The sequence below is a fragment of the Xyrauchen texanus genome, chromosome 8, assembly GCF_025860055.1.
Source record: "Xyrauchen texanus isolate HMW12.3.18 chromosome 8, RBS_HiC_50CHRs, whole genome shotgun sequence".
In the NCBI taxonomy this organism is placed as follows: Eukaryota; Metazoa; Chordata; class Actinopteri; order Cypriniformes; family Catostomidae; genus Xyrauchen; species Xyrauchen texanus.
The window spans coordinates 28,741,206-28,802,973 of NC_068283.1; the positions used below are offsets into that span (position 1 = coordinate 28,741,206).

General features: G+C 39.7%; 1 protein-coding gene across 2 annotated transcripts; it reads left to right on the forward strand.

Moving 5' to 3' along the window:
• The first annotated feature begins 27,403 nt into the window (after positions 1 to 27,403).
• Positions 27,404 to 57,784, forward strand: LOC127647772 (germ cell-specific gene 1-like protein). Of its 2 annotated transcripts, XM_052132228.1 has the most exons (5): positions 27,404 to 27,921; positions 43,783 to 43,830; positions 48,487 to 48,639; positions 50,956 to 51,067; positions 53,949 to 57,784. In XM_052132228.1, exons 1-5 carry the CDS (start codon positions 27,633 to 27,635, stop codon positions 54,259 to 54,261), a joined length of 915 nt encoding a protein of 304 aa, XP_051988188.1. In that variant the 5' UTR covers positions 27,404 to 27,632; the 3' UTR covers positions 54,262 to 57,784. The 2 variants fall into 2 exon arrangements, with proteins under 2 accessions (XP_051988188.1, XP_051988189.1); XM_052132229.1 differs by lacking the exon at positions 43,783 to 43,830.
• The last annotated feature ends 3,984 nt before the right edge of the window (positions 57,785 to 61,768 follow it).

A 61,768-nucleotide genomic window follows, 5' to 3' on the forward strand; every position in this document is an offset into this window, starting at 1 on the left:
GAATACCTTCCAGCACACCCTCAATACACCTCTGAAAGGCCGCAGGTGCGTTTGTCAAACCAAACGGAATCCGTATCCATTCATACAATCCCCACGGTGTACTGAAGGCTGTGAGGTGTCTGGATTCCTCACTCACGAACCCTTGGTGGTACACGCTGCCTTGATCCAGGATGGAGAACCATGTGTTGCCCCCCAAACTGTCAAGCAGGTCTTGGATTCGTGGCAATGGATGACGATCTGGGACGGTCTTCCGGTTCAGCCCTCTGAAGTCTACACACAGCCGCAGACTCTGGTCCTTTTTCCGGACACAAACAACTGGAGATGAATATGCAGACACAGATTTGCGGATCCAAGCTCTGTCTAGGAGATTCTGCACATACTCTTTCACTTCCTTGTATAAGGGCTTGGGTATGGAGTTATAGCACCTTTGAACAGGGTTGTTGTCCACCACATTGATTTTCAGCTGTAAGTTGGGTATACAACCAATGTCTCCTTCTCCTCTTACAAACACATCAGACTCCTCGAAAAGCATCTGGCGCACAATCTCCTGCTGTTGTTGATCAAGATGTTCTAATTTGACTGTAGGATGCCACTTTTCCTGTTTGTGAGACTCTGCCGAGCTGTTCGTTCAGCTGCTGGCACCGCTGCTTAGGTTAACATGTGCGACACATGTGTATGTATCACTCTTTGACTTTGCTGGCTGATTAGATGGGGAACACAGATTGACTGGTTTGCTGTCAACAATTTCTTCTATACAGCCTAAGACTGTCCTTGGTGGTAGGAAGATGTCATGCTTGGTAGAGTTGCAGATGGGGATTTTCACAGCTTTGGAGACACCATAGGGCACATCAACTAATGCAGGAAACAGTTGTAGTCCCTCCGGTAAGACACTTTCTAAGGTGGGTTCACAAAGCATTGTTACTCCCTGTGGCCACGATCTGACATGACACTTCAGTTCACATATTTGGCCACTTGGAACAGTAAGACCTTTCTTCCCCACTTTAATGGTGTTATTTACAGACTTTTCTTGGGCTGGAGTATCACTGATTACGGATACAATGGTTTCAGCTGTATCTCGATGGAGCTTTAATGCCTCTGCCAGCAAATCACTTAGACTGACACTCCCTGGCTTTTCAAGACTCTCTAAAATGATTTCCTCTTTCACATTGAACCCTAGCAATAGACCACTAACACAGCTCTGACTCACTAGCATGGGTACATTTATGGCTACTTGACCATGTCTTCCACCGATATTTCAGCCCACCCTTCAAAAGGTACATCTGTGCCATTAGCAGCTGTAATTCTGAGTGGATTATCTGGCAGTAGGTCTTTGAGTGACTGAATTTGAATGTCGGGTAAGTGTTTCTTTAGCCAGAACTTTTCCAGTATCGTAACCTGAGCTCCACTATCTAGTAGCGCGTCAGTCTGCACACCATGGAGAGAGCAGGTTAGCATACACTTCTTGCCTATCAGTTTTGCTACATGATTTTCCTTTCTTACTCTGTGTTTCAATAGTGACTGACAATTAGTGGGAGTCACGGAGTCATGGCTGGTTACGGAAGCATGGGACTCTGGCTCTTGTTTGGTCACTGGTGGTCCCTCCCCAGTGACCCCATCATGTTTCCCGCAGGCTTAGTCTTTGACAGGCAGCCGACAGCTCTGTGTCCTTCCTGGCCACACCTGAAACAGTGGTTGCAGCTTGCAGTCCCTCGAGCTAAACATAGCTTGCATTTCCCCCTAGTGGCGGACTTGGGTGGTTGCACTTTACTTACGGGGTTGGCCTGTGACGGCACTGGAGTGCTGGCCGTAGGGGTGAGTGCCTTCTCTATAGTTTTTGCTAAGGCTGAGACATGTGCTGTCAGTTCGTGTATAGCGGTGCGGTTCGCCTGGACTTCAGCTTGAGTTTGAAGAACACTGGCTTGAACTTCAGCTGGAGGCTGGACTACATGTGGTCTCTCCCCTTGTTGCGTGGCATTGACTGAGACTGTTTTGGTTTTGTGTGTCTGACCTAAGTGTGCCTGTCTCTCAACCTCTTCACTAACTGATTTTGTCATTATCTCTAAGATAAAATCATCAGTTACACTTATATTGGTAAGGAGAGGTTTAAGGTCTCACCTCACATGTGCATATTTCTCACTTATCCCCTGATACAGCGAGTGAAGAAATACCCCATGGACAAGTTTGTTGTCATATCGAAACTCTGAGCTACCTTGCTGAGAAGCAAATAAAATTCTCTGTTTAAGTCCCATTAACCGGTACATGAACTGTTGTGGGTTCTCTCTGTCTTGTTGTTTTGTATTGCTAAGCTCCTGAAATAACTCTGCACTACTCTTGTCTCGTAAGTGTGCTCTGAGAAAGCGCTTGAGCTCAGCCACAGTCAACCCATCTTTGGTCATTAACATGTCTTTGAAAGTACCAGGCTTGATTATCTTTAGAACAGTACAAATTACTTCTGCCTCTGTGAAATTCTCAGATATCCCTTCATCAATCTGCTTACACAGTGAGCTATAGCTAACATCAGAATCTGAGTCAGAAATCTGTCCACAGTGTATCTTGAATTCTCTACGAGGCAGTAAAGCAGCAACATCTGTCAACTTTATCACATCAGTTACCTGGCTAGCTACAACTGATAATTTGTCTGCCTTAACATTCACTACTGAAGGTGCCACTAATGATTCAGTCTCTGCCAGTAACTCACATTGCTCTTCTGCAGCTGCTGGAGTTTGTTGCAGTTCCATGATGAGATCGTTGAAGACTAGCAGGCGGGTCATGCCTTGGTCCTCTTGACTTGCCAACTCGTCACCTTTCAAAAAGTCCACGATGAAATCATGGAGTTCCACCTCTGTTGCATCATCCCCTGGTAGAGCTTCCTTCACCTCACCCTCGATGGAGGCTGCCAGCTTGTGGAGTACATCGGTCTTGGCGGAGCTGATCAGCTGATGGAGCTGCTTCTGGATTTCCCTTCGCAGTTCTTGTAGAGCAGACATCTCTTTACCTCAGAAGTCGCTGTTGTAGCACGTTGGTCCTGGAACTTGACATCAGGTTCATTTATTGGTGATTAGCTGCCATCAGGAATAGGCGCTAATCCCGACGAGCCCCCAAAATTGTTGCCCCCCCTGACCTGGTGGTCAAGGTCAAGTGGTTTTTATTGTCGTTTCAACCATATACAGTTAGTACAGTACACAGCAAAATGAGACAACGTTCCTCCAGGACCATGGTGCTACATAAAAACAACAAAGGACCAACACAGGACCACATGAGACAACACAACGAAATAAAATACCTATATAAAAAAAAAAAACTACATATACCTATATAAAGTGCACATGCAAACATGTGCAAAAAGTACAGAACAGTACAACAAATTTCTGACAATGAACAGGACAATAGACAGTGCAGCGCCGACCAGTACTCAGTAGTGCAAAAAGATGACAGTTTCTAAAAATGTAAACATAACATACTATGAGATAATGTTCTATGCACATAGCAGTTATTGAGGTAGCAGACAGTTATAAAGTGACAGTAATTAAAGTGCAACTCAGGACACGTGTGTGTCAAACCAGTCTCTGAGTATTGAGGAGTCTGATGGCTTGGGGAAGAAGCTGTTACACAGTCTGGCCGTGAGGGCCCGAATGCTTCGGTACCTCTTGCCAGACGGGAGGAGGAGTAAAGAGTTTGTGTGAGGGGTGTGTGGGGTCGTCCACAATGCTGGTTGCTTCTTGGATACAGTGTTTTTTGTAAATGTCTTTGATGGAGGGAAGAGAGACCCCAATGATCTTCTCAGCTGTCCTCACTATCCTCTGCAGGGCTTTGCGGTCCGAAGCGGTGCAAGTCCCAAACCAGGCAGTGATGCAGCTGCTCAGGATGCTCTCAATAGTCCCTCTATAGAATGTAGTGAGGATGGGGGTTGGGAGATGTGCTTTCCTCAGCCTTCGAAGAAAGTAGAGATGCTGCTGGGCTTTCTTGGTGATAGAGCTGGTGTTGAGGGACCAGGTGAGGTTCTCCGCCAAGTGAACACCAAGGAATTTGGTGCTTTTGACGATCTCCACAGAGGAGCCGTCGATGTTCAGCGGAGTGTGTTCACCTTGTGCTCTCCTAAAGTCAACAACCATCTCTTTTGTTTTGTCGACATTCAGGGACAGGTTGTTGGCTCTACACCAGTTCGTCAGCCTCTGCACCTCCTCTCTGTATGCTGACTCGTCGTTCTTGCTGATGAGACCCACCACGGTCGTGTCATCGGCGAACTTGATGATGTGGTTCGAGCTGTGCATTGCTGCACAGTCGTGAGTCAGCAGAGTGAACAGCAGTGGACTGAGCACACAGCCCTGGGGGGCCCCAGTGCTCAGTGTGGTGGTGGTGGAGTTGCTGTTCCCGATCCGGACTGACTGAGGTCTCCCAGTCAGGAAGTCCAGGATCCAGTTGCAGAGGGAGGTGTCCAGGCCCAGCAGGTTCAGCTTTCCAATCAGGTGCTGGGGAATGATTGTGTTGAATGCTGAGCTGAAATCTATGAACAGCATTCGAACGTATGAGTCCTTATTGTCTAGGTGGGTGAGGGCCAGATGGAGGGTTGTGGTGATGGCATCGTCCGTTGAGCGGTTTGAGCGTTACGCAAACTGCAGTGGGTCTAGTGAGGGGGCAGCTGGGTCTTAATCTGCCTCATGACGAGCCTCTCGAAGCACTTCATGATGATGGGTGTAAGTGCGACGGGGCGGTAGTCATTGAGGCAGGACACTGAAGACTTCTTTGGCATGGGGATGATGGTGGTGGCCTTGAAGCACGTTGGAGCGACGGCGCTGCTCAGAGAGATGTTGAAGATGTCGGTAAGAACATCTGCTAGCTGGTCTGCACATCCTCTGAGCACTCTGCCAGGAATGTTGTCTGGTCCAGCAGCCTTCCGTGGGTTGACTCTACGTAGAGTTTTCCTCACATCTGCCGTGGTAAGACAGAGCACCTGGTCGTTGGGAGGAGGGGTGGACTTCCTCGCCATCACGTCGTTCTGCACTTCAAACCCGGCGTAGAAGTCGTTCAGCGCATCTGGAAGGGAGGCATCTTTGTCACAGGCAACTGATGTTGTCCTGTAGTTGGTGATAGCCTGGATGCCCTGCCACATGCACCGCGTGTCACCGCTGTCCTGGAAGTGACTGTGGATTCTCTGGGCGTGTCGCGCTTTGCCTCTCTGATTGCCCGTGACAGTTTGGCCCTAGCTGTTCTTAGGGCTGCCTTATCGCCTGCTCTGAAGGCGGAGTCTCGGGACCTCAGCAGCGTGCGCACCTCCGCGAGTCATCCACGGCTTCTGGTTGGGCGTGTGGTGATGGTCTTGGAGAAAGTGACATCATCAATGCACTTGCTGATGTAGCTGGTCACTGATGCTGTGTATTCCTCCAAGTTGGTAGAATCGCCATATGTTGCAGCCTCCCTGAACGTGTGCCAGTCAGTACACTCAAAACAGTCCTGAAGAGCAGAGATGGCTCCTGCTGGCCAGGTTTTCACCTGCTTCTGAAGCGGTTTTGTGCGTCTGACGGCGGTCTGTATGCTGGAATTAACATAACAGAGATGTGGTCTGAGTAGCGAGGTGGGGCGGGGCTCCGCCGATGCAGCGCCTGGGATGTTTGTGTAAACAAGATCAAGCGCGTTAAGCCCCTCTCGTTGCAAAGTCCACATACTGATGGAATTTAGGGAGCACTGTCTTGAGATTTGCATGGTTGAAATCTCGGCGACAATAAACAGTCCGTCGGGGTGAGCGTTCTGCAGTTAAGCTCATAGCCCCATACAGTTCACAGAGCGCTTCCTTAGCGTTAGCGCTGGGGAATGTAAACTCGGTTATGCAAACAGTGGTGAATTCCTGTGGTAGATAAAAGGTCTGCATCTAACAGTCACAAGCTCCAACAGCGATGAACAGTAACTAGAGACTAGCATAGAGTTCTTGCACCATTCGTGTTGATGTAAACACACAAGCCACCACCGTGAGTCTTACCGCAGAGAGCTGTATTTCTGTCGGCACGAAACAAAGCGAGCCCGTCTAGCTGAATGGCGGCATCCGGAACTCTGTCGCTGAGCCACGTCTCCGTGAAAACAAAGGCGCAGCAGTCTCTAAACTCACGCTGCGTAGCCTGCTAGAGTCGGATATAGTCCAGTTTATTGTCCAGGAGCAAACATTTGAGAGCAGGATAGGCGGGAGAGCCGGCCGGCTAGGGTTTGTTTTAGCCTAGCATGGACCCCGCCCTCTTTCGGCTTCCGCTTTCGCACACCGCTTACGGCGTCCTCTCCCCCGGCCACCGGCATCAGGCGACGCCGAGGGCTGGAGGCCTGGTCTCCGCAGCAAGCTGAGTACACGTAGCGCCTCCTGAAGGTCATCATGCAGCTTGGTTTTTGCATGAGTCTTATATTTCAGTAGTGTCTGGCGATGGTAGACACGAACACCGGTTGCTCCGATGTCCATGTGTTGCAAAAGTCGGGCTTTTTTAACAAAAATAGCACCATTGTAGATCCAGAGTGGCCGCTGCGTGCTACGTGCCGCCATCTTGGTGGGTGTCAAGGTGGTGTGTGTGTTCTTAAATCCTATATGCAGAACCAATGAGGCAGAAACTTTAGTTTGTGTTCAGCTCGACTGCAGTATTTATTCTGCAGCGTTTGCCTCCTAAGGGTTTTAAGTTCCTCCAGAACGCTATGCGCCACCTAGTGACATATTTAAGTATCGCCCCACCACAGTACTGTGTTGTTCACACTACAATGAAATTGGCATTTTAGTAACCATTTAGGACGCAATATTATAAAAAAATTATATGGGTGTCTATTTTTAAACACAGTTTATTTTAGCAATAAAACTTAACGAACTGTACTATTTCAATGAATTTTTTAACATCTCTTATTGCCTAACTGTAAACGCATTTTTCTTTAACCCTTTACAGATGCTTAGTAGGATAACAGAAATGTGGATGCCAAACCTTTTGCTAAATTCGTACTAGGTGTAAATTGCATTTGATAATGAAGACTGATGAGAATTCTATCCTGAATGTCAAGTTGACTGGACAACAGGGCTAGGCTTTACAACCTCTGACCACAAAGAAAACATTAGGTGACAGCTGGACCCCACTCTCCATCCTAATGGAGAGAGTTAAGATGACCACATTATCAGAAGGTCTTACCCTTGTGATCCCAACACAATTACATACGTACTCTCACACAAGTAGGCTGCAGCAGCTGATCTCTTGACATGGTAAAAGAACACTTTAGATTATGTACTTTAAAATATAGCTGTAAAATGCACAGTCTTCATATGCACAGAATTGCACATTAAATAAACATTTAAAAAATTCAAAATATGACCAATGTCTCTACTCAGTTGATTGAGTAAACTGGTTCCCTCAACTGAAATGAGTAATGGTGTCTTCGAAAACTTGTTTAATTTAACTTGTTCACTTAACTTGGTGTTTAGATAGAATTAACTTAAATATTTAAGTTAAGGTCACTAGATGCAAGTAGACTTAACTCTGCTTTTTTAATGTCGTTTCAACTTAATTTCCATTTAATGGACTCAAATTTAAGTCACACAATAACACAAATGAGGATTATAATTTATTCTAGATTAATTAAATTAAATAAAACAAAATTCTCCCAAGAAACAAATAGATGCCTGATCTTCTGTTGCATATGCACAATGAGTATTGAGAGACTGTAAACAAGGTCCAAATTTACCAAAGGGGACACAGATCGCCCTAATGGTGACAACTCACTTAACAACTAAACAACATACTACAAAATTGCTTCAACCTCTATAGATTCTTAATAACAACTATTTAAATGCCCCCATTTGTTCCATTTGACCAAGAAAACATAATTTAATAATTCAAGTTCAAGGTGGGTATTCCCAATAGCCTCAATTGTGTACTCAGTCTGAGTCATTACCACTTACATTTTAAGTCTATGGATTTTAAAGGAAAATATGTTAAAGGATTTATGAACCCAAAACTTGATATTTCAGGTAATGTTTAATTAAGTGAACTTGATTTTTCCAGTAAAGACAACAGGGTTTATAGTTAATCCAATCCCCAACAAATACTGCTTGGAAATAATGTTTAAAAAGACAACAGTGTCTGAACACTGCAAGAGACTTCCCTCTTTAGCCAGAGTGCAACTCTTACACTGAGTATTTTATTGATTAAAGAGGGACCATAACATTTTATGTGATGGAATCTTGTTGTGAGTGGTCTGTCTGAGACAGAGGTCTGTTTTATAATCAATAAAATCTGATTTCTTTTTTCAATGTACACAATTCGTGTAAAGAATTCACATATTTAAAGCCCTTATGGGCAATACAAATGAATTTTGCATAACTAAGCCAAATAATCACAAATATTGAATGCTCTTTAAATTAGCTATAGATATGCTACATGTCACTACAAAACAGACTGATAATCACATTAGTTACCTAAACATATGTCCACTTAAATCATACTAAGAATATTTGAGAGAGAGAGAGAGAGAGAGAGAGAGAGACGTTTGACGTTTTATACCTCTTTATTTTTTTTAAATGTCCCCACTAAAACATTATTTTGCAATTAACAACCATCATCACATACAAAACTATATCAATATACAAATATATAAGTAAAATAACTGAATACTACACAACAGTTAAATATATACCAACCACAAAACAATTTAAAATAGAGAGAGAGAGAGAGAGAGAGAGAGAGAGAGAGAGAGAGAGAGAGAGAGAGCTTTGACTTTTTATTTAAACATGTAATAAACCACTAAAATACAAGATATACTACCCATGCAATACTACAGTTCATATTCAAAACAAATCCCAAATCATAAAAATTGACCATCAGACATCACCAGTTAAACACTATAGTCCCCTCTTCACATATTGACAAATAAGCACCATTCACACTCCATTTAAACTCAAATTGAAGTAAATTATTTGTGATTTCATCAAATTTGTGTTCCACTGTGATTCTCGATTCAACCAAAGCAGTAAATGTTGCAGTACACTTATGTTTCTCCCCTCAGTAGCCATTCTACAGGTCTTCGAAATGGCTAATTTAGGTTGTCTAACTATACATTTGTAAAAGTACACTGTTCTCTGTGTGTTTTTTGAATACATCCATCAATAAAAATCTTATTAAAACAGAAGCCTAAACTTAACAGTGGTACTAGCTTGACACATTCAGTAGAAACATTAAACACAGTCTCTGTGTTACGATCCCGTGTTGTCTGCCCCATGTTTTCTGTTTCACTCGTCACTGATCAAGCTCCATGTCATGTTTTCCTTGTTGTCCACCCCGTGTTTCACTGTCCGTGTAAGAAACTACATTTCCCATGTCTCCCGGCCCTTATCACTGCCTGCACTGTGTTATTGTCCGCACCTGTTCGTGATTTTGTTATTACCGTGTCTGTCTACTTAAACCCTGTTGTTTTCCCTTTCCTTTGTGGTTCGTTATCGTTGCATGTTATGTTTCTTGTTCATGCCGTTGTTCTCTCGCTGTTCCCCTGGTTCGTTCGAGGTTTACCCTGCCCTTCGTTTATGTTCACTGTCTGTTCTACCCGCTGTGTGTTCTTTTGTGTTTGAGTTAACTTTTTCCCATTGTGGACTTTTCCTTTGTTCCTGTGTTTGTATTATTATTATTTGTTTGTTAATAAAACCGCGTTTGGATCCGCACCCCCTGTCTGCCTTCTCCTGCTTCCCACACACGCATAAAAATCTGGTTTGGTACAAAAATTACAGGATGATTAAACAGCCATAATAAAGTTAGAAACTAAAATATATTTGTAGGTAACTCACAGAGTAATATAAATCAAATGTGAAACTTTGGTCAAACCCTTCTCTATAAATGTTTTAACAATGGTATCAGATGTGTAAACTTTACCACCCAGAAAGGAATTATAAAAGAGTGGTTGATTATGACCAAAATGGTCATTCTCTTGTCTAAATTCCTTAAAAATGATCCAAGAATTTAAAACTAAAATGTAGAATTTTGCATCAGATATTACATTTCCACTATACAAAGACATCAAAAACAATTGCTTATCAAGGGAAAAACCACCAAAACTTCTGAGCAAAGCCAGGCCAAAAAACACCCATGGTGTAGTGTTCTCCTTTGAATAAAGTAAAGTCTGAGCAACTTTTAGCCTCATGGATTTAACTTTAGCTGTCAAATCAATCAACCCTTGATCTCCTTTATTAACTGGCAAGTAAAGAATTGCAGGGGGGAAGCCAATGATGACCATCCCAAAAAAATCCATTTAAACAATGCCACAGCATTGGATTATTCGCACACTATACATCTAACACACACATTATCAATTTTATTAGTTGTAAAAGCTGTGTTGCTTACATCATACCAGTGTCTGCCTGGCATGTTTTTACCCTTCTATAGTTTTTAATTGTAACAGTAGCAAACCCACAAGAGTGGTCAGATGTTAATTTGCACTTTAATATTCAAAGACTTACAGTACTGCCAAAGTGGCATACTTAATGTGGTGGACTGAAAAGTAGCAAAATAAACCAGCAGACAATGCATTTACTCTTAACAACTTAACCACTTTAATTACTTTTGGTAAAAAATAAAAAAAAATAGCAACGTGCTAAAGTGCAGAACAATCAACAGTATCTTCTTATATGAAAAATAAATGTAAATGTACAAAATGGACAATTTTAAATACTTAAATAATGACATAAAATGAACAGATCAGATGGACCTGTAACAAGATAACAATTATGGTTCGAGAGTAAAATATAATGCTGAATAACAATCAACTACAAATTAAATCAAATATAAACAGTATCTTTAAAAAAAAAAATGCAAATGTAAAATCAGACAAAATTAAATGATACTTAAATAATGACATAAAATGAACTTAGTAGAAGTAGAAAGACCTATAAGGAAATTACATTAATAATTATAATTAGAAATATTAATCTCAGGATATTCTACAGTAAACTGAGGAAATACAAAGGCTACTGTGCAAATAACTATCGAATGATCGATAGGGCGATGGCGGCAGGTGGGAGAGGGGCTGTTTAGCGCTCCTAGTCTATTGTTTGCTTGTGAAGATCTTAATGCCTATTCATGCTAATTCAACTCAGATGGTTGGTATTATCTTTCCTCTGCCTCATCTAAATCACAAACCGTTGATATATGAAGTCCTGGGTTACAAACAAACAATCAAGGAATCGGCAAACGCAAGCATCGGCTATGGAACCTATACATTGGCCATGGCCTTAATCTATCCATCAATTTATAATAAATTTACCAAGAAAACTAAATCAATAACACCGACTAAATCGCCGCTGACAACTGGATTAATTATCGCTATATGTTTAATGTTATCTGGAGATATCCACCCGTGCCCAGGCCCGCACCACTTTAAGACGCCGGGAGAGGAGGCTAATCTACGAGCAGATGACAAACGCGACACTCCTACCTTGCAGGTACTTTCAGGTACATTTTTGTGTTCCTCTGCACAATATCCTGAACCTCTCCTTCCTTTGTTTTCGTCGTCAACTGTGGACGACTTGTCTGTCCGAGGAAGCGATGGTGTGGATGGCGTGGTACCGGGGCAGTCTATTGGGGCACTGCACGGAGAAAGTCCGGGTCTGAGGATGTGTGGCGGTGTGTTGGACAGAGGCTATAGGCGAGTCCGTGGGTCTGCAGCGTGGTGCAGTTTTCGCTTCGCATGGGAGCGGGAGACAAGATCCAGATACACAACAAAAACAAACTTTTCTGCATGGCCGCTCGGTCACTATGGTAACGTCAGCAAACAGAAAGCGCCAGGGGTAGCTAATCACCGGAAATGGCCGTTCTTTGAAACTGTTAACCACTCGAAAATAGTTTGGGACCCTAAAGCAAAACCCAAAGGTCTGTTGGGTGGGCACTTAAATATAAGAAGCATCATGTCAAAAACAGAACAAGTTAATCATCTGTTACTTAATTCAAATTTGGATTTTTTATGTCTATCTGAGACCTGGCTCAATAAGAATGCTCCATCTGCAGCACTTAACATCCCTGGATATAATATGTTCAGGAGAGACAGAGAAGGAGCAAAGGGTGGTGGTGTCATGATATATATAAAAAATAACATTCAGTGTCAGGAAATTCAATGGCAGAATGATCATGAACTAGAATGTGTGGGTTTAAACATCATACTATCACAACAGATGTTTCTTACAATTGTTGCGATATATCGCCCCCATCTTCAGATGCCAGTTTTTATGAAAGGTTTGAAAAATTATTGAAAGAATCTAATCTAAATAAAGAGATCATTATTTTTGGGGATATAAACATAAATTGGGAGGATATATTATGTAGAAGAAAACTAAAAACATAACTGATAAATTTGATCTAGTTCAAATGATCAAAGGGCCAACGAGAATTACTACATCTAGCAGCACTCAGATTGATCTAGTATTTTCCAACCGACCCGAGAGAATAACTAAATCATATAATATGTTGGCTGGTCTTTCTGATCACAATTTGATCCTTGTGGCGAGAAAGCTCTCTAAAAAGAGATTTGTTTATTCTGCCAGAGAACGGGAGTATGTTGGAATCCCAAAAAATTGCCAGGAAGGATTTATAAATGCTGTCCAGCAGATAGATTGGGATCGCATACTGTCGGGAACGAATTGTGAAGTGGATTGTGCATCTTTCGTGGCGAATATTGAGAGAACAATTAAAGATTTTAGTAGTACAATTAAACACAAACACAATAAAAATATACTTCCTTGGATGAACTCAGATATACTCAAACTAATGAAAGAGAGGGATTTTGTGTTAAAAATCTGTTTACAACATTGAGAAATAAGACGGTTAAGGCTATACGTAAGGCCAAAGCAGATTTTTTTTTGACAATAATAGAAAACGCAAAAGGGGATTCTAAAATAATTTGGAACCAATTGAAGAAACTTGTAGGACAGGACACAAAAAAGAAAAAACTTGTAGAAATTAAGATAGATGGACAAATTATAAATAACACAAACAAAGTTGCAGATGCTTTCAATAATTTGTTTATTGAATCTGTATCAACTATTGCTAAAAGTTTTTCATCTAATAATTTAAAAGTTTGCCCGATAAATAATTCAGAGCCTATTTTCAATTTAAGGACAGTGACAGAATCTGAAGTCTTACAGACAATTAGAACATTAAAAGCTTCCAGAACTAGAGACATATTTGGTATAGATATGTGCATGCTGAAAGAACTCAGTTACACATTGTTAACACCGGTAACTGCAATTATTAATCTCTCCTTTATTGAGGCAGTATTTCCTAGGGTGTGGAAGTCAGCTGTGGTTGTACCAGTTTTTAAAAATGGAGATCCATTGTTAGTGGATAATTATAGACCAATCAGCATCTTACCTACAGTATCAAAAGTTGCAGAGAAATTAATTTCCCAACAAATAATAACACATCTAAATACTTCTACATTTTCCCTTCACTCTATGCAATTTGGTTTTAGAACTCAATATTCCGCGGAAACTGCAAATTGTTTTTTCATGGAAAATATTAAACATCTAATGGATAAAGGTGGTGTGGTTGGAGCTGTGTTTCTCGATCTAAAAAAGGCCTTCGATACTGTAAACCATAAAATATTATTAAGCAAATTAAATAAATAAAATTTTTCGTCAGATGCAGTAAAATGGATAGAATCATATCTATCGAATCGCCCACAGTCAGTCAGGATTAGTGACTGCCATTCACCGCCCCTTGTTACGTCCACGGGGGTTCCTCAGGGTTCTATGTTGGGACCACTGTTATTTTCGCTTTATATAAACGACCTACCGTCATGTTGTCCAGACGTCTGTATTCAAATGTATGCTGATGATACAGTTATTTATACCCATGGTAAAACCAGGAAACAAGTTGCTGAAAAGCTTACACAGTCAATGGTTCAAGTTTCTGAATGGTTAAATCAATCTTGTTTAAAACTTAATGTAAATAAAACAGTTTCAATGTACTTTTCGAAATCAAACACTACAAACAATCAGCATGATATTTATGTGTCAGGGGAAAAAATAAAAGTTGTGTCAGAATTTAAATATCTAGGCATCGTAATAGACTCTAAACTAACCTTTAAATCACAGATAAAACTGGTTTGTAATCGAGTTAAATTTAATATCGCAAATTTCCGTTTTATAAGATCACACCTATCAACTGAGGCCGCCAAAATGTTTATGTATAGTATGGTTTTGCCCCACATCACTTATTGCCTTACAACATGGTCACAAGCAAAGAAAATAACGTTAAAACCATTAGAGTCACTTTACAAGCAAACAATCAAAATTTTAGATAAAAAATCATTTAGATCTCACCATTGTGCCATATTACAAAAGCATAAACTTTTAAGTTGGGAAAATGCTATCAAGTATTCTAACTTATGTCTATTATATAAAATAATTTATGGTCTGTCATCTCCCCCACTCAGTAAATTTGTAAACATCAGAAACTCCTCACAGCGAGTAACACGAGGGTCGGTCCGAGGAGACTGTGTTGTTCCTTTGCGGAAAACTGCATTCAGCCAGCATGCTTTTTCAGTCTCAGCAGCACAGAATTGGAACTCTGTTCCTCAGAATATTAGAGATCTCACTACATACACTTTGTTTAAAAAGCACTTAAAAAAACTGGTTCATATTACACCAGTCATGTCAACACTAATAAGTATATAGGCTATAATTTCCCTCTACCCGATCGTGCTGTCATCTGTGTCCCTGTTGGGTAACTGTGTTCAACATTATTATATTTAATTTCAACCTAATGTTGAAAATATAGTGAATTTGTACACTGTATTAATTTAAAGGATTTAACGAGTTATATTGTTTTATTATTTTTATATTTTGTATTTTCCTTGTAATGTTTTAAAGCTGTTTTTCTTTTTAAGGTAGACAATATTAAGATCTGTCCAGGGACAACGGATGAAAAATAGCCTTTTGGCTAATTCTGGTGCATTTGCAGTAATGCTAATTAATGTACACTGTCCCTGTCAAATAAATTAATAAATAAAATAAAAATAAAAAAACTTAACTGCCACATCCGCTGAGGTTGAAACAGACATGGAAGGAATAGCAGGATCGGTGGATGCAGGTGTTGGTAAGTGCTCCCGCCCGCAGAGGATGGACCTGACGAAAGATGATAATAATAATAATAATAATGATGATAATAATAATAAAAGATAGCCATGTTAGATGTCATATTAGAAGGTAATGCAACTGTCTGACAAAAAAAAAAAAGATCTCACAAAAGGTATGTTTTTCCATATAAATGTGTTGTTGAAAACTCACCTTCTGTATCATCATCAGCGGTAGCACTGGCACTTGGGGCAAGTGGCGTTGGTTGTGCCCCACCTCCAAAATATTTCAACAGTGCTCCTATAGGGAAGTTTATTAAGAGTACATAGGTGATGGAACAGAATGTTATTTTAACAAAATAAATTATTATACAAAACTGCAAGCCATCTGTACACCTAAAACAACAACTATAACTAGCTAATTGAGACTTAATGATATTGGAATATAACAGTAAAGACCCCAATGGTAGGGTAATGTATATAATGTTAAGCTGTTATCAGTACCAAGTGTATGGAACAGAAGCTTATATTTATTAAAATAAATATACCCAGGAACAACTTTTTTTTACAACAGAAGACAAACTACCCAAGTAATATGTTATATTATAATATATTAAGATGTCATGGCCATTTACGGATGTTTAATCAAAAGTGAACATTCCTAATACAAGAAGATATTCTACCTAGGTTATGTTAACTAACTAGCCAGCTAACGTTAACTCATAACATAGCCTAGCTACATAACACCTTTATCTTGCTGTTTTTTCTCTTCCTTGGTTTTCTTCTTTTTCCTTTTCTCTGCACCAGAAGGATATGTCCTTTTTTGTGACAGTGCTGCTTTGCTGCAATGTAGCTGCCTCTTCAATCAACTAACTGTCTGACTCTGTTTGAATCCTGCTGCTCGTTAACATAATATTGCATTTAATATTGCTTTTTTGCATAATTACCATTGTCCATTGACATCAAATATCACAAAAAATAGATACATTAATACAAATATTAAGCTGTCATTTCATGTGCTCTTGGGGGCCCCCTGGTGGCCATGGGGGCCCTAAGCAGCCACTTAGTTCCCTTATGCCTTAGTCCAGCTCTGCTCATAGTCAATCTGTACTAAAAGGACACACTGTCGAAATCCCACTTAACTTAACCCTTGTCGTATACCTCTGCCAACTAAAAAAGGGTGCCATTTATTTTTAATATACTATATACATCTGTGTACAACAGCTTGACTTAAGAAATAAATGATGAACAAAACCAAAAGCATTGAGATATTTAAAAAGTGAGCCATGATCAATTCGATCTAAGGTTTTCTCCTGGTCTAAAGAAATTAAACCTACACCAAGTTTATACACCTTGGCAAAGGAAATCAAGTCTCAAACCAAAAAAAGATTATCAAAAATGTATCGATTTGGAATACAGTAAGATCGATATGCATGAATCACTGAAGATATACAAAGAGTCGATTAGTTAAAACTTTGGAAAATGTCTTGTAGTCAACTCTGAGCAATGACACAGGGCACCAATTTTTGATGTCCCAAGATCTACCCTCTTAGGTAGAAAATTAATCATGGCCCTCTGAAGACTCACAGGTAATGTGCATCTTTCCAGACACACCAAGAAAACAGAAAACAATTCCTTTCCGATCAGTGACCAAAACTGTTTATAAATTCAACATTCTGTCCATCCAATCCTGGAACTTTACCTGAAGAGAGTTCCTGAAAAGCTACAGTCAGTTCATCAAAAGTCAAAGGTTGATCAAGTCTAGATTTCTCCTCTTCTGCAAGCTAAGACAGATCTTTAAAAAGAATATCAGCAATTCCATCATCACAGAGATCAGCCTTATACAGATCTGCATAAAAAGATAAAACTTAGGAAATGATTCCATGATCATCAGTCACTTTTCCTCATCCTGGAAGTTTCAAATGACATAAAGTCTCCCTATTATGCTCTGGACTAAAAAAGGAAGATGTCAGAGCATCCATGTGGTTGAAGGAAGTAAACCTTGCACAGATAAGTTTCTCTTGGGCCCTTTCTTCTAAAAGATTACGTAGAAGGAATGTATTCTGTTCAAGGATTTCAGTAGTGTCCACCTCGTCCGTTTTATCATCAATGTTAAGGATATCTTGTTTAAGATGTTTCAATGTACTTTCCAAGATGCTTTTATTATACGCAATATAACTCTGGCAAAAAAGTTTAATTTGTGCTTTGCCAATATCCCACCATTGATTTAGGGACTTATATAGCAATTTTCTCTCTCTCCATGTCTCCCAAAAAAGGGTGAAAGAGTGCAGAAAATTGTGATCTTGCAACAGTCTACTATTACATTTCCAAAGTGAGTGCTTAAGAGTGCTCTGTGCAATAGAAATTTCAACAGATATATGATGATGATCAGATAAAGAAGTGGGAATAATAGTTATTAAAGAAATTATCCCTAACACTTTTCTGCACATAAATTCTATCAAGTCTGGCTCCAGATTGTCTATGGGGTTCTTCATGGTTCCTATCTTGGGTGTAGTTTATAGTACAATTAAAATCCCCAGTGAAAAATTAAGTCCACAAACTGTTAAATTAACACGCAACAGTCGTCTTATATTCTGGTCCAAAGAGAATCGCAACCCCTTCACTAACACTAGAACCATGACTTAATATAGCCTGGCCCTTCCATTCACTCAGCCATTGAACTTGTTTATTCAAATTTGTATGAGTTTCTTGAAGAAAAACTATACTAGCCCTCTTTATCATAATATAGTTAAAAAGACTAAACCTTTTAACAGAATCATGACACACATTACTATTTAAAGTGTCAAATCTCAATGATGCCATAAGAAAAAGAAAAAACTTAGAAAACTTAAAAATATATATATATAAAAAAATGCATCCAAGCCATGTCACTTTTTGCCTTGCAATTGCAACGTACATCTTACATTACAGAGAAGCGTCTTAAGGTGATACAGTTTTGGTCTATCAAGCTCATCAAAGGATGCCTTCCACATTCCTACACTACAAGATATCAGAAATAGTTTCAAATCGGGAAAGTATGACCCTTTTGTATTATCAAGAAAAGTATTAATCTGTTGTACTGAGTAAAGTTTGGTCCTACCTTCAGATGTATTCTCTGAATCCAACTTGTCATTCCCATCATTTCCTTGTAATCCTTATCAAACTCCTCCGTCTGTAGCATTAAATTCATCACCTCTTCCAAAACATTATCTCCTTGATCAAGAAACTATGATCAATCGTTTCATCAGTACTTATTTTAATGTCACTTACTTCAGATTGTGGTTGTTTTTCATCCCCTGGTGAGATGGCCTCATGCGCATCTTTTGCATGCACCTTTCTCCAAGGCACTATTGCTGGAATTAGCCGAGAGGGATCTTCCGTTGTGCACTTCATGCAAGCTCTTCGATGTTAATTCCACTCCAGCCTGTGGAAGTTGTAACGGCGCAGTGTCCACAATTATATCAGAAACTTGCACCCTATTATTTTCCATATTAACAGCCAAATCTCCATTGGCACCATTATTTCCATTACGATTCGGGCAAGTCTGTCTACTGTGTCCAAATTTGCCACAAATTAAGCATTTTATAGACTCTTAACTAATAAAAATAGTGTAATCCTTACGATGGTTAATTTTACCGACAGGTTCAAAGGATCACTCTGACAATTCAGAATAGTGAAAACCTGGCGCCAAAAAGACATTACATGTTTAAGTTCAGGATATTGGCATCCAGGCGTAATCGTTTTAATGAGACTCACTAATTTACCATATATCTGGAGTATTGCCTTTAATTTCTCATTTTTAACAAAAGGAGGTATATTTCACAAGATAATCTTCTTTGATGGACTCGACAGAGATTATTTATTCGCTCTCTGTTAACTCTGTAAGACCCCAATACATATACATTTTTTTTTTTTTAAATGTGTAAGTAAGATGTTGTTGTAGGAGTCCTCTGATATAGATAATGAAGGATTTATAAAAAAAAAATGTTTTTGTACGTTTTTAGGGAAATGTTGTAATATTGCAACGTTGTGCCTAGTTGGGAGCAGAATTTCAGCATTTGCAATCAAACGGTCAGATTGCTTACATAGCACTATAACAGTACATTTAATTAATAATAATCACCCAACAGTCATATTTTTATGAATCAGAATTTATTAAAAAATATAAAAACTGGATAAAATGTTATATACAAAACAGAATGAAAACTTTGTCAAAGAACCAATGTCAAAAAAAGCAGAGACGGAGATTGCACTTCTTGCAGAACGTATTAGAACATCCTTTTTTGCAGTGTCTGCAGCGTCCTCTTGTTGTCTTCACCGGGAAATGTGCGACCATGTCCCAGCGCACATCTGTTGGTGGTTCACATGCCCTCTTGGCTGGGACCACATTGGGTGGACCCCCATAAGCTGAGGATGGTCTCTCCTAAGCAGTCACAGGTCTCTGAGGTGTCACTGTTATGGATGTCAAAGGGCTCCCACTGGCTGAAGATGGCCGCACTCTCCTTGGTGTGTTGATAGGATGAGAGAGGATGCTAGTTGCGCCTGAAACAATCTTCTGTTCAGCAGTTTTTTCTTGGGAATATTGAGAGCTTTGCAGTCCCGTCTGTAGAGGAGCCAGGCGTTGATCACAGCAAGGATAAAGGTGTGCCAGAAGATGTAACTGTAACAGTGCCGCAATTTCATGGGGAACTTGTATTTGGCTGCAAATGAGTCCAGCAAATCCACACCGCCCATGTATTTGTTGTAAGCACCCACTATGTAAGGTCTCTCAACTTCAGGATATGTAGGATTTGGTGGCTTTGTTCCAGCATTTAATCTTTTGCTCAGATTCAATGCCAGCAAAGGATGACACAAGTGTGACTGCCCTGTTGTCATACAATTTGACAGCACAGATTTTGTGGTTTGCCTCCACTCTGATGTCAAAGCTTCCTCTTCCCTTTTTCTTCAAGATCTTCTCATCATCAAGGTTACATTTGGGTAAGCGCACTTGCCTGGCTGTTCCCACATAATGAATTCTATGAGCAAGGAGCTGAACTACTAATTGGACACAAGTGAAGTAGTTGTCTGCGTAGACCTTGTAGTTCTGACCTTCTGGAAGCGTGGAGACAAGGTTCATCACAACGTCACCTGACATTCCAAGTTCGGATTTGGCTCGTTTTCCATCGACACTGCCTTGGTACACATCAAAGTCACAGAGCAGGCCAGAGATGCCAGTTCTTACCTACCATTTGAAGCCCCATGGGTGAGGTTTGCCTTGCATATACTGCTTAATTCCACTGAATTTCCGGCACCTCTTCGGTTCATGAGGGGACCTTGAATCTCTTGAGTTTGCGGACTTCGAGTTACCCATTTCCGAGCATTCCGGCCATGATAGTAAATCTGAGAGTGGTGGTGGTGTAGTGGTCTAAGCACATAACTGGTAATCTGGTAATCAGAAAGACACTGGTTCGAGCCCCACAGCCACCACCAAGGCACTTGAGCAAGGCACTTAACTCCAGGTTGCTCCAGGGGGATTGTCCCTGTAATAATTGCACTGTAAGTCGCTTTGGTCTGCCAAATGCATAAATGTAAATGTAAATGTAAATCATTGGAGGAATTACTCGAGGTAATTACTCGTGCAGTGGCCAGGCTTCAATTAGACTGGCTATGCGAACAAGAGACCCCCAAATGCTCCAAGTTGGAGGACAGATTTCTGTCTGGTGGCCAGGGGAAGGGCACGCCTCATCAGTCCCTTCCCTTCTTTGATGACCTCCATGACGAGCTCTCTCATACTTCTTATACTTCCCGTGTCTACGTGCCCTCGGCGATATATTCGACTATCGTGGGGGCTGAGACATGGGGGTATTCGGTGATGCCTCCGGTTGAAGACACACTTGCGGATTATCTCTCGCCGGGTTCGAATCATCGTTAAAGAAACCCTCTCTCCCCACAAAGCCATGCAGGACTACCTCCACGCTAGTAGGGAAGGCTTATCAGGCAGCGAGTCAGGCTGGTGCTGCCCTGCACACTATGGCAGTGTTACAGGCATACCAGGCTGATCTGCTGAAGGACCTGAGTGCGGGTGACACGCTCAATGAGGAGGCTTTCTCCAAGCTTCGTCGGGCCATGGATCTATCTCTATGTGCGATCAAGCAGACGGCCTGTGCCATTGGCCGGTCTATGTCTGCTTTAGTCAGCACGGAGAGACACTTATGGTTAAACCTATCGGGCATCAAAGATAAGGACAAAGTTTTCCTTCTTGATGCCCCGGTTTCGCCTTCTGGTTTATTTGGGTCCGCTATGAATATAGTTATCACCAGGTTACAGGAGGCAAAAAATCACGAGGAAGCATTTGGGCAGTTTCTTCCTCACAGCACTCAGGGGGCAGGGCCGTAAGCCACCCAGACCTGCCCCGGTCCTGCTAGAAGTGAGGCTTAGAAACAGAGCGTGGCGAGTCGTGCTCCCCCTCATAAGGACTGGGGACAGGCTCGTCACCCTCAACAGCCCCCAAAGCAAGAACTCAGGGGAGTCGTTTCTAAAAAGAGAAAACCCTGATAGTCTTGCTCTCAGTCTTGTGGGGGTAGCTCCCCTCAAGACGGGGCATGTGTATCATCCACTTCGACCCTCCCGGTACCCCCACGAAATCTCTGCATTCCCACCGCCTCTGGTGTTTCGGGAATTAGAGGCTTCCAGCGAAATGTTGGGTGTGGCTGCTTCCTGCCTTAGTCCAGGATGTGGAACACTCGACATCCCCTCAACAGGAAGTGTCAAAATTAATATCCATCTCAGAGAACCTGGCAGCGTGGAATCTTCTGCCAGGTATTTCTATGTAGAAAATGGCTACAGAATTAAATACGCTCGCTGCCCTCCGTGTTTCAACAACGTGGTTTCCACTACCGTGAAACCAGAGCATGCATGTCTACTGTGGAAAGAACTGCAAAATATCTTGGTCAAAGGGGCCATAGAACATGTTGCCCATCCAGAGAAAGAGTCAGGTTATTACAGCAAATACTTCCTGGTTCCAAAGAAGGGTAGAGGGGTTGTGTCTGATCTTAGATCTTCGAGGCTTGAATCGCTCAGTCAAGGCATTCAAGTTCAAGATGCTAACGATCAAGACGGTCGAGTCACAAATCCAACATCACGATTGGCTGGTCATGATTGATCTCATGGACACATACTTTCATATAGAAATTTTGCCACAGCACAGGAAGTTACTGAGGTTTGCTTTTGGGGGCAAAGCCTTCCAATATCGGGTTCTTCCATTCGGCCTAGCCCTATCACCCCACACATTCACGAAATGCATGGATTCAGCACTGGCTCCTTCGCGACTCCAGGGCATCCACATTCTGAATTACATAGACGACTGGCTGATACTAGCACAGTCTCAGGAACTGGCAGTTCAGCACAGGGATATTGTCTTAGCTCATCTGGTTTCTCTGGGTCTGAGACTCAATGTCAAAAAGAGCGTTCTCTCTCCCACACAGGGAATTACCTATCTGGGAGTTATATGGAATTCGATCTCGATGCAGGCACAATTGTCTCCCACTCGAATTATGTCCATTCTGAACACACTGAGCAAAGTCAGGCTAGGTCAAGGTTGCATTGTTCACCAGTATCAACAAATACTATGTCTCATAGTGTCTGCGTCCACGGTGATCCCTTTGGGCTTTCTGCACATGAGACCATTTCAGTTGTGACTAAAACCAGGGGATGTCTTCCAATGGCCAGTCCCCTAAGGCAAATAAGGGTTACGCACCGTGCTTCGTTCCCTTTCTATGTGTTTCAGACCACAGTTTCTTACCCTGGGCCCCACTCTGGGTGCGTCATGTCATCGCAGGTTGCTAACGACAAACGCCTCCCTGATGGGCTGGGGGGTGGTCTTAAGTGGTCGTCCAGCTCAAGGGGAATGGGAGGGTCATCAGCTCGATTGGCACATCAACTGCCTCAAGATGATGGCGGTATTTCTGGCCCTGAAATAATTCCTCAAGGAGGTCTACGTTCATGTCAGCTTTATATCCCTGGATGTCTGAATGTGGGAGCAGATTTACTATCCAGACAGAAAATACCGATGGGGGAGTGGAAACTCCACCCCAAGATAGTGGAACAAATCTGGTGAGATTTTACAGGGCAGAAGTGGACCTCTTCGCCTCTCAACAGACAGTGCAATGTCCCCTCTACTTCTCTCTGAGTCACCCAGCCCCCCTCGGTCTGGACGCGATGGTGCATACATGGCCCAGAATGCGTCTGTATGTGTTTCCCCCGGTTTCTCTGCTCCCGGGAGTCTTGGCCAGAGTTCGCCAGCAAGGGTCCTGCCTTTTGTTGATAGCGCCGCGCTGGCCGAACAGGGTAATAATGTCTCTCCTCGATGAACTTCTGTCTCAGGCACAGGGGACAATATTTCATCCCTGGCCCGAGGTGTGGAACCTTCATGTTTGGCCTCTGAAGGGAACCAACTGAGGGACACTGGGTTTTCACCTGAGGTTATCGAGACCAATTTAAGTGCTAGGGCTCCCTCTACCAGAAGAATCTACGGCAATAAATGGGGTGTCTTTGAAAGATGGTGCAGTGCACATAATGCAGATCTAGTTAACTGCCAGATTGTTTCAGTTCTGGACTTTCTGCCGGAAAAATTGTCAGCAGGCATATGCCCCGCCACTCTCAGGTTCTATGTGGCCGCCATTTTGGCTTACCACGCCTTGATGTACGGGGTGTCATTGGGGAGACATCCTCTACTCGCTTGCTTCATTCGTGGAGCTATGCGACTGAGGCCTCCTGCTACGACCAGGACCCCTTCATGGGACTTAACACTAGTCCTTCAGGGTCTGGTTGAGACCCCTTCGAACTTCTAGAGTCAGCGTCTGATAAACTTCTGACTCTCAAGATGGTTTTTCTTATGGCAATTACCTCTCTAAAGAGAATTGGGGATCTACAGGCTCTGTCTGTCTTGCCAGCCTGTTTAGATTTTGCCCCAGGAATAGCTAAAGTGATTTTGCCCCCTTATCCTGACTACCTATCTAATGTGCCTTTCTCGACCTTACAACCATTTACAATGCCGGAGCAGGAAAGACTTCACAGACTTTGTCCAGTCCATGCCCTTCAGACTTATGTCCACCGCACTAGACAGTGGCTTAAGTCAAGGCAACAATTAGTTTGCCATGGGGGCAGACTATGTCGCATTGGGTGAGGGACGCTATTGCCCTGGACTACGAGGCACACGGTCTTGCTTCGCCAGTAGGTATCAGGGCTCACTCTACCAGAGGTTTCATCTCCTCTAATGCCTTGGCTAGAGGTGTCCCTCTGCATCATGTTTGTGATGCAGCAGGCTGGTCCTCTCCTCACACATTCATTCGATTTTACAGTTTGGATGTTCATGCCACGGAACGAGATGCTGCGCTTCATTGCCACACTGGGATGCTCTTCAGACAAAATACCTGACAATGCACCTGTGACGCATCTATTTATAGCCCTGCTACAGGTGCATCCAATGATGTCACCGGCAGAGGCTATAAATTCCGGGCAATGTTCATTGACATGTTGCACACATATTCACAGTTCATGCCACGGAACGAGATGCTGGGCTTCATTGCCACACTGGGATGCTCTTCAGACAAAATACCTGACGATGCACCTGTGACGCATCTATTTATAGCCCTGCAACAGGTGCATCCAATGATGTCACCGGCAGAGGCTATAAATTCCGGGCAATGTTCATTGACATGTTGCACACATATTCACAGCTGGTCACACCTAAAGTTGTTCCCAAAGCGCTAACTCAGCGTAGCATCTCGTTCCACTTTTATCAGGGAACAATGGTTACAGTCAAGTAACCCGAGACGTTTGTGTTTATAGTTGTTCCAGCCTTTTGAAAGCTGTACTGATTAGTGTGTTCTGTCAGAGCCTGAATCATGTCTTCTGACACAAACATCTGTAAGTACTCCAGTGGTGTGTGGAGGGAAACTTCATCACTGGTCTCGTCCGGACCAGAGAAATCAATTTTAGGACTGATGAAATCCTTTTTCAGCCAGCTATACTGGTCCTGGGGCATAGTCTGTTTAGTTGGTTGGCTTCATCATCAGCTTGACAATGGGTCTCTGATTCTCTTTGTCCACTTCCTCGACATTTTCAACCTCCTCCTCATCACTTGAATCACTGGTGTATGATTCAATGTCAACATCACTCTCTCCGTTTTGGATAGCATCAATGACATCTTGCACAGTGCAGTACACAACTCTCCTTGCTGGTTTCATTCTGAAATGGATATAATAGTTAGAGTTTGTTCAAATATTTATAACTAATTCCAATGCAAATGAGTCATATTTATGCAATACATTCCACTGAAGTCATACAATACTGTCTGGCTAGCCTAATGTGCTCTCTATTAAACAATCTAAAAGGAATATACAAACCCCCAGACCTCATAAATCCCCACTTTCCAGAACATTCACACCTGTACTTGAACAATGCACCAAACATGCAACCCCACATTCCAAAACATTTGCACTTGTACCTGAACAACCATTCTCCAAAGCATTCCACAAACAGTATCTGCCTTGTGCAACAAGCAGATATTTGGGCAAACAAACAGAAGTCCAGATAAAAAAACAGTTAACTATATTTGACTGCTAACAGAAATAACATTGATTTAGAATTATTCAAATCTGGTCTAAACTAAAAATTATTACAAATAACACATTTATAAAGAGTGAATCATTAAATACATTGTATTTCTGTAAGTATTTATCCTATATGTGAACATTTGAGAAGTGTAATGTCTCCGTGTAACGTCTCCGAGATTTTACTAGTTGAATGAAACAAGGAGATGCGCTTTCAGGAAAGTTTGCAGGTGAAATTAGTTCAAGGAATTATGGCCAGACCTATTTACACATTTACTTTCCAATGGCATTGTGATGCAAGACAATAGGACCCATTGGCTATGTAAATGTGGTCTTTAAAAAAAATAACATTTGCAAATGTGTTTTTGGAGAGCTAAAAGGGATGTTGTGATTTTACAACAACGGATCTTATAATTTACCATTTGGCTTTGACTCAGGAAAATAACCTTGTAATCGCCTTGTTCATACGAGAGGCAGATCTAATATTGATGCTGCCAACTCCAGCACTCACAGCCAGCAGACAATCCTCTAATGACATGCATCAGGCATACATTTGCATCCATGTCTAACAGTCAGTTGTGAGGAATCACCCGCATTTGTCCGCATTTTACCCATTCGCTGACCGAAATTGCAACAATAAAAATTCTATGACGAAAAAATATATAAAAACTGGATAAAATGTTATATACAAAACAGAATGAAAACTTTGTCAAAGAACCAGTGTCCAGTGTTCACTTGCAATGGTAGTCCCATTGAAAAAAACGAAATTGAAAAATGAAAAAAACAAAACAAAAGGTTGACTCAACTCAAAAACTCCATTCACTCACTCTCAGCATGCAACACACACAAACAGAGAGAGAGAGAGAGAGAGAGAATTATTTTTTTTTTGAATTTTAACAAAACTTTTATTACATTTAAGTTACAATATACAGAAAAATTAAGCACCAAAACAAATCAGACACGTGTGAAAACCAAATTACCTTCAAATACCGAACACAAAGCCTCATTGTAACACCAAATACTTTCAAAAGTGACAAGATCATCCATATGTTTGTAGTAATTAAAATCAATCAATATTCTTGCTTGCAACATATTTAAAAACAGAGTAACTATATTTTGCCCCAGGTTCTTAATTTTTCCTACTTAAATAAATAGCCAATTTTGCTTGGCCTAAAACAAAATTGAGCAACTGGCATACAAATTTTCTTTTCAACACATATTTAAAACCCAAAATGAATAAAACCATGGAAAAAATGTCATTACAACTCATGCCACAGTTTTCCAGTTTGGCAGAAACCGATCAAATGCTGGTGTTACTGGGGGAGGACCATCATGCATCAGTTGCAGCTAAATTCATTTTAGAGCTGCAATCCCTCAGAAACCAATTACTGCCTTAATGTACTTCATTCACAGTACTTTTATTCTTATGTTTATAATGTTGTGTTAAATGCATATTTTATTTTATATTGTATAGTGTATATTGTTAATAAAAATTTTATTTTATTTGATTCATTACATGGCACCTTATTTTAATTCTATCTTATCATTATTATTTGTCTTGTCATTATCTGTTTTGTGTATTAATGCTTTGGCAATATTGTATGTAAACACAATCATGCCAATAAAGTACTTTTAAATTGAAAAAAAAAAAAATAGCGAGAGAGTGAGAGAGAGAGAGAGAGAGAGAGAGAGAGAGAGAGAGAGAGAGAGAGAGAGAGAGAGAGAGAGATGCCTCAGGGATCTTTCACACTTCAGTCACTTCTGACTGCATGTTACGCTTCACACGTTTTTAAAACCTGGATCCACACGTGCTAATCTGAGGAGTGACGCTCCTGTGAATCCAACCTGTCGCTGTCATTTCGGGCTGGTGAGCAGAGGTGAGGTGAGCGCAACCGCTGCGCTTTCCTTGCCACTTTCTACCATCGTCCTCAAAGCAATCAAAGATTTTAATGAACTCATGAGGACCTATGAACAACTATGAAGACCACCAGAAAATGCCGCGCTCTGCTCTCTGTGGGTTTAAATCTGTTAGCTCTATTATTCTCAACGACAGCGTTCCTCACGACCTACTGGTGCGAAGGGACTCAGAGGGTCCCCAAACCCAACTGCAGTAACGAAAGACGGCATAATTGTATTGACTATGGGGTGAACGAGACAGACCCGAGCAAAGTTCACTATAGCTGGGAAACGGGTGACGACCGTTTTCTGTTTCGGCATTTTCACACTGGGATCTGGTACTCGTGTGAGGAGAATATCCACGGAGAAGGTGAGAGTTCGTTAAGATTTCAACCGCCACTACATTTCAAAAGGAATTCTAACGGCACTCTGTGAGATGGACTGGGCTTTTTGTTTAAATCCTTGTTCATTTGTCAAAGTATAGGCTTTAAAAAATGCGCAGGGGGCCGTTTACACAAAACAACAATTGCGCTAAAAAGTTAAACGCAGCGCAACGAATATAACATATCGCAGTTCTTTTAATTTTAAACGGCGTCTAAAAACGCCGTGCTTCTGCGCGAGACGCTGACAGTGAGACCGTTTAGCGCATGCTTTGTATAGAAAAACAAGTGAAAAACAGCGTGGTCGGGCTCAATAAACGATTTCTGTATGAATGGCCCCTAATGCTGAATGCCACTTGCTGCTTTTGTCTGCTCGCAAGAGCACTTTGTCTGACTAAATAGCCTATATAGTATCCTGTCTAAATAATGAAGTTTTATGAATTTATTTATAATGTATTTTTAAATAGGCTGCCCTATGGTATTTTCATGATGACATGTGTTTGCGCAGTGTGGAAACTTCAAAAGATCGTGCGTAAGCAATGTGAATGTGTTGCGCAATGGATGTTAACGACAGAATGATTGCGGGCCAGCAGCTTTGGAAACATCTGTCAGGATTTACTCTACTCTCAATGAGTTTTGAGGAACTTGTTAGAGGCACCGTTAGGTAACAAGGATCCCTGTAGAACAGTGTAGCATTTAGCTCTTAGACAGCATGTGTGTGTGAGCTTCATATTTTTAAGGATGTTCATATTTTTTTTCAAACTCAAGTTAAGTTTGTCATTGTCAAAAATTCTGCTTTAGGCCTTCGGAGGAGTTTTTGCTTAAGTGAACGACACTAAGATTTAAGGACATCTAAAAAGGGAATATCATATGAACTGTCATTCTCTTTCTCTTGTTTAATGTTATTTAATTGGTATTGAGAACATATTTTAAAATGTATATCCAACATAAATTCAGAGCTTTAATTCCCACAATGAACAGCTGTGAAACACACAATTTTTACACACAAAAAATATTGTAGCCTCTTTTTAAGATTTATGCATTTAAAAATCTAATAGAATTGTGCAATGCTTAATAATATTAAATGAATACAACTTGAATACATTTAAGTTTATTAGTTTACACAATTACATTTGACTAAAATTTGTTATAAAATTGAAATGCGTTGATCTTTAAAAACAAATTGGCTAAAATATGTTTTGTGTACCTTTGGCCATGACATGTAGCCAATTGATAAAGGATAATCTGTCAAATGGAGGAAAAAGGTTGATGTTTTCTAAAAGGAAAGTTTTATTTATTTATTATTCACCATTGATCACATACTGAGAAATAATATAAATGTTTTATAGCTCACAGAAATATGCTGTTTTAATCTTTGGATTTTACTATATGATGCAATTCTCTATGCAATGCTTGCAAAAACAAAAAAAAAACAAAGGCCAATTCAAGAGATGATTTCAGTATGACAATGCACTAGGCCTATGTATGAGGGACTTAAAAGGACTTGCAACAAAGGGTGATGACAGGAAGGGTAAGTCAGGAGATGAACACGTAATCAAAAGTTACCGACATGGCCAGGTCTAGGGGGAACTTCTGATGCAACCGTCTTGACTGACAACCAAGAATCAAGGGGCACTCCTCCCCCGGACTGACTGTGAAACAATCAACGTTGCACCCCCCCCAAACATACAATTGCCCCACCAAACATTGCAACCTAGTACCGGCCCTGGTTTTCAAGTTCAAAGTACAGTGAGCAGTGTTCTCACAGATGCTCTGATACACTTTCCTTAATACAAAAACATAAATAGAAAAGAAGGACAGTATTTTAATTCTGAATTTTACCCAACAGACTTTGTCAAAGAGGGAGAGAAGGTCATGTGATTACACTGATGGAGATTAAGTTATGTGACTTGATTCGTTTTTCCCCCTATTTTCTTCATCTTTATTGTTGTTGCAACTGTCCTCTATCTAGTGATCAATGGGATTTAGGATTAATCTGAGAACAGTGTCAGAAAGGCTTTGTGCTGCAAACTCATCACATATTCATGCAAGCAGCTCAGATGAATCTCTGCTTAATGATGTATTATCATAATATTACAAACTTATTACATTCCTGTATGTATTCTTGCCATGCAGACACTCCTTTATTTTAACAAGTGCATCTAGTTTTGTTGTTGTTGTTGTTGTGACAATTACTTAAGTTTATTCAGTTAATTGAGTTGCTTATTCAAGTGCTAAGACAAATGCCAAGAAAAGCTCAGTGCTTTATACCAAGTGCTCTTGTCAGTTTGCTAAACATATTGGTAAGTTAATGATTCTTTATAAAAATAGAGAAGCAGTTTAAATATTATTTTAAACATTCATGCCATCCCAGATGTGTATGAATTTCTTTCATCCTCTGAACACAAACAAAGGTTTTCAGAAGATTTTTTCAGCTCTGTAGGTCCATACAATTTTGAAGCTCCAAAATCCACATAAGGGCATACAAATACTCCAGACAACTCTGATGGTTAAATCCATATTTTCTGAAGCGATATCATGAGTGTGGGTGAGAAACAGATAAATATTTACATTTACATTTATGCATTTGGCAAACGCTTTTATCCAAATTGACTTACAGTGCACTTATTACAGGGACAATTCACCCAGAGCAACCTGGAGTTAAGTGCCTTGCTCAAGGACACAATGGTGGTGGCCGTGGGGATCAAACCAGCAACCTTCTGATTAACAGTTATGTGCTTTAGCCCACTACGCCACCACTATATTTATGTCCATTTTCCATCACTTTTACTTTCTCCTCCTTCTGTTTTTTGTTAATTTGCATTCTTCGTGCATATCGCTCCCTACTGGACAGGGAGGAGAATTTACAACAAACAATTTCTTTAATATTGATCTGTTTCTCAACCATATCTATCATATTGTGTCTGAACACATAGATTTAACCACTGGAGTCATCTGGATTACTTTTATGCTCCCTTTATTTGGATTTTGGAGCTTCAAAATTTTAGCACCCATTCACTTGCATTGTGAGGACCTATAGAGCAGAAATATTCTTCTAAAAATCTTCATTTGTGCTCTGAAAGAAAGTCAAACACATCTGGGATGCCAGGAGGGTGAGTTAAGTATGAGAGAATTTTAATTTTTGGGTGAACTATCCCTTCAAAAAGTATATCAGAATATATTCTTATCTCCTCAGTAGAGCTTTGCAGATCACACACACATACACAGTATATTAACAACAAGTTGTCAGTATTTAAAAATGAGATAATTGTATGTTCTCAGGCAGACTGGTATCACAATTGGGAAGTAACTGTATAATTTGCAATCACTGTAATATTTACATTGCTCATTGATTTTCCCTGTTTGCAGTATATTACATTCATTCAAGCTTTTTCAAAACATGTTTAACATTCTGATATTAATTTGCATTTCCAAAAGGCATCAATAACTGTAAAGAGTTTTGTTATGTAGCAGCAACGACCAATGCCCAGGTTTAACAGAGTATCAAGAATGTTACTAATTGTTCAGTCAGAGGAATAATATTCAAAGAGAAGATGAAAATGTAGAGCAGTAATTGATAGTAAGTACTTAAAGATATTTTCTCTTTGCTCACTGTCTGATCATACAGTATCACATAATAATGCTAATGGCCACCAAATCATTCACTCTCATTACTGATGCAATTACCCTTCACCAACCTCTGATAGCAGATTAAAGACATTAGAAGCCAATCAAAAGCCAGGGCTCTTTATTCACACAGGGTATTGGAAAAACAGGAATGAACTGAATGAAGATGATTATAGCTTTTAGTTCCATAATGAGCGAGCTGGTCTATGTCACTCTGCTCCCCCAGGGTAGGCACAGGCAATTTTTTTTCAATATGTAAGTGATGCAAGGGTTAGACTTATCATTGAACCACATTTGCCCTAAATAATATTAAGCTGTTAAAAGCGCATAAATATAATTTTTAAATGAATTTGAAGTAGTGTATTTTTTTTCTTCATAGTTTATATATATATTTTTTAATTCTTTTATTCAAACATGTGAGTGACCGGTCTACAAATATGTCTGTATAAAAAAGAGGACTAAAATCGATCATTGTAGACATTTCATGTCATTGAAATAAATGAAATGATTACCACATGCGACTCACCTAACTGCTGAAATAAAGCCCACTAGAAATTCAATTATTCACATTCTTGCATCACCAGCCGTTTTGGAATTGCTTAATGTCCTATTACTCCATGTGCAGTGAGATTCCGTTATTCAAATTGAGTGGTTTCCATGGGCCACTTATCTGCCTGGCAGAAGGATTAAGCTCCCTCCAGGGTCTTTATTTACTGAGAAAAAGCTCAGGGGAGTTGTAATGAGAGAAGAAGTACACTTAGTAGGTCCAGAATATGAAAGCCAGAATATGAATCCCTGTCATGTTCAATGCAAACTTATGTGCAATCAGTCAAATAATGAACTCCTAGAAGGTCCTGAATATTTTCTGCTGTCACTCTGGGCAGGTCTGTGAAAATAACCATTAGTGGCATTTCCTTCCTGGTGATTTTAATGAGTCTTTTAATTTTAAATCCCTGTAGTGTGTCAAAAAGTTTGGTGGTGCTATTTATCTGCATTCATTTGAACCTTTTTTGTACTTTGGCCAGATTTAAATACCACTGTAAATCTTGTGTTCTGAAGGTAATAAAACTTTCAAATGTAGACAATGCAGTAAAGTTTTGAAGACTGGCTATAGGAGTGCTATATGCGTCTGACAACTTGAAGTTATTAGTGTTCTGTCTATAAAGTTTGTCTGCAATGTCTTACAGTAATGGGAATAGATGTAATGTGTTTTTGGGGCACAGTGCAAGAGAAATTGCACCCAACTTATAGCAATTGCTCTAATGTCAGGGCCAAAAAAAGCAAATACGACACAGACACAATATATTAAATTGTTTTAAAAGCACTGTTTTACTGTGCATAAATTACTTATAAAACTTTCATCATGAATAGAGATAAAGCTACACACTCTCACAGCGAAATCATCAGGATTCTGACTTTTCTAAATTTGGCTAATTCAGATGAGTTTGAATTCCTACGACTTTTACTACTACCATGCTGTGACGTCGCTGGACATAATTTCCATCTTATATGTGACAATTACTTGCTTCTGTCACACACAATAGCTTCCTATCATGTTTACACACTCTACTGATTGGTTATGTTTAGATAAAGGGTTTGGGTAAGGGCATAATATGAATATGTTCTTAATGCCTTGTGCACGGAACTTGTGCTTCTTCATTATACATCTGGGAATTTGCACGTGATGAAGTCGTACAAGTTTATGTGAACAACATCGTGCAAGACCATATGAAATAGCCAACTCATAAATTATATATGACTTTTCATGAGATCGGGTTGTGATAGACAGTGAAAATATTCTAAACATGTCTTACTGCTGTAGACCAGGGGCAATTCAAGGATTTCATCCTTTTTTCAGCCTCATGCTGTATGTACATAAAATGTTATGGCTTAGAGGAGTATATCTTGTTTTTAGTACACAAGTTCACAAGTTCATTTGTTTCTCGGTTGAAATTTAGAAAAAATAAACCAATAAAAATAGCACAGAAGGAATATCAACAACAGTGTTTGCATTTTATGTCACTGGATCTGATCATTTAATGGCATGAGGATAAATTATTAACGTGGAGAGCATGTCTGAGAAATGCAAGGGCTGTTTTGTGGTGCTCTAGAGAACTTTTTAATCACAAGGACCCCCAAATATGATGATTCCATGCAGGGGACCCCCTTACCTAAAATATAAAGGTAACCATGTATTTTTTAATAAATAATAATATATAATGTAAAGACATATTTCAATTCATATTACAATAAACGTAAATATGAAACGCTGTTTCAATAACAATTTTATTTTATTATTTGGCAACTCACTATAACCAAAAATAATTCTCACAATTAACAATTATATGTAGCTTCTGTAGTCTTTTGTATTTCTGAACAATTAAAAAATATATACATTAACTGAAGAGGGTACATTTTTTCACAGTATTAATGCACTGGTAGATGAAAAGTTAAACCTGAAGGGCAGCATTTGCATATTCAAACATGTGAATCAAACTAAACAACACCACATTCACTGTTTCAAGATGCATTCTTGGTTATAGAGAGGAAACATTTCTGTAACTCCCTCTTTCAGTTTGCTTTCCCACAGAGATCATTTTTGCATGAACGCGCGCACCTTATCTTGTGCGTTCAGTATGTGATTCAGCACCCATTTCTTTGCAGAGTAAACCGAATAGTCTGTGTGTCAAGGGGTGTGATTTTATATAGTTCACAGTTTTAACTACATCCCTCAGCACGTGATGCAAATCATCATCAATGTGTTTGGCCACAAGAGCCTCACAGTGAAGCATACAGAGTGTGGCAACAGCATTGGGGGCTTTTGCTTTGATCAGGGTCACCACACCACTGCACTTACCGGTAATAGCTGCAGCACCCTCAGTACACACTCCAACACACCGAGACCAGTCTATTGAATTGACCGTCATGAACTGATACATCATATTAAATATGTCCTGCCCTGCGGTTCTGCCTTCAAGGGGTCTACAAAAAAGAAGTTCCTTGATAAATTTGTCCTGCCCGAGGAAACGAATGTAGACCATAAGCTGTGCTTGATTTGCAACATCAGTGCTTTCATCCAAAATATTCACTGGCTTGCACTTGTTCTAAAAGCTGCGAAGCAATATCATTAAACATGTCACCTATGCGTCTGCTCACTGTATTGTCCGACAAAGGCACATAATCTACTTTTCATGCTGCTTCCTCTCCAAATAACTCCCTGACAATGTCTTTAGTAGCTGGTAATAATAATGCTTCGCCAATCGTATGCAGCTTCTTAGCACGCGCGATGTGGAGTGATGCCAAATATGATGCCTTTAAACTCCTCTCAGGGACCGATGCTTGCTACCGAAAAGTACTAGTCTGCCGGGCCAAACACAACTCCTGATGTTTGAAATAGTCAGTGGACTTTCCTGCCTCACTGGGATGTTTCTGCTGTAGATGGCGTTTGAGCTTGGATGGTTTCATGTACTCATTGGAGAGAATCTCTTGACAGAGAACACACTGGGGTCTCTCGACTCCCTGCTTTAACATACAGGTAAAACCAAACATAATGTAAGATTTGTCATATTTTCTAGTTTTTTGTTTAGCATTCGCCAAGTCAGATTGACACGAACTGCTTGCAGGAGCGCGATTATTCATAAATCTTTCCATCATTTGTAGTGCTTGTATTTAGCCGCTAATTGCTCCGTTCACCTTACTATAAGTGCAAATGTAAATAGCGTAAATAAGTATTTTGGTATAAACACGTTATAAGGAACCACTCTTATACATCATGAAACTGTATGTTGATTTGGTTATTAACATCTTTAGGTTAAAAAATGAATTATGTAAAAAATTATAATCTTAGATTATATATGTTTTTTTTTTTTTCTGTCAAGTTTTTCGTGGACCCCTAGCTCCCTCTTGCAGCCCCCTGGGCCCTTGTCAATCAGGGACAATACACGTTAATAATACAAAAGAAAATAAAAATGTGCCAGATTTAGCCAAATTGGCAAATTTTCATCTGTAGTCCCTAGGCAGGTTGATGTTATAATAACCAAATAAAAACAAACAAACAAATTTGTATTATACAAAACTATCATACCAGAATCTCTACAAATGCTCACAATTTTGATTCGACAGCAACCACATTTTCAACTTTCTAGAGAAAACACAACAACTTGTTATATGTTTTACTTCTTTTAGTTCTATTTGAAGTCTATTCCATTCATGGATTCCTCTAAAAACAAATGGTAACTGGCCAAAGGTACTTCTTCTCAATGGTATATTGCAATCACCCCTTATACCCTCTTTTGTGTACCATCCTGTTATTTGATATATATATATATATATAATCCTTAAAAACTTGTGGAGCAAAACCATAAAAAATCTTAAAAGCAAGTACTAAGTCAGCAAATGTAATCAAATGTTCCCAGCTCAAAAAAGAATACTTAGTTAAAGCCCTACAATGATGAAAACTATATGTCTTTTTTATCTAAAACCTTAGGAATTTTTAAAATAGACATACAAGTTTGTGTTCATGTAGTCATACAGTATGTGGAAGAATCATGGAATTCATAAATAACACTGCTGCCTCTTCAGTCAAACTGTTTATGATAAATCTAAAATTGGCTAAATAAAATTTCACCGTGTTAACAACTTTCTTCACATGTTTTTAAAAGAAAGCTGATAATCTATTATTATTCCTAAGTATTTAAATGCATTTACTACCTCAAGCTTCTGTCCCTGGACAAACACTCAACCTATGATTGATTCCTTATAAGTTTTTTTTATTTTATTAGAATCTAATGTGTATCTCAAGCTCTAGATTTCTTTAGATTACTAATTATTTTACCAATGTTTATATCAGACACCTGCTTAAGAGTAAATATGTGTAAAGCAGTATTCACTAGTTTGATACATTGAGTCTCTAAAAAAGAGACTTAGTAAGAGCACTTACTGTATCCTCAAAATAATTATTAAAAGTATTTGTTAATGTGCCATGATCATAGATACAGTATGTTTTCCTTCCAACTCAAGTTCTATATTTTTCATTGGCTTTTTATAATTTCCTGTTCAATTTCTCAGATTTTCCCATATCAATTTTGTATTTCCTTTTCCCATATACATTTTGTATTTCCTTTTCCCCCCTCTATTATAGAAATATAAAATATATTGACTAATTTCACTTATTACTTTATTTCTTAATTTATTGAAATTTCACTTCTCGTATTCCAATCTAGATTTGAGAAACCATTTCAATTTATTGCCTCATTGTTTCATTAGTGACCAGAAATTTTCATTTAACCAAGGTAAACAATTTTGCTTTCTATTTTTTGCTACTTTTAATGTCTCATAAAAATATTTGTAGTATTTTGAATTATATCCATTAAAACATTTGCATCCATTTCAGTACAATTATAAGAGAGATGTTCTGTCCAGTTTATATCTTCTAGTGCCTTTCTTTTTGGTATTCTAAAATTACATGTTGCTCTATTTATAGCCTGATAACCAAACCTTTTCTTTGCCCATTTCTTTACTATAAGTGTTAAATTATTATCAGACATCCCTGTGATCATATAAAATAATTTACTATATGATCAGGTTTATTGCAAAAAATTAAGTCAATTTATGTTTCAGAGGATCTACTTTTTCTTGTAGGTCCTTTTACAAGTTGTTTCAGATCAAAAATTCTAGTTATATATAAAAACATTTTCCTATGAATTTTATCAGACCAATTTATATTTAGATCACCAAGTAAAATAAGTTATTTAGTAAAGTCACATACTTCAAGAAACTTCTATAATTTATCATAAAATTCATTATTTGATGAAGGTGGTCCATAGATAGCAATTATTATAAAAGACATTTTTGGTGATAGGAAAATATCTAAAGCTATACATTCAATATCAAAATCAGAAGTTCCCCGTCTGTCGCTCACTCGACGTTGTGTCAAATGAAGCGACACTAGGTGTCTTTCTTGAAGGCCTTGGTTACCTCTGAACTTGAGAAAAGGCCAATGAGAAATTGGCAGACAGAATTTGCATGCCCCTCTCCCTGACATACGGGTATAAAATGAGGGAATCGTGCAACTGCCCATTCAGATTTTTTATTCAGAGCCGTGCGGTTGTGCGATCAGCGAGCTGAGATCACTTCTTTTCCACTCACCTCTGCAGAGCATTGCTGATGGATCTACAGCATGTATCAGCGGCTTTCTCCTTCTCTGTTCACCAGTGCAGCTTTATTTTATAAAGCACAAGTAGACCTGTTTGCTTCCCAAGAGACCTCCTACTGCCCGCTCTGGTACTCCCTAGCGGAGGCTCGGGGCCAGCTGTGCAAGTATGCATTTCCCCAGAGCCTACTTGCATGGGTGCGGTGCAAGGTCAGGGAGGACGAGGAACAAGTCACTGTAGTGACCCTATACTGGCCCACGCAGACTTGGTTCTCAGATCTCATGCTCCTCGTGACAGCCCCTCTGTGGCAAATTCCCCTGAGGAAGGACCTTCTTTCTCAGGGATGGAGCACCCTCTGGCATCCGCAACTAGACCTCTGGATCCTCCAGTTTTTTTGACAGCACTTTTCAAACATAGCATAAAGCTCAACCCCATAAAGCCTAACATATGAAATAATAATCAGAACATTTTATTTTTTTAAAAGATTTTTCTGTAAAATAATGAATCTGTAAGCAAGCACAATTCAATAAATACTCATTTTAAAATATCAGTGTAAAGGGATTAATGGAAAGGAGGCGAGAACCAGCTTAACAATATAAATAATAGTTTAATAAGCAACTTAAACAAAAAGACAAACACACAAAGGTGTCAGACGGCTGTCTGTAAATCTCTCTCTCTGTTGCATTGCAGTCTCCAGTCAGCCTTTATCCCTCTCGGAGGTTTGATTAGCCTACCGGGTGTGTGGAATCACGACCCGGCCCCGCCCTGTGCTCTGCCACATTCAGTAACAATATAAATGCTATTGTTAATTTTACTTTATCAAAATCAGCAATGATTTCACATATAAAAGACGAGTGCATCACAATATGAACATAGCCATTTTGGAAATTATATTACAAGGTCTTCTACTTCCAGAAGAGCATGGAAACTTTCACCAGGGGGCAGTAGACATCTTGCATACAACCAGGTTTACAACAAAGTTTTGATCATGTTGATGATTTAGAGGATTTAGAAATTCATGTATCAAATATGATATGCACTGCATTATAGGGTTAAAGAGAGGCTCAAAAATCTTATTAGAATCAAGAAGGCAAAAGGGTCCTATAAGTGGGCTTGGGACCCTCATAGTCACAGGGCCCTATTGAGGGTGTCTTTAATAAGTTGTGGGGCCCACATGTTCAAGCGTATATAAACATTTATTTTCCAAGTTGATGAGCCGTGAGACCTTGCAGTCAAGGGCCTCTGGTCACTGGCCGCATTGGCCCAGTTCGTAATACACCTATGGTGACTAGGACTAAAATAATTTCTAATATTTCCACTTGTGTTAGTGAGTAAATGATGACAAGACTTTAATTTATTTAATAACTGGAAAAGGGAGGATTCGGAGTGAAATAATGTTGTTTTCAGCACATGTGAAGAAAGATTTTCACATATATTAGTGCCACATATATGAGTGTATTTGTATAGTTTATGTAGAACATCTAATTTTATAATTTGTAAGTGATCTAGTGACAGCTGTGCCATGTTTGACTGAGAGGCAGCGTATGTGTGTGTGCTGAACATGTGCATGTGTTCCGAAAATACTTGCGCTAATGCGTGCCTGAAAGGTCAAATACATTTCCAAATTATGCCAAAATGCCCGTCTTTAAATCTCTTTACACAGAGAGTGATGTAAAGTGAACATAAACAGTGGAGATAAAAGCAGATTTTTATTAAAATGTCAGGCTTGTAAGTGTAAATGTAAGCTAATAGACCTGCTGCCGTCTAGTGTGTCATTATAATATTAAAACAACCATAACAAGAAAACGAGAAAACCACTCACTGCTCTTGACTGAGTAACTTTGGTAGCTTTAAAATGTATTAATGTATTATAATCATACAGTAAAGACCAGTATTGTTTTATGTTGCATTTCATTCTGAATGTTTACTGCTGTTAAAACTTTTAAAGTTGTTAAAAAAGCACTGCTTTATTGTTATTTTATTACTGACTGTTTACAAGTCTTGAATAATTACTTAAGAACTTGAAACCACTACTGACTACTGACATTTTGGTATTTTGATAATATGTAGCCTTTATTGTACATGGTAGATCTTGATGCACTAACATGAAGAAAAAGTAGATCTCATTCCATGGAAGTGTGCTGCTGTAAATTATGGTGATTGAGGCTTTTTCTTTATTTGACTACCATACGTAACATAAAATAATTACCATATGACAATAGCCTCCTCCCCTACCCAGTGCAGTTTACATTTAAAGTTCAAGGAATTCCACTGGTAAAAAGACTAATAAAACAATGATGTTTCCAAAGTCAATGAGTAATCATGCTAAATAATCCTGATCTCAATATTGACCAAAATAATCGTGATTATGATTTGTTCCATAATCGAGCAGCCCTATTGTGTGATCCAAAATGTCTAATTCTGAAAAACAATACGGAAATGTTATGTTTCGATGCTGATACTTGCTTATATCCCAGCTTAATATGCAGAGACATTTATAAGTAAGCCATTCGTGCATTGATTTCGCCAAACATTGTGAATAATGTGGCTTTATGGTGCTTTTGGGTGGGACTATCTGCTTGGTCCCCCGGGAGAGACTGTGGGAGGTGCTGCGGGAGTACGGGGTGGGGGGGTCCCTTCTTAGGGTGATCCAATCCCTGTATGTCCAAAGTGAGAGCTGTGTCCAGGTCCTCGGCACAAAGTCGAGTTCGTTCCATGTGGGGGTTGGTCTCCTCCAAGGCTGCGCTTTGTCACCAATCCTTTTTGTCATATTCATGGACAGGATATCGAGGCGTAGTCAGGGTGGGGAAGGTGTGCGGTTCGGTGGGCTGGGGATCTCATCGCTGCTTTTTGCAGATAATGTAGTCTTCATGTCATCATTTGTCTGTGACCTTCAGCTGGATCTCACTGGATCGCTTGGCAGTCGAGTGTGAAGTGGCTGGGATGAGGATTAGCACCACTAAATCTGAGGCCATGGTTCTCAGCAGGAAACCGATGGAGTGCGTACTCCGGGTAGGTAAGGAGGTATTGCCCCAAGTGAAGGAGTTCAAGTACCTCGGGGTCTTGTTCACGAGTGAGGGGACAATGGAGCGGGAGGTTGGCTGGAGAATCAGGGCAGCGTGGGCGGTATTGCAATCGCTTTATCGCACCGCTGTCATGAAAAGAGAGCTGAGCCGGAAGGCAAAGCTCTCGATCTACCAGTCAATTTTTGTTCCTACCCTCACCTATGGTCATTAAGGCTGGGTCATGACAAAAGAACTAGGTCGCTAGGTGGCGGGCTTCTCCCTTAGAGATAGAGTGAGGAGCTCAGTCATCCGTGAGGAGCTCTGAGTAGAGCTGCTGCTCCTTTGCGTCGAAAGGAGTCAGTTCAGGTGGTTTGGGCATCTGGTAAGGATGCCCTCTGGCCACCTCCTTAGGGAGGTGTTTCAGGCACGTCCAGCTGGGAGGAGGCCTCAGGGAAGACCCAGGACTAGGTGGAGAGATTACATCTCCACACTGGCCTGGGAATGCCTCGGGGTCCTCCAGTCAGAGCTGGTTAATGTGGCTCGGGATAGGGACGTTTGGGGCCCCCTGCTGGAGCTGCCCCTGTGACCCGACTTTGGATAAGCGGTTGAAGATGGATGGATGGATGGATATCTGTTTGGCCAACCAAGGAAAAATGCAGCGAGTGTTCTGGAAGCCTGATTGAAAACAGTATCTGGGTTTCCATCCAACAATTGTTATGCACATTTTGAAATTGCACATACGAAATCCTGAATGGAATTGCTTGATATGCGAAAAAAACATCCTAAATTTACATTAAATTTAATGCGCTGAGGAGTTCGATTTTCTAGAGTTTCGCATTAGTTAAAATGTGTATTAAGGTGATGGAAACAGTTAATTTGCAAAACGATGACGTGTGTTGACCATTTGTGCTTGTTTTATGAGCGTGTGATAGGTTGATGTGACTGGCCAAATGAAAGGTCCGACCTTGGCACACAACTCTTTGAAAATAGCCCTTGTTTTTCAGAAGTGTTTAATCCACAGCTGCTTGTAAAACTTGGTCCTTACAATCTGCCAGAACAGTTTTGAGAGTGGGCACTCCCAAGTATATGGAGACTGGTGACGTATGGGTATCACAGCTATTTCAGCCCCATTATATGAAATATTACACTTATCTCTTGTGAATGCATTAATAAAATGAGATACTTGCTCAAATCTTATAAATAAAACTCTCCCCGAAGCAGGGAGGTAATCCAGTTGCTCCATCATAACAAGGCGGCTCCCTCATGATAATGCTCATTCCGTAGTGGATGGAAATGCACAACAATTAGTATTTTCTTTAGAGATTTCCCGATCGATCGGCCGCCGATCAATATCGGCCGATAATCGTCTTAAATCCGTGATCGGCCGATCGTGCCTAGATTTAGGGCCGATCTTTTTTGCAGTATGTAGGTAATCACAAATACACTGCTCCTCTAATGAATGAGTGCTTTCTCAGCCCATGAAGCATGATAGAATGGCCTATGGAGGGTGAGTTGTTGGCAATTCTATGCTTTCACAAATTTAAACTTTCAGACATGATGTAATTGAGATGAATATGCCAGTTTGTTTTTAAATATTTGTAATAATTTTAAAGTGTATGAATATTAATTTGCCCATTTTCTAGAGTCGTTACGGTAGTTATTTGGACTCGTTGTACAATGAACATGAAGAGGATATAGAGGCTGCTAACAGGTTTAAAGAACAAATTGAACAACAAATAAACATGCAAATACATGATACATGACATGAGTTGTGACAAGCATACGTTGTGTTGAGTAATAGAGACTGTGTGAGCAATCATGAGTGCTTTTAGCTTTACTGTTTTTAACATGAGCGCTCTCTGTGCCAAACAAAGACGTGCACTCTGCAGGTGCTCTCAATATCTCATCATCAGTCACTCATCCCAATTTAAATAAAATTAATGTTGGTCACAATACCACTAATAATAAATATAACTGTTTTACCTTCAATAACGACACAACTTCTTCATGCATTTGCTTAATAAATAGTGATTTGAGTTACAGCAAAACTCAAAGACAGTAAACAGAACATAGATATTTATGATTTCTCACTGGAGCAGTTTTAGAGCATGTTATGAATATATTTTTCTTATTTTTGAATGTATCTCTGCAGTGTGTGATGCTTTCATGGTTTTTACTGGTTGTCAGTATGTCACAATGGCATTTTGATATTGACAACAGAACTATTAACAATGGTTTCATTATTGTGGAACTTGGGCCTGTTCAAGTGTAACTGTTTATGCCACTTTTATGTGGAATTGCAAAACTTTGAATTCGTTTTTATAGAATACATTTTTTGTTGTGACTATTCAAGTCAAGCTGTTTACATCATTTGTAAATTTATATAAGATTTCTATTCATCCATACAGAACTCAATGGATTTGTGATTGATATTTATATATTAGATCGGGATCGGGGTCCAAAAAAGCAGGGACATCCCTAATTTTCTTTAGTCAAATTTTTCAGAAATGCGCTTAACAAATGCTAAACATTTAAATGGAAACCCATCTAGAGATTAATTTAGCAAAACTACTTGGTGCTGCTAGAGCATTGTTTCACTACCTGGGGTACGTTCCCCCCCCCTTAGGTAGGAGCCGGGGGTCACAGAACCTCATGCACTTTGAGGCGGACAGAAATAAATAAAATGTGCAATACTAATAAGGCTGCATATCAGCTTCCTCGTCTAACTCAATCTGATAATGCAAATTGAGTGATAAGTGGGGGTACTTTTACTTTCTTGTAAGTGGGGCTTCAAGGACAAAAGGTTGGGAACCACTGTGATAGAGGCACAAAAATGATACACTTCTATACCCCTAGAAACACCTCAAGGTCTTCAGACACTCAACATTCAAAAAGTGACAGATTTAACCTATCCCAGGGTGAAGCAAACTGTGATAATATGTCTTATCACTGGAAAGCAGCACAGGAAAGATGAAGTTGAGTTCTCTGACTCTAGACTTTGTGATTGGTTCACAACGAGTTGGTGGAGCACAGATGCTAACTCTTTGGTTGTCTTGTGTCTTCCCAGGTGAGAAATGCAGGAGTTTTATTGATCTGGCCCCAGCATCGGAGAGAGGTGAGTAATGGCCATCATTAGAGTAGCGTTCAGGCTTGTCCGACAGCACTCTGAAACCTGCAAATGACAGATCACTTGTCTTTGTCTTGGAGCATCCCTGCTTTATTATTTTACACATGCTGTGGTGTGTGTAAGTGCGTTAGCATGTGTTTGCATTTCTTTAGATGTAATAGTTCCCCGTCTGTCACTCACTTCGACGTTGTGTCAAAGAAGCGACACTAGGGGTCTCTCTTGAGAGCACTGCGCATCTCTGAACTTGAGAAAAGGCCAATGAGAAAATGGCAGACAGAATTTGCATGTCCCGCCCCGGACATATGGGTATAAAGGGAGGGAAATGCATCTGTCCATTCCAAATTTTCCTTCGGAGCCGAGCGGTTGTGTGATCAGCAAGCTAAATTCACGAGACTGTTCACTTCATCTCTGCAAGAGTGTATGCTGTTGGATCTATGGCGCATATCACTGCCCCTGGGCGCTTCGACAGCGCTGTTGAAAGAGAATATTTAAAGTTATTTCTCTAAAAGAGCTATACACAGCGGCGTTGAATGTCTCGCAAGTCTTTGGTGCTCTTCCCGGTCTGAAGACCCACCGAGGTGTGCAGTCAGGTCAGTGCTTTCATTTCTGCAGGAGAGGTTGGAGTGGAGGCTGTCCCCTCCACCTTAAAGGTGTACGTCCAAGTCCGTTGACGGCAAGTCCTTGGGTAAGCATGACTTGATTATCAGGTTCCTTAGAGGCGCCCGGAGGTTGAACCCTCCCCGGTCAAGCCTGTTCCCCTTCTGGGATCTTTCAGTGGTCCTCTCGGTCCTCCAGAGACCCCCCTTCGAGCTGCTAGAATCAATCAAGCTTAAGGCCCTCTCCCTGAAAACGGCCCTCCTGATCACGCTCGCTTCCCTCAAGAGGGTTGGGGACCTGCAAGTGTTCTGTGTCAGCGACACTTGTGTACTTATGTGAACAGCACGGAGAGGTTTAGACATTCTGAGCAGTCCTTTGTCTGCTTTGGTGGAGAGCGGAAAGGGAATGCTATCTCCAAACAGAGGCTTTCCCGCTGGGTGGTTGACGCCATCCTTGTGGGCACTGGCCAACGGCACCTCCCTAGCAGACATATGCAGAGCAGTGGGTTGTGCAACACCCAATACCTTTACGAGATTTTACAATCTCAGGGTTGAGTCGGTTTCATCCTGTGTTCTCTCAGGTCCAAGCCAGTAGAACTCGGTAACTCAGAAACAACTGACTGGGTGTACCGCTTGCATCTAGCGCGTTTCCCCTCCACTGAGGCGATCTCTGTGCACTCACCCCACTAACTAGGCTCCCTGGATGACTCCTCCCTAGCCCTATGGTCCGTGAATTCAGCAGAGGAATTCCCCGACCAGACCCACTATGAGTACTGAAACTACTCTTACTGGAAAAGGTGCTCCACAGGATGGGCCCCTGTGTGGATTAATCCCTCTGTGTGTATTTTCTGCGGTACAGTCCCCTTGCGAGCGGACCCACGTCACATTTGGGCAGTCCCCGCTGCCCCTCAGTCACCGTGTTGTAGCAACTTCTCCCTCTCAGATGGTAAGATCTACCACCACACCATTTTCCACATTGTGGCCTGGAAACCTATGATGTATTCCGCCACTCTTTACCTCCCCTCAACCTGGGCAAGTGGTGGTCTCCACAGGGACTTTTCCCCCTGAAAGAATAGGAGTTGGAAAAGATTGCCTTCCCTGATGCGTGTGATAGTGTTAAGATGGCCCCAGCCACTTTAACTCTATGCGAGAAACATAGAGAGAGAAAAGGTGCTGCTGGCACAGCTTTCTCCCATGCTTGGCATGTTGCCTTCGGGGTGCCGGGAACCAGAAGGTTATGACGATTTTATGGGCCATATGACATGCAGTCTGATGCAGCTTGTCGCTTTGGCATGCAACTGACTGCATTAGCAGCGCACATACACGGTTTAGTGCATGGCGTGATTAAATATGGATCCCTAGTGTCACTTTTTTGACACAACGTCGAAGTGAGCAACAGACGGGGAATGTCTAGGTTACTATTGTAAGCTCAGGGAACGGAGCATGTCCTCCTGGCCATGAAGCTGAACCGAGCCACTGTTATGGCCAAACCTCATTCTCGGCTCCTCAGGGCAAAATCCTGAATGGACAGATGCATTTCCCTCCCTTTATTTCCATATGTCCGGGGGCGGGACATGCAAATTCTGTATGCCAATTTCTCAGTGGCCTTTTCTCAAGTTCAGAGATGCGCAAGGCTCTCAAGAGTTGACCCCTAGTGTCGCTTCTCCATCAGGAAACAGAGGTTACAATAGTAACCTAGACTTTCACATCCTCTTGGTCAGTGAGGTTTTTTAATATATGCTTTAAGTTAGAAATTTAGTCTGAGATAGTCTTGCTGTAGGAGTCGTTGCTTAGTGCTTTGTGCATGTACACATTGACTTGTGGTGCTCATATATGTGATGCAATTTGAATCTGGCTTATGGCATTTCCTTATCATTCCATTCTTTTGTAGTGTTTTATAATTTATGCAAATGCATTATTTAATGTGGACAACTTTAAGTGTTATTTTTAAGAAATATTTGATAACAATGTGTTTATTTACCTTTTCTTTTTTCAAAGACCAACTTTTATTGATGCTTATTCAAGAGTGCAGTGTTCATTTGGGAAATATACAATTTTGAATATGGATTTTCATTTCAGTTTAGGGGACTGCTGCATAATAGATCCCTTGCCTTGAACAAATCTGGCGATATTACTGCAGAATTATGCAGTAATATGGTGGTGATTTAGTTTGCAAAAAGGGGAAATTAATTTTGCTTGCAATTTACATCTGCCACAGTTTCAAGGGAGAATATTTGCATGGCAAACTACACCATTCCCTGTTCCCTTTAGATAGATTTTTATAATTTATGACTCTCAAGGTCTCCAGTGATAATCAAATGTAAGACAAACCTGCCAATACTTGTTGAATGAGCCGAAGTAAGATGGTTGTGCATTTTGATTTAAGTGTTTTAAAATTCACCTCTCTACAAAAAATTACAAAAAAAGTAAAGAATTGTTTGTGCAAAGTTAGAGATACAAATTGTATTTGTGATTGTCAAATATGCTCAAATCAGGCAGACTGAAGTGATTTAGTTTGCTTCTATCTGTGCTGTCCTCTCTCAATGAGGCCACAACTTGGACAATAATAAATCCTCAAACAGTGGTTTTCTCTGGGACTGCCTCAAGGAGCCCCCAAGAAAACTGACACATTGTTTATAGTTGCCTCTGAAGAATGTAGGACGACTTTTCAAAGGTGCCCCATTGTGTTTAAACGCTTGAAGACAAACACTCCAGACATTAATATTGCATAATGCCATCATATATCAGGTAAAGATGCTTTAATCACTTGCTGGCTGCTTTTCTCTTTAAATTTGCCATCTTTTTTTACCACTGGAGTTAGAGATTGCATCAGAAAACCCAAATCTGACCAAAATTTGGTGTGAATAAAGGGTATTCTTGGTTTTCACATTTAAAGACAATGGACTAAACTGAATGTAAAGTTCAAAGTGAGTGAGACAGTGTTATGTTTGCACTGTCTCAGACCAAAACAACAGCTAGTATCTCTGCTGCAGTCCTTCTCTGAGGATGTTGTGGGTTGAAAGGGAATTCTGCTAATTAGAAAGTGTTGATGGCTGTTATGGAAACACACTTGAGTCAGTCTGATTGATACAGTTAAAGGTTTCCATAATCTCTCGAAAATAATACAAAATAAAATAACTAAATATTAAACACTCTTTTGAGACACAAAAGCAGCTTTGCTTTTCAAATTGCAGATGGTGCTGTCATATCAAGTCTAGTCTGACTGCCCCTAATGAGAAAGTGAACTTTTAGGTAGAACATAAGAGTGTTTTTGTATTTATATGTGTCTCCTTTATTGAGTACATATAGTGTAGTATACAATCTGAGACCACATTGTGACCACAAAATCTTGGAATTCAAAATTAAATTTAAACCTAGAAATAAACAGCAAGATTTAGGATTTTGAAAGGTTTTAAACAATTAATTACTGTGTAAAATGAATATAAAATATTTAGCTGTCACTAATCCAATAAGCAATTTTAAGACATTGACCATGTTGATTACCTTGTACAAAACATCAGATTTTCTTGCTGCTATTGAAGCACAAAATATGCTCTTTGGAAAATGTTCAAATCATGCTGGGATAACATGGAAAACAAAAGGGGGGCATACCAAATACTAAGAAATTCTTAATTTCTTTATTAAAATTTTCACTCCAATTGTTATGCTGATTATTCATAATGAAAAAAAAATGTGTTATGTTAGAAAAATGCAAAATAGAAAAATGTATTGCTTTCTGATTTTCTCAAGACCCCTCCATATGGATCAGATATGATAAAGGAATATGCGGTTTATCTCTACATAGTGAACTAAAAGCAGCTGTCGTCTCTTAACAAATTGTATATAAAAAAGAAGAATAATACAAAAACATTTCCAATGTGGATTAATTTTCTAGTGATACAGACTGGACAAGAGTTGTTAAATTCTCCCTCAAGCCTGACTGTATGAATAAAACTCACATTCAGAATTATGGACCAACAATAGTGTACTTTGCTCATCACCAGTGTGTGTGTGTGTGTGTGTGTGTGTGTGTGTGTGTGTACTGCAGGTGTCCTTTGGCTGTCAGTTGTGTCTGAGGTGCTATACATCATGTTGCTGGTCGTTGGCTTCAGTCTGATGTGCTTGGAGCTTTTTCACTCCAGTAATGTGATTGATGGACTTAAACTGAACGCCTTCGCTGCAGTCTTCACTGTGCTCTCAGGTAGGCCTCCACCCTTGTCCCCACCTCACACACTTAGAGAATCTAATTGTAAATTCCTTGAGTTCATTTATTAGCTGTGAAGGAATACTGCCTCATTCTCTGACTCGTTTGGTTGCAAATTATGTTGATACAAAAAGTTCCAGGTTTGTATGATGCAAAACTTGAAGTATCATCAGTTAAAAGGAACTCCATAAAGAACTTCAGCAATTATTAGGAAATCATTATTTCTCCCTCAGTAATAAAATTAATATTTTAGCGATATCTGTCATACAGTAGGGACGATTTAGGCATTGCATTTCAAAATAAAAATTGCTTACTGCACCTATAAAGTCAGTGATTTCGTTTCACATTGCTAATAAATGCAGTGGATTACATCAACAAACACAAAGAAAGACAAACATTAATCAATAATAAATTCTCACTAAAGACAGATTGGTTTGAGTATGAGATGATGTGGAAAACACAGCGGCCTCTCCTCAGACTACATCTCACCCTGCAGCCCAGTGAAGTGTGGGTAAACCACAGGAATCAGAAAGCCAGAACAGCTGCTGCTTTTTGAATTTCATATTATGGGATTTGCTGAATACCCCACAGCTTTGTTCATTTAGGGTCTTTATGGTCTTTAATTCTGATGGCAGCATCAGTTTTGGGAATCAGAAAAAGAGTTTTCCTGAGATGAACCACTGGAGTCAGATGACATGTTCACATGGGTCCTGCAAGAACATAATCAACATCAATCTATCAAAATGTATGCACAAAGCGTAATGCCTACTGTATCAGTTTCAGTGATAAAAGATTTCGTAATTTTTTTGAGGTTATTCTAACTGTTTAGTGAACCTATATTGAATGTAGTGTCTGGGTCATATTTGGTCATGGTTTTTGAGGATGAGGTGATGATAATCAACTTGTCTATGTTGGCATCTGCCAATTTGGATAGCTTCTACAAAGTGACAGATTAATTTGCACCAACATACCATCGTGTTTGATCTTATACACAGCCATTGACATCAAAAACATATGTGAATCATTTTCTGTAAATCATTTTATATTGTTTTCCTAACTATGCACATTTACATAGCTATTTGCATTTTCTTATTTGTTTTTAGCATTGTTAATCCCTGCTGCCTGAGACCTATCAAAAATAATCTGTGATGTTCAATCTGTGGTGGCAATGTTCAATATTTTATTTTTCATTGTTAACATGGTTTAGTGGATAAACGTGCTTTGTGCCCACCACAGAGTGTTTTTGTTGTGAATAATTTGCTGCATACCTGAATCCACAGAAAATCAAAAAATCTAAAACATTTAGAAACCAAACACTCAAACTATAAAGACAAGCCTGTTAATCAGAAAACATCAAAGCAATATACCAAAAATTCAAGAATCACACTTCTGTTGTTGTTTATGCATTAAACAAATATTAATTTTCCTATTCAACACATGCCATTTTTATAATTTTGCCTATTTTGTATACAGTGCAGTTTATAGTAATATTTTAATGTCCTCAATACATTTACTTTAATTCAATACATTTTTTTCGGTACAGTAACAATATGCATTTTAAATGATGTTGGGTAAAAAAAGCAAATGTTATGCAAATGATGATCTTCAGTTGCACAGTTTCATAATAAATTCATCTTATTCAACCCTCAGACATGCTTTTGTGTCCTGGACAGTAGACATACTTGACTGATCCTATTGTTACTTATGTGATTGGGAGCAGATGGCATCTACCTGCACATATGCATGGTCTTTGCCATGTAATCCAGATAAAGGCTAAATAATATAATTTTTTTCTGATTGAACTGTAAATCTGTATCATAAGTCATATATAATTCCATATATCTCTATGGTGCATATTCTATACATACACTTCAGTTTAAACACACTAATACATCCATGCAGTGCTTAAAGGGATAGTTCATCCAAAAATGAAAATTCTGTTATCATATACTTACCCTCACGTCATTCCTTCTGTAGAACACAAAAGGAGATGTTAGACAGAATGTTAGGGACTGACAGCCTTAGTCACCATTTATTGTCATTGCATTTTTTTCCTTACAATGAAAGTGATAGGTGACTGAAGCTAACTTTTTGCCCAACATCTCCTTTTGTGTTTCATTTGTGTTTTGAAAAAAGAAAATCATGCTGGTTTGAAACAAAATGAGGCTAAATTATTACAGAATTTTTATGTGAAATATTCCCTTAACAAGTCATACTATCTACATTCAACAACAATATGAAAAAATCACCATTTGACTGTGTACATGCGCACGTGTGTGGATACATGTTGTCAAGGTATGCATTTCTCAACAGGTCTCCTGGGGATGGTGGCTCACATGATGTACACACAGGTCTTCCAGATCACAGTCAGTTTGGGTCCAGAGGACTGGAGACCTCACACATGGGACTACAGCTGGTCTTTCTGGTAAGTATCTTTAGGGTTAGGGTTCTGCCTAACCCTAACCCTACTTAATCTGATCTAAATCTGATAGACTATAAGAAGTGAATGTGTTAATCACATATGACATCTATTTATAATCATTAATACATGAATAATAATTTGCCTTTCATGCATCAAATTCAGTTCAAAGTGCTTGACATATTAGATAATAAAACAAACTAATATTATTTGCATTAAAAAAACTAAAATGGGTCAAACAATGAAACTGTCAATTTAATAAAATGGAAATTTGGGAGAATAAATAACAATTATACAATAAAAAGACAAATATCTTTTAACACATGAATATTGACTAAAACTGTATTAAGTTGAGCACAACTCTTCCTAAAATCTAGCTTGAAAATGATAAATTGGAAATTGGAAAATTAGATTTATTATGGTATTTTAAACCCACAAATGCTTTATATGCAACCTCAGTAGATTCTGATCAACAATTGAATGGAAATCTCCAGTGACAGTTCCATTTGAAGTGTTTTCCCATGTATTATGTCATATAATTCAAAGAGGCAAAGAGGGGAGTTATCCTCACAAGTCACAGATATGTGGGTGTCTGGTCCTCATTCTGTGACAAATGAATCTGGCTCTCATGGACTCTTCTCAATTCAGTTTAATTTACTCCAATTTAAGTGCTCTCTTTTCAATATAAGAGGCAACCCAAAGGGATAAAATAAAAAAATAAAAAGCTAAAAATGGTTTCTTCAGTTGCACTCCAATAGTATTCAGTTGCACTCCTATAGTATATAGAAAATAGTATTTTCCTAGGACACGTTGGCCCGCATATCTGTAAACGGACTACAGACTAGAGGTGAAGGATTGTGTACAAGTTTAAAATACAAACTTAATAAGATAGTTCTCCCAAAAATTTAAATTTTGTCTTCATTGCCAAACCAATTTTTTCTTTCGTGGGATACAAAAGGAGATATTAAGCAGGATGTCCAAGTTTCTCTGTCCCTTGTCAGGGGAATGTGAATGTGGCCAATGACAGAAAAGCCTGAACATTCTGCTAGAAATCTCCATTTGTGAGTACTATCCCTTTAATGCTCAGATATTATTTTGAAATGTTCTTTTTGGTGAAGTTCCAGCTAAATTTAGAGTCAAGTAGTTTGACCAGTCCTTAAGAAAAAGAATAAAAAAATTAACCTTTTTCATTGTTGCTTTATGTTGCCTGTCTGCTATACAGGGAAATTTTGGAGTGAGTCTCAGCTAATGTCTTGGGCCCATGCCTGTCTGTTAGACCAGAGATAGAAGGGCTGTATTGGATCTCCCAGCAAATGATTTGTGTTATTTTGGGGCTTGGATATAAGAGACATGCATTGGGGTTCTGACAGGCATGAAAGTGGTATTTACATTGGCTGAATTACAACAGATGCTTGCCTGGCATCCATTAGTCTAGACTAAAATAGCTTTATTTGTCCTCTGCCATCTGGCCAATTTCTTTTTTGTTTGTTTTTTCTTTTTGCTCTCTTACTTTACTACCTGCCTTCCTGAAAATGTTAGACAGCTGCAAATTAAAGGATAATTGAAGCTTGAGCTTGATAATTGAAGCTTAAACCCTTACGCTTCAAGTTTAATTTCCCCAGTACACAAGCACAAATGCTTCTCTCTCACAGTTTCTGATTGGAAATTTAGGGTAATTTGCTGTCTATACAGTAAACCCCAGTTACTTTGGGGTGAATATAACTTGTGTAACCCAGTTTAGAGAAAATCAAGACAAAATGTTGAATAGTACATAGATGAAAGATAAAAACTTAAAATGGCAAAACGTACAGGTGGATTGACCATTCAACAGTATTACAGATTACATTTTTAAATAAAGGACACTATTTGCCCATAGAATTGATTTGTTAGTGGTATTTTTTAAAACACACAATTTGTCATCCATATGTCAAATACTTCAACTGAATTTCAAGTGATTGAAGTATATTCTCAATGTGAACAATTATGGCTGTTAATATTAAAATAAAATCAATATCAAATACAACAGTAGCAGTAAATATTGCACAAGACAACATAATATATGCTCTGCTGAAAAACATTTGAAATAATTATTCGGTCACCATGCTTATGATTATACAGCTCTCCACTGTCTATCGTTATGGCATAGTTTTATATAATTTGCTTTATCACTATATATCGAGTTGTTGGATGTGTTTTCTTCACGTTCACATTTTTAGTAGTTTGCAAGTTAATGTAATCCCGCAATGAGTATAGTGTAAACTGTGCCTGGAGCAGGGCTTGTGGCTCGAGACTTGACCAGAGATCGAATACCCCCTGGACTTGTTGAGTTTTAATTTATAGATGGGAGGTGTTTGGGCAGTGGAGGGATGCTGGAGGAATTGTCGCAGCATGGATGTAAGCAGCTGTTTATGCACGCTTACTCTAATGATGTGATTGGTCAGATTTAATGAACATGCTCCTCCAGAACTTTATAATGAAACTTCATATCAGAACTGATTCTAGTGTTCTTCATGAAAAGCATGGCATATTAGCTATACATTTTAACATTTACTAAACCTATAACTAATACTGAAACCATACCAATCCCATAAGTTACTAAATAGATAGGCCTAATAGAATATATTGATATCAAATGGTCCTTAAGATAAAACCAGAAGGAATTCACAATGGGATATTTCTTGACCTCACATTTTAAATATCTGGGGATTTTCATGTGCCATGTTCAGTGCCATTTTTACACCGAGCCCTGGTTAATTTCTGACCCTGACATACGCTATGCTAAAAATACTATGGTTAGGTAACTACATAACCAAAAGTAGCCAATGTTGAATGTAAAATCTCGTTGTCTTTGTACATAATATTATGTGTGTTTTTGTATGTATCATAGTATGGCCTGGGGCTCTTTCACGTGCTGCATGGCTGCATCCGTCACCACTCTCAACTCCTACACAAAGACGGTGATTGAGTTCCGTCACAAACGGAAGCTCTTTGAGCAAGGCCTGCGAGAGGAGCAAACCTTTCTGGACCCAGAAGCCTTCCATTACTTCCGTAACAGGTCTATCCAGTCCATCTCCAGCTCAATAGACATTTACCCAAGCCACGGAAGCAGTCATGGAAGCAGTCATAGGAAAATGCGGTCCCCGCCGGCTCCGATGGAGCAGGGAGACAACACAGATTCTCTGGGAGAGGAACAGTGCTGAGTGGAGGTACATCCGGTTCTGCACAGGTGGCCTTGCTCTGACTGGAGAGACTCTTGGGTGGATATCTCAGAACACCGGGATTTAGGGGGTTAAACATTTCAATTTGAATTGTTTTAATAAATGAGGGTGAGGATTGGTGATTGACTGATACAGGGTTTTTAATGCACAATGCTGAAACAATATCTTAAGAGCAGCATGGTCGATATAATACAGATATATACATAAAACTATGTATTGTTCATAAAATGACACACAAAATTGCTGAAATTCTCTTATTTTCCACAATATTTACAAAAAAGTATTTTTTGCATTTTCAAAGTTGTTGGTAGATTTTACAAGTGCTACATGAGCGAACAGACTGATCACACTGTGAATTCGGCAATATCTGCTGAAGTCTGTGCTTCCTGAAATTCGCAAACCTCTGCCCCCAGTTGTTGTTGAGGTGAAATATCCACAGTTGAAACAGTGACGTGCCAAAAGTTGTATTCTTAGTTGTAAATTAGGTTATGCATCCAAAAGGAATGTGTATTTCATTACCCTATTCCCTAAAGCCCACTATACACTGTTGGATTTATATAGTCCTTTAAGATGGTTGCTTGTCAGACTGTACAATATGAATGACTGTATGATACACATCGTAGCTGACTGTGGTCCCAATTGCTATGATCATTGAATGTTAGCACTGCGTAATAGAAGCGAAACTTCATTTTTATTCTTAGTTGTAATTATTTATTTTATTTTTTTTCTGAAAGAAAAAGGCATCAGCATTTCTGCTGCTCCAATACCACTCCATCACTAGCATAAAATATAAAAAGTTGAATTTAGTCAAATAGGCCTATAATAAGACAGAACATTACAGATGTTGAGAATGAGTGGGGGAGGTAGCCTACAAAAAAGTTTTGTTATAGTATGTGTTTCTCCTCGTAACGCAGTTCAATGGAAAGGAGGAGGCGAGAACTGGCTTGACGATATAAATAATAGTTTTAATGATGAACTGAAACAAAACACAAAACACACATGACGGACATATCTGTAAACTATCTCTCTCTCGTCGCACCACCATCTGCCATAGGCCTTTATCACTCTCGGAGGCTTATTTAGCATGATAAGGGACCGGGTGCGTATAATCACAACCCGGCCCAGCCCTCCGCCCTGCCACACTCCTCTTTTAGATTAGTAATCTATAGGCCATGCAAAATGTTGAAACTTAATGTAGGCTAATATTGAATAGCGCTTGCAAATTCCCTATGGATAATGCACAAACATGACATAGTTTTCTATAATTGCATCCAACTGTATCCGCTAATTTGGATTAAAACATCCCATAAATACTTACCAATATAAATAGTTATTTTTATTTTTTATGATTTTTTTTTATTAAATTGGAGTGGTGTACTGTAAATCTTAACTAAAGAAGTTTACAGACATTAAATAAATTGATTAAAATTAGGCTAAAATAGTAATTAAAATAAAATTGTAAAGAAAATGCATGATAAATGTAAAGAAAAAAATACATGCAATCATTTATTTAGTCATAGTATTAATATAATTCGGGGAATAATGCTTTCATATTGCTGGCGTGTTACACTTTTCTCCAAGTAATTTCAGCTTATTTATTTATTAAAACTTTTTATATAAAATTAAAAGAAGAAAAAAAACATAGAAAGAGCTCGAGTAGAGATAACTGGGCTCAAATGTTGCTATGGTGCAAACGCGGAGCAGGTTTTTCTCCAAGGAGCACACTTGGCGGGTTTTCTTGGTGCGAGAGAGGAGTGAACAATCTCCTCTGGCCGTCAAAAAGCAGTCACACTATTTGCATGTGATGCTAAATTTCTGACACTGCCAGAACTTCATCGGAGGCTAAAGATCATTGCAAAGTCTATTAATCGGCCGTCGATGAGCATGCCACACTAAAATTTATAAGATTGCCAATTTTGCCCTACGACAGAAATCCTTTAGGATTCCAAAAATTTGTCTTAAACAGCAGAATTGTGGCCAAAATCGTGAACATTCAGGAACATTCGGAAGCAGCATGTCGATTTCCTGTGTGATCATGTTGGAGCGAAATACTACTTCTGTTAATCAGCTAGCATAGTATTCGGCAGGTGTGTTCATTTTACAATGGCCAAATATCGTCTGATCACTCCAGAGGATGGACATTAATAACTGTACAAATATTGTATAAGGTGTGTGATCAGCAAGCTGGACCTTAGCAATGAGAAATATGGTATTGTAAATATAATATTTGGATGTGAGCAGTTTCCCTCTGACAGCTGGGGCAGGTGGGGAACAAAACTAAATACACTGCCATAAGGACTGTGCAGTGCAGGCAGAGGTCTTTCTGCTGTTTAAACTGAATCTAAGCATCTGTCGGCCTCTTGCCCTGACAACTAGTCATGCTCCTGAGAATTTACCAGTTTTATACATGAAATGTCCTCCTTCCTTGGTGGAATCTGCTTGAATATGCCTTCATTTTAAAAACAGCAGAGTAGACAAATGTTTATATGCCGCCTTCAATACTGCTGCAGCTGAACACAGGAGAAGTACAGCCCATTTCAGATGCAACATCCGCTAGGTTGTATTAAAGGTTATTGGCACTTGGGTTTTGCCTGTTTCTGTCATTTTGTCGTACATTACTGGGTTGATTAGCAGCATTCAATGGCAAAATCATAATCCCCCAACTTTTTTGGAAATATGTTGAACGTATTGTTACGGTACAAACAATGAATGGATCTCTGTCTATTACTGATTGTACTAAATTATATATTTATCTATGTGTGCACTATAATCCTGTCTTTTTCTTTTGATAAAAACAAAAGAGCTTAGAAATTGTCATCTTGGTGACTTTTCTTCTTGCGTTTATATTTAGACTAAGTCTCATGAGTAAGTCACGGGTATGGTATATATAGGGTGTGATAAGTACATCTCTCTCTTGAATCCACAGAAAAGTTGCATGTGCCTTTTATTCTGTAGAACTAACAGTTTTAAGTCAAGGTGTGTGATATTCTTTTGAGTATCTATTTAAAAACATGTTGAATTGAACCATTTAAAGAAAAATAAGTTGTTTAGACTTGTAAAAAAGACATTCAGAGGTTATTTAAATACTTTGGGAAGTTATTGTAAAGTGGAGTAATGAAAATATAGATTTTTACTAGAAGACATTTTGTCTTTGCTCTTAAAAGTAATGACCTTCTTAAAAGGAATCGTTCCTCCCTAACAACTGCAGCAGAGCCACATGTCTGTGTGCATTGGTTTCTCAGTGAAACATTTCCCAGGAGTTCAGAATTTTTTTTATTCAGGCTGCTGAATTGCACAGTATTTACTAGAAGTCATAAAACTGCTTGCTGTAGCAAGCGTTAGCATGGTTTAGAGCATGCATTAAGCAGAAACCCATCAAACAGCCAGTCCAATTTAAAGGGATTGATCTTCCAGTGTGAAAGGCAGCAGCTGGAGATCACACTAATGCAACACACTCATAAGTCATAGAATCAGTTCTGAATTGTGTGAAATTTGTCAGTAACACTTTACAATAAGGTTCCATTAGTAAACAACAATAGTTACCATTAACTAACAATAAACAATACTTTTACAGCATTTAATAAGCTTAGTACATTTTAATTTCAATAATTCTTTTTAAATCAAAAGTTGCATTTGTTAACATTATAATGTAACAAACAAGTAATTAACAACTAAATTTTTTTATTAACTAACATTAACAAAAATGAATAAATACTGTTCAAAAATTGTTCATTGTTTGTTTGTGATACCTAATGCATTAACTAATGTTAATGAATGGAAGCTTATTTTAAAGTGTTACCGATGTGTCTTATGCAGGAGTAGCTTCAGCGTTATTTGATTCAAACTTGTATGACTTTAAGGCTACCTTCAGGCCCTTAAGATGGCCAAACAATCATGCAAAATAATGCATTTATGTTTATAGAGTGAGTGGTGCACCTTCATTTTAAAGTAAGGCACCTCTTCATTAGGTTAAACACATTTGCTTTTATTTGAGCTGTAAAGTTAAAATCATTGTTTTAGGATTTAAGGCGTTACGTCGTCATAGCAAGTTCTAAAATTGTATATGACTTTACACACAAAAGGTTAGTAAGTGGTTATATGACACTAAAATCATGTTAACATGCATATTGTTTACATCTTGTGTACTTTGGAAACAGTGAGTGAGAGTGAGTACAAATTGTCCTTTTAGTCACTTCTTGGTTCTGCTGAGGGGTTTAGACTTTGCAGATGTAATTCCATAAGGTCCATGTCCACAAAGTTTCAACTGAGTTCTTTGTTTTATTGAATTCCTCTTTTACAAAACATGTTAAAAGTATATATATATATATATATATATATATATATATATATATATATATATATATATATATATATATATATATATATATATATAATAAATATGACATGTTATGGAACATAACACAGGGGTCTTGAGACTCACTTAAAAACATAATGCTGTAAAAATGTTTCACAATGGTCAAAGATGCCCATCTAGCACATGTTTGTACATAGATCAACAATTTTAAAATAGCACAGATAGATGCAAGAGTATGTCCTGTGTGAACAGCCCCCTACACTCAAGCTTCCACTGTGCTTTCTACAGCACACTTACAGTCACTTCTACTATAGAAATCCCAATCGCTGCCATACTGAAAGAAGATATGTACGTTTGCTAAGAGCACTTAGTGCATGCTCTCTATAATCAATGCTTGTATCAAGAAATATGGAACATGTCACAGATGCCATGGAAAAGACATCTTTGGGTCTTCATAAGCACAAACATCTGTGAAGAGCTTACTAAAGTTGGAGAGTGTGTGAAATTCACTGGGAAGAATCTATAGTGAAGTGCTCTTTTACATGCTGTTCAACTGAAGATGTGCCACGGATTTACACACATCTGGTCAATTCTGCTGCTCAACGTCCATCCATCTTCTCATTCATCCCTCATCCATTATCTTTCGCCTTTTTTGGCAGCGCACCTGGCATCTGCCCTGATTACAGTGTGATGGTACTAATCTGCTTGATTATTTTGCGTAAATTTGCCCCTTCACTGGACCCCTGCCCTGTACATGACCCTTAAACTATTGAACACAGATTAACAGCACCTTAAATTAAAAATCAATTACATCTATCTCCATATGGCACAAACTCATTCCCTCTAGTACAAAACAGCAGTGCAGAGAGTCTTTTAAATTAACACTGCATTGCACTAGCATTGACAGCAGGCTCCTTCTCTTCACATTTAGTTTTCCAAAGCACACAATACTACTTTCATTATATCTTACAAGAAGGGTCATACAGTACAAGCATAATTTCAGCCCTGGAGATGAAACACAATAAACTGGCATTTGGGGCAAGATATAGCAGAAAGGGAGAGGATAAATTCATCATGGTTTGGTGATAAATCAAGGAAAAGCCATCACTAATTAAAGTGCATCAGCACTGAGTCAGTCTCTTGCCTTGCAGCTTAGTTTACTATGTTATAACTTCCAGCTCTGCAAATTATGTAAAAAAACAAAAAAAAACAATTGAAAGTCGTGGGCAAAAGTGTTCTCTCTTTCTCTCTCTCTCTCTCTCTCTCTCTCTCTCTCGCTCTCTCTCTCTCCCTTTCTCTCTGTCTGTGTCTATGTGCGCATGTGCAGAGTGAGTGGAAGGAATGCTGAGTGCTTGAGCAGGGTTGCGAGATACGAGTGTATAAAAGTTTTTTGTTTTTTGGTTGTTGTTTTGTTTTCTCTTTGTGGGTGGTTTATTCTTTTTATCTTTAACAAAGTGGTTAATTCTCAGGGTTCCCATTCTGTCACTCACTCGACGTTGTGTCGAATTAAGTGACACAAGAGTTCACCACTGTTCCACTCACCTCTATTCTCTGCACGCTGTGCAGTCCAAGCCCCAGGGCACTTCGACAGCGCTTTCACCTGCCTGTTTTCCCCTCCTAAAATATTTTGTTTCTCAAAAAGAATTTGAGTTTTCACTCATAAAAGAGCAATACACAGCAGGCGTTGAACGTCCTTTTCAGGACGCGTCTTTTTAAAGTGTGTAATTCCTGGATGCGGTCGCTTTCTCTTCATTTCTGACGGTTATAAAATCTGCCACGCGTGCCTGGGCTGTGATCACACACAGGCAGCGTTTTATGAATAGTTCATAGCCATTGTGAGAACATAGCCATGGCAACGTTGCGGTCACGGCTTTCTTTCCTCACGAGAGAAAGCCATTTCTGCCGCCCCCTGCGTCGTTCCTTCTTCTACATGATTGAGGATGACCTGGCTGGCAATGAAGGCGATTTGGGGATGATGATGGGCTCTGTTTCACTTGGGGAAATCGCCACGAGCCACCCGCCCGCCGGCACGCTCGCTTACTTCTGTCCGAGCTCGTTATGAGTGTGGCTCACCTCACTCTCAGAGCCACGAAGGTCACAGCGCAGGCACTCGGGCGGGCGATGGCCACCCTCGTGGTCCAGGAGCATCACCTCTGGCTGAACATGATCGAGATGCACGACATGGACAAGGCACGCTTTCTCAATGCCCCCGTCTCCCAGCTTGGCCTGTTCAGTGACACCATCGACGACTTTGCCCAGCAGTTTTTGGTGGTGAAGAAGCAGATGGAGGCAATATCCCACAACATGCCGTGGGGTCACCAAACCAGCACTCCGCGCCTGCTTGCCGAGGGCGTCCCCCTGTGGCTAAACAACAGATAGCTCCACCTCAAGCCGGGCCACTTTCTCAGCCCCAGCGTCAGGCACCTCGCAGGCGGCGTATGCCCCCATCTCCAGGACCGCATCCAGGACCAGGAAAGCTCCGAAGCGCTCCTGAGATGGGTGACCCAGTCAGTCAGATGTTCGCTCCGGAGCTGGTACCAAGACCACTCCGTCCCACGGTGGGGGGCCGGGAGTAGAATCCTTATTTCATTTGCGGCTCCGCCTTCGGGCTGCGGTACCCACATTCTCAATTAAAAAGCGATTTCCTCACTTCCTGGGTCATCGAGCGTCTCTTTTGGGCAGTCCCACTGCCCCCGGTCGCCGTGCTTGTAGAGCTCCCCTCTCATTAGGCAGGACCTACCATCATGGTGTATTTGCCACATGTTACAACCCCCTAGCCTGGGCAGGATGTGCCCTCCGCAGTGTCTTTTCCCCCTGAAAGAACAGGACTGGGAAAGACCACCTTCCCTGACGCATTTCATAGCGCTAAGATAGACCCAGCCGCTTCACACTCTATGCGAGAGACATAGAGAGAGAAAAGGCTGTGGCTGCCGGGCTTGCTCCTATGCTAGTCTTGTAGCTCCTGTTCCCCGATCGGGGTGCTGGAAACCTATGGTCTGTATATGGCATCTCTTTTGGGGGCGTTGGGGAGGGTTTACGTGCACCCGATACAGTTGCCTCTAGCATGCAGCAGCCTGCTTGCACCTGTCTCAGCAGTTCACGTAACACAGACTAGTTTGTGGCGTTTTTGAATGGGACCCCTTGTGTCACTTCCTTTGACAAATGTCAAGTGAG

What these genes read in the sequence shown, in the direction of transcription:
- LOC127647772 (XM_052132228.1), top strand. Translation starts at nt 27,633, where the DNA reads ATGAAGACCACCAGAAAATGCCGCGCTCTGCTCTCTGTGGGTTTAAAT. An exon ending in GGAGAATATCCACGGAGAAG is followed by an intron (nt 27,922 to 43,782) that starts GTGAGAGTTCGT and finishes GTGTCTTCCCAG; the next exon opens with GTGAGAAATGCAGGAGTTTT. An exon ending in AGTCTTCACTGTGCTCTCAG is followed by an intron (nt 48,640 to 50,955) that starts GTAGGCCTCCAC and finishes ATTTCTCAACAG; the next exon opens with GTCTCCTGGGGATGGTGGCT.